Source organism: Microplitis demolitor, chromosome 6, assembly GCF_026212275.2.
Source record: "Microplitis demolitor isolate Queensland-Clemson2020A chromosome 6, iyMicDemo2.1a, whole genome shotgun sequence".
Lineage (NCBI taxonomy): Eukaryota > Metazoa > Arthropoda > Insecta > Hymenoptera > Braconidae > Microplitis > Microplitis demolitor.
Window position 1 is genome coordinate 18861348 of NC_068550.1, and position 65955 is coordinate 18927302.

Below are 65955 nucleotides of genomic sequence, written 5' to 3' on the forward strand. Positions count from 1 at the left end.
TGTGTATGTATATATTTATATGGGTAAGTATGTGTGTAAGCTTGCTGCAACTTTGTAACTAATTAACCGATTGGACCAGTAATTGCGGCAATCGTAAGAGCTTGTTGGTCCTTATATTAACTTTCCTGAAAACTTCAGACCGATCAATCAATTAGACTCTACGATATGGAACAAATACGAGAAAAAAAAAATTTTTTTTTAGTATTTGGAAATTTCTATGAAATGACTGAATTCATTGATTTCAAAATCTATTCAGCTCTAGAATTAAAAACATATGTCACTAGCCGCCTTAAACATCTCGGTCAGTTAATTTGTTTAAGCGATAGCGTGAGAAAAAAAAAATGCAGAAAAACGGTTTTTACTAAATATCTTCAAAACGGCTGAACCGATCGATTTAAAAATCTCGTCAGCTCTATAACTTAATTATGCGCGCCGATTGTCACAATGATCGTCAAAATTGGTTACTTAGTTCTAAGTATGTCGGCGTCGAAAAGTTTAAAAAATAATATCTTTTAATATGTTTTTCCAGATAAATCATAGTATAATATACTAAAACGTGTTCGAAATCATATCAACTCTTTGTCTTTATGGTGCCTCTTGATCATCAAAGAATGCAATGCAATCCGCTACGCTTTTGAAAAATCAAATTTTTTTCTTTTCTTAGAGTTAAACATTTCATAAATATAATCCGAAAATTTCAAGTCAATTAGAGCGACCCTTTCCTCACCCTTCCCTAAGTTAAAACAAAAAAAAAATATATTAATCAAATTTTGAGGGGCGTATTCTTGCCCCAAGAGGCTTTCCCGTCCCCTTCTCGCCTGAGTTAAAAAAAAAAAATTTTTTTTCTTACTATTTTATTCTAAAACTTCAAACATCTTTTTTTTCGAAACTACTTATTTAAAGTCCGTGATCACTGCCATTTGAAAACTACATGACCGATTTATTTCAAACTTGGTACACACTGTTTACATTAAAATACCTTCCCCAAACGCCGAGTTTGAGATTTTTTTTGCATTGAAGAGGTTTTCTTCCCCCAAAATGTCGGAATTTTCTATGAAAAATTGCACTTTTCACTATGCATGACCACCAACCCCCATGAAAAAAAATTATAAAAAAAATATATCAGGCATTCCACGCCAAATCGACCACTTTTGAACCCGAGCCCTTTAGATTTAACTGAAAATTTTTTCTCTTTTATTGTCCCATTAAAAACGATTCTCCTGATTTTTTCAAATTTTTTCACCAAACCAAAAAAAAGTTATAAATTAAAAAAAATGGCTTTTTTTTATTTTAAATAGCTATAACTTTTTCAAAATTCGACTTATTGGGACTTTTTTTTTTTTTTTCAAAATTTTTGTTGTTAAATGTACTTTTTGAAAAAAAATACAAAAAAATTATTGCAACCTATCTTCATTGTTTTTTTGTAGATTTCTGGAAAAAATCAAAAATTTTTCGATGTTTACTATTTTTGATTTTTTTCTTTTTTATTTAAAACTTTGACGTTTTCTGCAAATCCTCAAATTTTTGAGAGCGATGTTTTTTCGATTTATATTTTTTGTTTCCAATTGAAAAAAACAATTTTTTTCAACTAGCCTTCTTTCTCATAACACCATGCTTAAAATTTTTGAGAGTGCTCCGATTAGCAAAAGTCCGAAGTTGACGAAAAATTCAAGGAAACTTTGGTAAGTAAATTTTTACGAAAGCAAACTGTGGTATTAGGATTTGAGACAGTATTCAGCTCTGTCAAATGACCGTCTATTAAAATTGATACAATGTGGAAATTTCTAGTAGAACCTTTATTCTTATAGTAGTTCTGGTCTCGTTAACTAGTTCACCAGTATTTACATTTGTGTAGGCTCCTTTACTTCTATGCTGTCAAAAAATTAATTAAATACAAACATCATTTTCTTTTTATGAGATTGATGTCAGTAGATTAAATATAGAAAAATGCCTTCAAAATTTTATTTAAAAACCATTGGCATATTTTCTCAATAACAATTACAACTTTTATAACAAATAAATTAAAAATTCAAAAAGTTGGTTAGATTCCGTACTTTGTTACTGTTTGGTTGTGTCACCGTTTTAGCAGACTAATATTTAGTTAATATTCTGGTATAATGGGATCATACAATATTTTTATATATTAAATCTGCCATCATAATTATATTATTTATAGTTATAATTTTAAAATTTATTAAAACGATTATAAAAGTACACAAACATTAGTATGATGGCTCGTTCAAATAAAAAGCTTCGTAACAAAGCTAAATTACTGAAAAACATCGACGATTTCAAAGGTTATACAGATTTTTATATTTACTTATTGTTACGTTTTAAAATTTAATTTAGAAACTATCTTTAGAAAATTACGAATATAAAACATTGTAAATTAATGAATGTGAATGTAACTAACAAGTGACAATTTTTTAATTTTTAAATAAATAAATAAAATGTAAGTAGAATAAAAATTTTAAAATGCGGACTTAGATAATTGAAAAATCAGTACGCGCATTTTTTTGAATTTCATTATTTTAATTACATTATTTATTTATTTAAAATTTATCAATTGTCTCATGTCTGCTAGACTTACACTCATAGTAAAATGATGTTTATATCATGATACTGAAAGTAATCGACACCTGACAATTTCGTGTTTTTCATTACCAAGTTAATTGTCATAAGCAAAATTTAAAAAAAAAATAAAGACCTAGTACCTGGTCAGGAAACCAGTACTTCATCACGCCATATATTTGTATACATATTTAGAAAAACTCAGTAAATATAGATAAACAAAAACATGAGTGATCGGGTACTAGTTCCCTGATCGGGTATTAGGTCTCGTATTGTAGACTCGAAAATTTTTGAAAATTCTTCACTTGAAGTTTGAAATATATGTGCCTGTCACCCGTGTAAAAAAAGAATCATTGAGAAAAGGTTGAAAAAGTGTTGAATATTCTTAACTTTAGAACACAATACAACGACAAACTTTTTTAAAACTCAGATAGCTCGAAAACATTGTTGCGAATATGTTTTCAAGCTCGAAAATACTTTTATATGTCATTGTTTTTGACAAAAACCATTTTTTAGCATTTCTTTCTTTCACGATAAGGTAAATGTCCTAAAACCGGAACAAGACCCAATACCGGAACGATTCGATAATCATTATATTATATTTTAACTCGTACGCAATGTAATTAAATAAAACTTTCTTTATTTAAAACTTTAATCTTTCAGTTACAAGATAGGGTATAAAATAGATTTTAGAATATATACAAAATATGAAAAAAAAAAAATGTTAATTATAGCAATAGTCTCGGATCCATGACTTTTTCATTTCTCTTGATGGTTTTGCTAAGAAAGCAGTCAATGGTCTTACAGGAAATGTATAAAAGTACTTTTCAATAATTTTTTTTTTTGCATATAGATCTTGAATGACGCAAAATTCAAAAAAACATATTAACAAAATGAAAAAAATAGTATTATTATATTAATTTTACTGTTCGTCTATTGGTACACCAAAATGAACCCCTGCCTAGTACCGGAACAGTCAGGCATATTAATATTATCGATGGACATTAACAGTGAGTTTTATTAACTGGCTAAATCAAGTGCAATATTCATTATTACTAGAGGCCTAATATTCAATGCAGTAAGTATGATTGTTATAAAAAATGCATTAAATATAGATAAACTCTGATTTAAATCATAAAAAATAAATTTTTGTGTTCAATTTTTTTTTTTAATCATTTTTATGGTATAACCTCAAATTTTTTTATTTTGCTTCTATCATTTAGTTCAAAATATTTATTTTTTATGAAATATTTAATCACTTAAACATTTTAAATGCATTTTACATTAATATTATTTATTAATTGTTAGTATTTTCACTATGAATTAATGCATATTAGCGCAACCCTCGCAGATTTGAATCACGGTGGAAACACCGTGGGTTTGTTCCATTTTACCACTGTGATTACGCGGTGTATCCACCGTGATTCCACGGTGGCTTTACCACCGTGTATACACGGTGTTTCCACTGTGATTAGGCAGTGGATGCACCGTAGAACCACGGTGATGAAACCGCACAAAGTCACCGTGGAATTACGGTAGATACTTTAAACATAACAATAAGTTATTGAAAAAATAACTCATTTTATTTATTGTTCCGATATTAGGACAGCCGAATTCTGGTATTGGGACAAGGCTATTTCAGCGTTTCGGTATTGGGTCTTTGGGATGTCATAGAAAAAATTTTTTTTTTTATATTAAATTTAAGAAAAATGAAGCAATTTGATAATTTTTTAATACGTAATTGTCAAATCTATCTAATATAATAAATTATTTTGGTTTATAATTGGTTTGAATATTTTTAATACGATAAAAATCAGTCGTATACTCTTCGTCCTTCCGATATTGGGAGATTTACCTTGTTTCGCAAACGAATTAATCGATTTTGATGGTTGAGGCGGCAATCGACGCAATTTATTGAGTTCTAAAGCATATCAGATTTTAGAACTGTTTGGTTGAGTTCTTTCAAAGATATTCGCAAATGACTATTTTTTACCATTTCTGTCTTTCGCGACAAGGTAAATGTCCCAATACCGGAACGACGAAGGGTATATGACTTATTTTTATCGTTTTAAAAATATTCAAATAAATTATAAACCAAAATAATCTATTACATCATATAGAATAGACATTTACCAATTCAAAAATAATCAAATTAGTTCATTATTCTTAAATTTAATATAAAAAAAAAATTTTTTTCTATGACACCCAAAAGACCCAATACCGGAACGCTGAAATAGCCTTGTCCCAATACGGGAATTCGGTTGTCCTAATACCGGAACAGTAAATAAAATAAGTTATGTTCTGCATTTATTCATGGTGAAAATATTAATAATTATTAAATAATATTAATGTAAAACGAGTATGAATGTAGCAGACATCAGACAACTTTAAAATTATAAATAAATAAGATAAATAATTAAAAAAATAATATTTACAAAAAAAGCACTATTAATTTCAAAATTTTTTGAATTCGCATTTTTTTAAATTTTATATTATTAATTATTTACTCGATTTATTAATTATTTTAGATTTGTCTGATGTCTGCTATATCACACCCATAATGTAAAAGGTATTTAAAATTTCAAAATGATTGAATATTCAATGAAAATAAATATTTTGAACTAAAGAATAGAAACAAAATAAATCATTTGAGGTTATACTAGGAAAATAATTAAAAGAAAAAAACTAAAAACAAAAATTTATTTTTTATGATTTAAATTAGAGTTTATCTATATTTGATGTATTTTTCATAACAATCATACATACTGCAGTAAATATTAGGGCTCCAGTAATAATTAATATTGTACTTGGTTTAGCCAGTCAATAAAACTCACCGTTAATGTCTATCAATAACATTAATATGATTGGCTGTTCCGGTACTGGGCACGGGTTCATTTTGGTGTACCAATAGACGAACAGTAAAATTAATATAATAATACTATTTTTTTCATATTTTAATATGTTTTCTTGAATTTTATGTCATTCAAGATGCATATACAAAAAAAAATTATTGAAAAGTAATTCTATGCGTTTTCTATAAGCTTAATACCATTGATTTCTTAGCAAAACCATTAAGAGACATGAAAAAGTCATGAATCCGAGACTATTGCTCTAATTAACATTTTTTTTTCATATTTTAAATATTTTCTAAAATCTATTTTATATCTTATTTTTTAACTGAAAGATTAAGGTTTCAAATAAAGAAAGTTTTATTTAGTTTCATCGCGTACGAGTTGAAATATAATATAATAATTATCAAATCGTTCCGGTATTGGGTCTTGTTCCGGTATTGGGACATTTACCTTATCTCTTGAATAAATTGATCGATTGAGGTGGTCGCGGCGATCGACACGTTTCATCAAGTTCTAGAGCTGATTCAATTTTGAAGTCGATCGTTTGACTCTTTTATGAGATATCAGTAAAAAACTAAAAAAAATTTTTTTTTTCGAAATTTGCAAATATTTTCGATTCCACTTGATCAAATGATCTGAAAGTTTCAGGAAAGTTAATGGCTAACAAGCTCTTTCGATTGCCACAATAACCATTCAAATTGGTTCATTAGTTAAAAAGTTACACGGAGAAAAAAGTATAGTCAAAATTACAATACTATAATAAAATTTACTAACAGATATGAAAAAATACATTCTGTATTGTAATTATTTCTAAACGTATAGTAAAATTTACTAGTTAGTAATAATTACATAATAAGATATTCAAAATTACTATGTGTAATGGATTTTTTGCTAAGACGATTATATTTTTTATTATCTGTATAGTAAATTTTACTATAAGTACTATAAATAAATGCAAATTTAAGAAAGTAAATTTTCTAATATAATATAGGATTTGTTATTATACAAAATATTAAAAATTACTATACGCAATGTATTTCTTGCTAGGACGATTGTATTTTTTTTACTATTTGTATAGTAAATTCTACTATTTGTAGATAAAATTAAAAGTTGGTGAGAATAGCATGTGTATTACTAGTTTTGAAACTTTTGTTTAAAGGAGACATCGGGCCGTCAGACATAGGAAAGGACTTGCGCGCGAAAGATCCGAGTTTGAATTTCAGTTGAAACAAGTGATTTTTTAAAAAACAAAAATCGACACCAACACCAATACAGATCACGTAAATAACCATAATAATCAAAATGATAGCAATAATAGTAAAAAATTAAAAGCTATTAAAAATTTAATTTTTTTTTTTCCATTCTAATATAGTAAAATTTACTAAACGGGAATATTAAAATTTACTGAATATAACTAAAAATTAATATGCAATATAGGAGATTTTCCATAGCCAGTATATGAGAATTCCCTGGCGGATCTGATAATACGGTAGGATTCCTACGGTATGTTACCGTAGATTACGATACTGGGGTAATATACCGTAATTTATCGTAGTCATACCGTAATTTACCGTAATCCTGCCGTAGCCTTACCGTAGATCTACCGCAACCTAACGTAATCTTACTGTAATTTACCATAATACTGTCCTAATTGACCGTAGCTCTACCGTAATTTACGGTCGTCCTACATTTCATGACTGCAAGATACGGTAAATTAACGATAGAACTATGATAAAAATACAATACTTGTTTGTGCGATCATCAATAACAATGTTCTGGTTCTTCATTATGAATAATATCTTTACTGCTGATTCCAGTAGAGTTACAGTACAGTCTACTACTTACCGTACACTACCACATTACAGTGGTTCACGGTAAATAATTTACGTGATTAATTTTAGGACACGTTTGTTCATACTCAAGAAATTCTGATAAATCTCTGATGCGTGAATGTAAGGGCCTTATATCTACGCTATTTCTATCGATTCACTTTGTCTTTGTTTGGCAGAGGTGCCATCTAAATTTTTGATTCGAATAATAAAATCCTAAGTAAACATCAATTATCAAAATAATAGGTTAGACTTACGGCAGTTTAACGGTAACTCTACTGCAATTCTTCGGTAAACCTACCGTAATATCAGATCCGCCAAGGAAATTACTAAATGAATTGCAAAATATGCTTATCTGTTCATTAATTTTTCATATAAATCATAAGCGTTTCAAGATTACTACCCAAATTTAGTAATGCTCATATTTTTTAGTCAAATTTACTTAATTTTTTTCTCCGTGTACTTAATATTAAAAGAATAATCTTATTCTTTAGTTATGTAAATTAATATTTAAGACGATAAACATCGATGAATAACTTGAGCTTATTCAAAACATAATATCCAATAAACAACCGTAACTGAGCATGCTAAAGCGTAGATAATTAATCTCGCGTGATCAGTCTAGGTTTGAATCTTAGATAGAATAAAATTATTCATTCATAAAAAGGTGTTTGTTTAGGTACAAAACTAATCTGAAACACATTGTATAAAAAAAGGTATGCTTAATAATATTTTTTGACATAATCAAATTTTTTCCTTAGTATTTAGTTAGTAAATAAAACACTTGAATATAGTAATCATTATACTTCACCGAAGAAAATAGTTGATTAGCTCTTTTTTGTACCTAAAATACTTGAATCGAGCACTTTTTCTTGAAAATATTCATTTGTTTTTCTCAATGTAATGGTACTCTCCATCTAAAAAATTAAAGGAAACCGAAGAAAAGTTTCATCTATCCTAAAATGAAAATTTGTTTACTTTATTTTTTACTCCATATTTATTTAGAAGTCTAAAGTTCAAATAATTTTAGTACTCCCTCGTGGAAAAATTTCTCTGTAAAAACTGAAAATAATTATTTATAAGTCTGAATAACAGTTCTTAAATTTTTACTTTTTCTTAAAAAGTATGAAAAAGTCTTATAAACTCGGAATAAGTTTTAATTTGACGTATAAAGTCAGAGTAATTCCAAGATTTCAGACTCTCCCAGTGAGCTGTTCATGTGAGCTCACATATTTTCCAAAAATATTATTTAATCATACTCTTCATTTCTACTTTTCGAATTAATTCCTATGCATGACTTATTTATTATTATTTTAAATTCTTGCGAAAATCTATTATGCTTCTATAATCTTAATGCTCTCTGAAGAACTTTTATTAAACGTAAAAATAAATTCCCATCAGTTTAAGAAAAACGTTAGTCTTGTATTATAACATTGAAAAAAAAAAAAATTTACTCAAGTTATCGTGATTACGTAAGTATAACTTACAAATACTTGATTCGAATGCTCATAATTTTTGCTGATGTTACCCTAGTAGAAATGAAATCGAGTTTTTATCTAGTAACTGGCCAATTTTACTAGACTTAAACCAGAAATTGGCCAGTGGACTATCGAGTTTCTGTCAAGTAACTGGCTAGTTTTAGTAGAGATCCAAGACAAACATGACAGCTTTGAAAAAACTGTCATATTTAAATTTTAGGTTTTGAAGTTATTAAAATTATGAGTTCCTCGGAAAAATAAAACGATTTTTTAAAAAAAACCCAGACAAATTAAAAATGAATTTAAATTAATGTATCTTTTTCCAAATCACTTCAAAAATTTATATGCAATAGATAGATAACGCCTGAGTTACAGGTGGCGGGATTTTTAGTTTTTAGCCAGAATCGCTGGTCATTTACTGGTTTGAAATCTAGTAAATTCTAGATTATTTCTACTAGGGTATTTTTTTAATCTTTACTGTTTAGAATTAGGTATTAATAATCATAAATTTAATTCTAAAATATTTTTTTAAAAATAAATTATTACAGTTGTTGCAGATAAAACTACTAAAAAAGAATATATCAATTCTTCAGGAATTGTCGACAAATTAGAAAAATGTAATATCAAAGAACAAATTACGTTAGAAACAGGTAAACTTTTTGTTGTGATACTTATCAAAAATGTTTCATTTGAAAATATCAGTCTTATTTTTCAGCGATTATTTAATCACTATTAAAATAATTTATTTGTTTCTTTTTATTTAATATCATACAGGTATTGAGTATCCTTTAGATCTTTGGTTTCTCTTATCAGAATATATAAAACCAGAAGATATTGGAAAATTTGCAAGTATCTGTAAAAGTTCTAATTATGTTACAAGAACTGGTAAATTTTGGTTCCATCTTTATAAACGGTATATTTACTTTTTATTATTTTCACACTTACGGAAAAATAATAACGACTATTATTAGAAAACACTAATGAATAACTAATGGTCTAGTACTTTCACGCACTAATGCTTTATTGTCATTAGTGCGTTCAGTATCATTTTTACTGTCATTATAAGCGCATTGTACTTGTTCCCTAGTATCGATAGGGTAACCCGATAAAAAAAAATCGGTCTGTCGGTTGACCTTGCCGGCCAGCCCCAAAACTTCCCGCCTATTTCGAGCTCCTGGAGCTCGAAAAATTGTTGTTGATACATTTTCGAGCTCGAAAACACTTTTGGATGTCTTTGTTTTCGAAAAAAAAAAACGTTTTTTACCATTTTTTCTCAAACGATATCTCTCGAACGAATAAACCAATTGAGACGTTTAAGGTGGCAATCGACGCGTTTTATTGAGTTCTACAACTGATCAGATTTTGAAATTGATTTATCGAGTCGTTTTTGAGAAATTTTCAAAATACTAAAATTTTTTTTTTTTTTTTAATTCTTTCGACAACGGTTTCTCTTGAAAGAATTAACCGATTTTGATGTTTGAGGTGGCATTCGATGCGGCTTATGAATCTTCAGAGCCCAGTTGATTTTGGAACCAATCCATTGAAAACATAACAACTTATCCAAAAAAAAAATTTTTGAAAAAAATTTATTTTTGGAATATCTCTGAAGTTTAATTTTTTTTCAGCTTCAAGATATTCGCAAGCCGCGTCGGATGACACCTTGATGATCAAAATCGGTTCATCCATTCAAAAGTTATAGTTATTTACATATGTGCGTGCATACATACATACATACACTCGGACATCATCGTGAAATTAGTCAGGATAGCTTTTTAGAACCTCAAAACGTCAAGATCTCTTAGAAATTCGATTTTCGAAAACCGGACTGAAACCAATAACTTCCCGAATTCATGAAAATTTGCAATTTTCTTAGCGGGAAGTTAAAAATTGAATCCAATCATATATACTTATGATTACTATTTATATTGATTAGTCGGTGTTAGTTAATTTTTATTCGATGAAAAATTATTCGTCATTACTAGGGCTCAAACCTGGATCATTGTGCATATCAGTTGAGGGCTAAATGCCCAAGTAACACGTGCTTAAGCAAGTGCTCTTATATAAGAGCCTTGTGCAAGACATATAGTTACTAGTGTCTCTTTCTACGTATGTGCCTTGCGCAAGATTGTGTAGCAAGAAGATGACTTAAAAATTGTACATGATTTGCTTAAGGTATTGTAGGCAAGAATATTGAAGTTGTTTCTAATATGGTACAACCAAAAGTTTCTTACGCATTTCTTGCCCAAGAAATTTATGGCAGATACTTGCGCATGAATTGCTTAAGATGCGCGATACTCCCCATACTATTACTTCCCCCACTAGTTTTAACTTAAGTAGATCTTGAGCAAGCCATGCGCAAGGCAGATTCAACATGCTTCAGGCGCCGGCTTTCTTCTAGAATTGAATAATAATTTCACCAAAATTCTTGTGTAACATTATCATCGTTATTCAAAAGGTGATGGACACTAATTACTTCCAAGTGTTGCGAGATTCACTAGCCGGAGTACTAATGATCACTAATAAAAGTGCTTATTAACACTACTTAATGAATCTTCAATAGTGTTCATTAGTTTTTTTTCCGTAAGGGCATGCAATTTTTATTTTTTATAAACTTATATATTATTTTTATTTTATTTCTCTCAGTTATTACAAGCCGCTACCACATTTACCGGAAAGATTACGACCTGAATGTATGGTACTGTTACGTGGTCTTAGAGCTTGTGTAATCAGAACATTACATTTAACATATTTTTCATCTTTAGATAGAGTGAATAAAAACCCATATTTAGAACAAGAAGAACCACATTCTTTAGTTAAAAGACGATGTTGTCTGATGTGGCACAAGGTACATTGTTATTATTGTATTAAATACAATTAATCGAATATATTTTAGTATCTAGTTTTTCTTTTAGAAAGGGGAAAGTCATTGGTACTTTTTTTTCAAGCTCAAGAAAATTGTAAATAGTCATAATAATGCAAAAAAAGAAAATGTCAGTATCAATAGTAATGATGAATTCAATGTACATAGTATGCTAGAAGAAGTTTCAATAAATACAGAGAATAATTGCCGTGTATTACGAGTAAGTTCTTCAAAGAAAATCTAAAAAATTAAAAATAATAAAATCAGTGAATAATCTTATTTATTAATACTTGATCTATAAGGTGACCTGTATAAATTATGGGATGATACCGTTAGTAAATGGACTCATTCTTCAATCCGTTAAAATGGATTTATCACCAGGTTTTAAACATCATCGACTTCATTTAAATTTCTCTAGCAATTGTAGCTCCAAAATACCGACTCATGTAGTTATACTAAGTGGAGTTGTTGATTGTAAAGTTTTAGATTGGTGGCACCCATGTTATCCACATCACGATCGAGCTATAGATGTTTCATTGCCATCTGTTGAATTTTGGGATTTCTAAAAGTTTATTTTGTCATTCATTTCTTCATGGAACTAATCACTTACTAAACTTTTAGTTCAGTTATTTCTGTTTAGCATCTTACTATCTCTAGCAAATTCGAATTACGGTAAATTACCGTAAAATACCGTATTTTACTGCAAATTTGCCGCATTTTAGATAATTTGCTGTAAAGATACACTAAAGTATAGCATAATATCGCAATTTACGTTGATGTTAAAATTCCGTAATATTTCCAGCGGATTTGCACGAATACGGTAAAATTCTGCATTTTTACCAAAAATACTGCACTTTTTACCGCAAATACCGCAGGGTCGCTGCAAATTTACGGTAAATTAACCGCGCGTCTGCGGAAAAATAGTCCGACTACTGTAACTGCCATAATTTACCGCGAATGCCGTAACTTCGCGAAATTCCTTATTTAACCGCAATTTTTCGAATGCTGTAAATTACGGTAATTTTACGTAATTCGGATCCGCCAGAGATGTGGGACCTATACATTATATTGTTTACTACGCGATGCTATCAAAATATGATACTGAAGTTAACAGACAAATAAAAATTTTCGGATTTTTTTTTTACGAATCAATCACAAAAAAAAAAAATCTAAAAATATGCATATGGAGAAAATTAAAAAAACCACAAGTACAATAAAATCATTTTGTCTTTTATAATTTATCATTTTGAAAAAATTTCAAAAATTATTAGACGTTGACTAACTTCAGTATCATATTAAAATAAGTTGACTAAATTATGGTAATAAATTTAAAAATATAGATGGTAGTTAGACAGAAGGGGAAGACGTCTATTGGACAGGTTTCATTTGGAAAAGTAACCGCTAGGACATATCCCAATAACCCAGATCCCTATTACCTGAATTACCAATTACTAATAATCCCGATGACCCAACTTTCCAGTCACCTAAAATCCTGATCACCAGTAATTTCAATTACCAATACTACCAATTACCCAAATTTCAAATAATCCGAAAGTTCGATAGCTTAATTTTTTTTCTTAATCAGAAACATTTGTGACAAGACATTCCGATTGGACAGGTTTCGTAACCTCAAAGTAAATTTCTTTGTTATATAACAAAGCTCAAAATGGATTTCTTTGTTATGTAACAAAGAACTCAACTTTGAGCTTACGAAACCTGTCTAATCGGAATGTCTTGTCACAAATGTTTCTGGTTAACAAAAAATTAAGTCATCGAAATTTCGGATTATTTAAAATTTGGGTAATTGGTAGTATTGGTAATTGAAATTATTGGTGATCGGGATTTTAGGTGATTGGAAATTTGATTCGTCGGGATTATTAGTAATTGTTAATTCAGGTAATAGGGATCTGGGTTATTGGGATATGTCCTAACCGATAGGGGTTACTTTTCCAATTAGAACCTGTCCAATGAACGGCTTCCCGACAGAAGCGGAATCGCAATTATTTTGACTTTCAAAATTATATCTCTAAGGTTTTTTTCTACAATTTTTTATTTATTTCAATGGCTTATTTAGCTTCAATTGGTAAAAAATTTAAACTTTGTGAAATCATAATTTTTTAGTATTTTTTGAAAATTCGAAGAGTAGAAAAAAAGTTGGGAATTAATTGTAGCGCTCATACGTCACTTTGAGTTCTTCCTGAAATTTCCAGCATTTTTTATTATTCGACCCATCAATCAATTATTCAGTTGAGCGGGTTGAAAAAAAGTTATAAAAAGAACCATAAAAAAATATTCTTACCTGCGAAAATATATGAAACTCTATAATCATTTAATTTCTTCTAAAATTATGAGAAATATTAAACTTTGTTAATTATGTAACTGATTTGTTAATTGATAAGTTATATTATTTATATATAATTATAAAGTAATTAAAGAAATATTTTTTACTTTAAAAATCTATTTTATAAATTTAAATGAGGATGGAATATCCTGAATTCCACTTATTTTAAATTTCTTATATCCTCTCTTTTCAAACTTTGTCCCTACTATCGACACACCAAGTTTTGATTGATTTTACTCCTCGATTAAAACTTTTTTGAATTTGAAGAAGTTTTTCAATTGGAGTTTTCAATCAGGGGGGGGGGTACCGCGATTGACCACAAGTTGACGTCATTTAACTTCCACGTCAAACTTATGCAGTTACCTTAATATCAAGTTGTATCAGTAGATTTACGTCAAATTGCCGTTTATATGACTCAAAGTTGCTTTCATTAGATATACGTCAAATTCTAATATTCAATTTTTTTAGTACAATGAAATCTTTGCCGTCAACTTGACATCTCAATTTGGCAGTAGCTTTTAGTCAATATGCAGTCAAAGTAGCTATCAGGGTACATAAAGTGCAGATTGATTGGAAGTTTATCATAAATTTTGTTATTAAATTTTTGCTGAAATTTTGCCGCTTAAAACAGATTTCAGGGTCAAGCTGCATGTCCAAGTTGGCGTCAACTTGGTGACAAAGTGACTATTTCCTGATGGCAAGACTTTCTAGCGAAGTTGGTGTCAATGAGTTGCAATCAAGTTGATAACAATTTTCAACTTTTGTAACTAGAACCTGTTGCCAAATTATGATACTGACGTCTAATAATTTATAGATTTTATCTGTTAACTTTAGAATCAACATCAACTTTTTGAGAAAATTAAAGGCAACTTTCTATCAACTTATGGAATACTAACTTTTGCCACTAACTTTCTCGGGGAGTTAGCAACCAGTTGCGGTCAACTTATGGAAATACTAATTTTTGCAATGAATTTGGTTATTAGGGTGAACATTCCGAACATCTGAAAAACCCTCCAGGAAACCAAAGTTTCAGCTCAGAAATTTGAATGAAACTTCTGACATCACTATGACGTACAGTATATACAAAAAATTCCGGTCCAACTTTTTAGCTCTCTTATATGTAAAATAACATAAATTTGACGTAAAAGTAAAGTTGATATTTTACATCAAGTTTATATGTAATTTTACGCGACAGAGTTGAAATTTTTTATGTGTACTGAATCTCATCAAAATGTTAAATGTTTCATATCAATTTTGGAATTTAAATGTTGATCATCTAGAGAGTTCTCATCGATGTCAATTTTTGCAACCTTAATTTTTAATTTCAGGTCCATGACTTTGATGAGAACTCTATAGATGATTAACATTTTAACTCAAAAATTGACATGAAACATTTGACGTCTCGATGACGTCTAGGACAAGAAAAATTTTATTTTAATTTTTTGCTCTCTTCCACACGCAAAATTTTATATAAACTTGATGTGGAAAATAACAGCTTTACTTTTACATCCAGTTTTCTATGTTATTTTACTTATTCGAAGGATAAAAAGTTAAATTGAGATTTTTTTTGTATACTGTACGTCATCGGGGTGTCAAAAGTTGTATTTCAATTTTTGGGGTGAAACTGTAGTTTTCTGGGAGATTGGCTATCAAGGAGGGATTAGCATAGGCTCTCTAATAGCTCAGTTTGCTTTAGCAAAAGTTTACTTTACGATAGTTTTCTTGAATTTTTCGTCAAATGTGCGTCAACTTCGGACTTTTCCGTTATTTACAACAATTTGCATGCAACACTTTATTCAATTTGACGTAAATTTACTGCTCGAATTAGAATGCAAATTCACTTTAAAGGTTGACTAGGAAAAGTTGTTCTCAATTTTCAGGCAAATTTTTATTTCAATTTATGGTTAATTTGACTTAAAAAATTGTAAAGTATTTTTTTACCGTCAAATTGTAGACAATATGATGTATCAATTTGCTTACCTTCTGAAATGGTAAGAATAAACATTACTGACTATTTTTTTTTTCCGTAAAAGTTTACTTTTAAATTAAAGAAAAATTAACCATAAATTTTTATTTTCAACTTTTGCTGTAAAATTGTCTGCAAATTCGGGCAGCAGATTTTAAATAATTTCAACATCAAATTACCCTCAATTTCAAGCTAAAGTGGCTTTTACGGGCAATTCGAACGCAGATTTCTAAGAAAATTGAAAGCAACTTTCTGTCAACTTTTTGGATTTCCAACTTTTACCACCAATTTTCTCAGAAAGTGTCTATTAACTTTGGAAATACCAACTTTTGTGGCCAACTTGGAGTCTATTTGCGGCTGTTAGTTTGACACCAATTTCTCGCCAACTTCCCTGATAGCCAGACATTGCTTTACAAGTGTTGTAGAGCAACACTTTCGGCTAACTTAACGAGAAAGTTTCTGGCAAACTTAGCTGTATAATACTTTCCTTTAAGTTGGCTTCAGACGGCAGTAGCTTGAATGTAACTTGCCAGAAAAACTTTCTGTCAATTTGAAGTGAAACTTTCAATCAACTTAATATCATTGTTTGACGTTAATACTTGTAGTCAAATTAAATTGAAAATTGCAGACAATTTACTGTCAACTTAAAGGTAACTGCTTGCTCTCCAACATTTACCTTTAAAATACGGCAGTAGTTTGTAGTTAACTTATGGTTAGGGTGGCTATCAGGGTTGGCTATCAGAGAGGGTGGACTGCACGCGTATGCTGCCGTTTTGTATACCGTATTCCGATAAGAGCGATCTTCTTGTTTATCAATTTATCAAGGTTTAAAGAAATCACAGACACACCGCCTATATACACCAATCATCACTCATTGTAGTACAGCAAGGTTATGTTTACATGTCGGGAACTTTAGATTATTCGTTAACTTGTTTATAATTTGAAAATTTTAATATTCAACAATAAATAATGGAATGTCCGCTTAAAAAAGTTGAACTACAAGCAGATGTTTATATGACTTGTCTTCAACATGCATTATCAACGGAAAATTTTGAAGTAATGGGATTACTTATTGGCCATGTAAGATATTGTACTATTTAATATTTTTATAATCCTCTAATTAAAATTGAAAATAATATACCCATAAAATCGCATGATACTGAAAGTAGCAGACACGTAATTTTTTAACTTTAATAGAAAAGTTATTTATATGTAAATAAATTTTTTAAAGTATGCACATAAAAAAAATCTTGTGTGTATTTTAGTTGTTTATATAAAAGAAACTAATTTTGTTATTGTCTGCTACTTTCAGAATCTTAAAATCGCCTACTACTATATTTATAATTTGTCTTCTAGATTGACAGTGGTATTACAAAAATTTCTGCCTTGAATATCTTACTACGATTAGATAAAAAGAAAGATCGTGTAGAAATTTCTCCAGAACAATTGTTCAAAGCTGCTGCAGAAGCTGAACGATTGACTGTGGAATTAAAAAGACCTATGAGAGTAGTTGGATGGTATCATTCTCATCCTCATATAACAGTTTTTCCTTCTCATGTCGGTAAGCGATTATCAAAATAGTTTTACTATTTTAAAAAATTGAGTATGGATTTAACAAACACTTGAGGTAAAAGCCAGGGTTGCAAATAGCGCATTAAATTTATAATTGCATTAGTGCTTCAATTAAATTTTTTTTTATATTTCATAATCCAAAAACAACAAATTAAAAATTATTTTTTAATTTTTAATTCAATATCTTTGAATTCAAAACAATTTTTTAATTTTTAATCCTACATTTTTGAATTAAAAATTATATTTCAAATTCTTAATTCGTAAAGTAGCGTTAAAATGTAATGGGTTAGTTTTTAAATCTACGTTTTATAATAAAACATTAAATGAACAATCTCAATTCAGAAAAACAGATTAAAAAATTTGTTTCTAATCTCAAATTCCATATTTAATAATAGAAAAGTAAATCAAAAATTTAAATTAGCCATAGCTAAAAAGGATTCAAAACTTACATTCCGTTTTTTAATTTTCTTTTATTATATCAGAAATTAAATAAAAAATTTAAGATTCCGAAAATCAGATTAGTGTTGTTATAATTTTAAATTCTCTGTTTACACTGAAAATTATTCAAAAAATTTAATCCTTAAATGTCTCAACTATAAATGATCTTTTGATTTCAAATTCTATTATATCCGACGATCAAGAGTAAGTTTAAAAATATTTAAACTTGAAGGTCAAGTAAAACAGTATTCTTTCCTGTTATAAGTGCCGTCGAATTTTTTGCCTTGATTACTTATCCGATTGCGTACCACATCTTAATTAAAAAGTAATTTCCAATTTTTGATCCCACGTGTTTGAATTACACAAGTAATTTTTTATTTTTAGTCCCACGTGTCTGAATTAGGATTAATTTTTGAAATTTTAAACCCACGTGTCAATTTAAAATCTAATTTTTTAATTTTTAATTTGACTTGTCTGATTAAAAATGAGTTTTTCGATTTTTAATCCCACGTGTGTACATTTAAATTAATTTTTCAATTTTAAATCTCGTGTCGAATGAAATATCAATTATCAAATTTTGAAATCCACGTCTCTGGATTAAAATTAATTTTTTAATATTTAATCTCACGTTTCTCAATTAAAATTAATTTTTCAGTTTAAGTTGTTGAATGAAAAATTAATTTCGTAATTTTAATCGATATAATTTCAATTACAAATTAAAAATTTAATTTTTAATTGCAAATATTCTCATTAAAGAATTCGCAATCGTGCTTTAATCGATTTTCATTCTGTCAACTTATACTTACTTGATTAAGTTTTTATTATGTAAAAAGTTAGTTCATTTAATGTGATAATTTTTTCTTTTCAATTTTGAAAGTTCAGCAACTACAATTTTTAAAGGCTTTAAAGTTTTGTTAGTTTAAATGGTTTGTACTGTTCATATATGCATACCTCAAAAATTGCTATAAGAAATGTTACTAATTAAACTTCTGAAAATTCCATAACTATTTGGATTTTTTTTTCTTCATTTTGAAAATAAAAATAAATTCATTAATTTACAGATATTGGAACTCAGGCGACGTATCAACTGATGGACTCGTGCTTTGTTGGTCTAATATTCTCAGTATTTTCCGAAAATAAAGAGACAAAAGTATTTTTTTTAAATTATATTATTCATTTTTTTTTTTTTTCATTTTGATCTTTATAAATCATTAATAAAAGATTAATTGTAATTAATAATTGAAGTAAATTTTTTTATTTTATAGGAACAAGAGTGTGTATTAACTTGTTTTCAATCTCGTAACAATGATGCCGTAGAAATTCCAGTAGAGATTGTTAAAATTGGAGAAATATCAAAGGAATGCTTGAATGTAAGTAAAAAAATTTGATAATTTCGAAGCCAAAGTTTACTCGAAGTCAAAAGCCCGCAAATTTATTTTTGTGAATTTATTATTTAGCTTAGTAGATTAACAGTCCTGAGTGATAGAATATAATTAATATCAAATGAACCGGCTGAGGCCGTTCAGCACGCGCGTTGCGCGGGCGATCACCAAAGTTAAGTAACATCAAACATGATCGCTACTAGGTTCGATGAGCGCTTAGCCACGTGTCGGGTTTGAACGGAGGTCTCTGACCGTTAGGATGAAATCTATTAATCGGTAAAATGGGTATTTTATTTATCACTGGACCTTCACCCAAACTGAACTGTACTGGTTACCCTGATAGCCACACTTTGCTCAGCAAGCTGCAGTGAAACATTTTTGACTAACTTAACGACAAGTTTCTAGCGAGCCTTGGTAGATAATACTATCATGCAAGTTGATGTAAATCAACTACTGTCATCTGAATGTAATTTGACAGAAGAACTTGCTGTCAATTTGAAGTGAAATTTTCAATCAACTTAACGTCATTGTCTGATAGTAACACTTGAGGTCAAATTGAATTCAAGTTTACAGACAATTTACTGTCAGCTTAAAGTAACTGCTTGCTCTCCAACACTTTTCTTTAAATTGGCTTCAGAATACGGCTGTAGCTTGAAGTTAACTTACGGTTGTGACGATCAGGGTAGGTTTTCTCTGTGGTTTTTCACTGCATCTCTACCGCAAGGTGGAATAGTGAGGCATCATCGTAATTGATGCAGTACAGTATAGAAGCACAAGGTGGGCCCCAGCCGCAAAAATAAAGAGAGAAAGAACTTAGAGAGTGTAAAAAAAGAAAAGAGCTTAGGGCGTTAGAAGGTAAAACATTGTAAAAAACTATCGAAGTTGTACAATGAAAGAACTCTAATTAAATATAAACCATTACTTAATTAAAAGCAAGTTATTTTTTAATATAAGACATAAGTTATGAATCTTTCATTTTGAAAAATTTTTAAAAATCTTCAATTTATCGAACGTAATTTGTTTGTTTTTTTTTTTTTTTTTTTTTTTTTTCATTGAATAACAATTTTTACAATTAAATTGGATGTCCTTAAAAATTTGTACAAATATAATTAAAAACATAGATTTTTTTTTATTTATTGATTCTAATTTGTTTTACTGCAAATTTTCCGCATGTTACGGTCATTTTTACGACAAATTACGGTAATCTAAGGCAATCCGAGGTAAAAAAATCGGCAATTTACGGTAGTATATCGTAATTTATCGCAATTTGTGACATTTCTACCGTAATACCGTAAAATACTTCACTATTGGTAAAATGCCGTAATTTTGCAGTAAATCTGCACGTTTATGGTGAAATACTGCAATGTTCTCGCAACTTTGCTGTAAAATACCGCACTTTTACGGTTAAATACCGTAGGATTGCCACGATTGTACGGCAAATTACCGTAACTTGTCGTAAAATACCGCAATTCGCGGTAAAATACCGTATTCTACCGTGATTCTTCCGAATACCGTAAATTACGCCAATTTACCGTAGTTTGGATCTGCCAGGGTAAGTAGAGAAAGAGACATTCGTCAATTTATATGGATAAGAAGAAATACCTATGAATATCCTCTAAAAATGTGAGAATGTATATAAACGTTGTTGAAAATTTTTTCGTAAAAGTATATTGAAGTGTAATTATAATTTGACTGTAAAAGCAAATTTTTCATCGTTATAATACATCATTTTATGCTGACATAAAAATGATAAAGTAAAGAGCCACGTTTCTGACCTTTTAAGAGTAACAGTTGATGTAAAATTAAAATAGTTATTAAAAAACTTAATTAAAAAAAATATTGATGACTTTATCGGCAGGTTTAGAATGTTTTAAAGAAAATTTTATAATAAGTATAATTTTGATAATTTCGTTAATATTTTAAGTAAATGTTTAAAGAATCGACATTCGTGAATCCAGTTTCTGACCCTTGAATTGAAAGCAACTTATCACCTGTAACGTTATTTATGGCAATTTAGAATTAATTAAACTTTATAATTTTTAAACTTTAATTAAAAAAAAAAGAATTTATTAAGAAATGGAAATAAAGTATGTTTATATAACAAAAAAACTTCCAATTCAATCTTCGTACCCTCTCACACGAAGTACTGATTACAAGTGAAAAATTATTCTCGCACTGTCTTCAATCTTAAACTTTTTTTTATCTCGCTATGATATTCTATCAATCTGTACTTGTTATCAATTAAGCGTAGAATATATTACTTTATGTTCTCGTATAATTTATTGTATTATTTGAATGAAAAATTTAGTTTATGTAACTCATGCCGAAGAATACGCCGCTAACGGGCTAAAGTCAGCCTCATAAAATTATACATTCAAATACAATCATTTCTGATTGGTCGAAAGAGTGGTTCAATATCTATCCTAAAAAATTTGGTGTTATGTCACCGCTTATATCTGTCATGGCAACGCTTGTTATCGAGACTGTTGTCATGGCAATAGTTGCTATGGGAACTGTCGTCATGGCAACGGTTTCTATAGAGATGATGGATCATGTCAGCGGCTAATAGAGACAATAGAAATCCATGATGGATATTTTTAATAACGAATTTTTCACAAGGGAAGCGTGGAAGGTAATTATCAAAAAATAATGGATGCGTGTTAGTGCGCGAACGCCTTCTAGTACATTAAATTTCAATTGAAGCCGAAAAGGTCAGAAACTGGGTCATGGTCAATAATCGAGCCCTTTACCTTATATACACAGAAACATAAAAACGATTTCTCGACGCAAGAAGTATTTTACATAATGAATTTGAGACAATTTTTTTAGGTCTGGAAAAAATTCTGGGCACAATAATTTTTTTTCGCTTTACAAAATTTTTTCTTGTTTCAAGAAAATTGTTTTTTTTTTTTATTTATAATACAAAAAATTATCTTGAGACGGGTAAAATTTTTTTCGCGTCAAGAAATCCTTTTTTTCTGTGTAGGCACACGAAGTATACTTGAACTTATATTCAATGTATTTTTATTACATTAAAAGTTACTTACTAGTTTAACATTTAGAAGTACGAAGATGATCAATTCATGTTATGTGATAAAACAATGAGTAATTAAAGTTAATTGTTTTAGGCATCAAAAGATCTACCAAAAATTCTTGTTCAAGAAGATGATGAAGTTGCAAACCGTTGCGAAAATAGTTCAGATCCTCTTGCAACTATTCACAACAATGCGGTTCGTACACGTGCTCTTGCGCACATTACGGATGTAGTTACGAAACCTTTAATAGAAGTGCTGGAGCAACGACTTATTCTCAATGAAAATTATAAGACTCATCTTCATAAAGTTAAACAAAAGCTATTGAAAGAAATTCAAAAGTCGTATCCAACTCAACTGGAAACTAAGCAAACTAAGAAAAAAAGCAATAAATCTGCAGGAAGAAAATAGTTTTTTTTTTTTTTTTTTTTTCATGAAAACAAATAACTCGTTTTTGTTAAGACGATTAATATTTGATTAAAGTCTAAAAGTTTGACTGGAATAATGAGTTTTTGAACGAAGAAGCGAGTATTACTTGTTAAAGTAATTCAGTTATTACTAATAATAAATAATGTTGTTTAGTTTAAAAATCAGTATTGTTAATTTATAACAAATAAATATATAATTATTACTAAATGTATAATCAAATTATCCTTAAGATTAATTCCATTTGTATACAAATAAGTAAATTTAATATAAAAAAAATATAAATAAAAACTTTAATTTGTTAATGTTCCTCAAAATTTTTATAATAGCTAAGGAAAAATGTCAAATTACGAAGCATGTCCCTATTACGAAACATGTCCCTATTACGGATCAGTTTTGTACTAATTTAATATTAAATTCTATAAAAATAACCACATAAATAACACTTCAATGAGATTCATTAAAGTGCTTTTTTTTTTAATAACTTTTAATCTTTTTAGTAACAATACTTCATTTTACGGTAAAATACCACAGGCTTGCCGCAATTTTATGGTAAATTACTGCGCTCATGCTGTAAATTTACCGCAAAAATACCGTAATTTGTCGAATACAGTAAATTAGAGTAATTACTGTAATTTACCGGAATTCGGATCCGCCAGGGGTATTCTTGGTTACAGAACTTTTGACATATTTTAGTATTGTAAGTAAGAAGTCAAATATTATTGAACAGATACTTCTGTTATGTAGTAAGTGAGGGATTCAATTTAAACTTATTATTTCTGAATAGATTGTATCCTCCCTAAAAAAACCCTGATTAAATTCAATTGGATCTGATTAATACAGTCGGATTTCAATCAGATTCAATTGGAAGCAAAAATTCAATCAGAATTACTCGGGAGCGTTGCAAGTGTGTGATTCAATTTCAATCGGGAAAAAATATATATTATTTTTCGATTAATTTCGATGGAAATTTCTCAATCAGATTGAATTAGATTCAATCAGAAAGTTCCCACTGAGCCCGATTGAAAGTTAATCAGAAATCGGAAGCTTGATCGCTAATAAAGTACGTACGTAATTAAAGTTATAAAAACAAATTTTTTTCTTTGTGCAAGAATTTTTTTCTAATTTTTAATTATATCTTTAATTACTTTTTTTATTTAACCAAATCATTGCTTTTTTGAAGTTTTTAGTTGTAATAAATTTGAGAACGTATAAACTAAATTGGAGAAATATTTGCTTGCCTTGAGTTATTTACCCAGATACCAAAATGACGTCATATTGAGTTCTGAATGAGCTCCTATTTATGATTTGGACGTCTCATCAACATCTTAAAGAAGTCTTGAAGAAGTTCTCAAGATGTCGAATGAGCCACCTAGCGAACTCAGTAAAACGTCTTTAAAAAGAGTTCTCAAAGAGTTATTTTGCCTGGCTTCGTAAATAAGACTTCATTATGAATTTACCATGACGTCTTTAAGGAGCTCCTAATTTTGACTTCATAAAGAAGTTAAAAAAAGAATACATTTTGACGTCAAAAAACTGACGTCTTATTTATGGAGTCTTCAAAAACTCTTAATTAAGAGTTCTTAAAAATGACACTTTTAACAAGTCATTATAAGACTTCTTGAGGACTCCTTCAAAAAGACGTCGTAAAGCAGTCATTCCGACTTGAATGCTGTTTGGATATGCTTTTAGAATTTTATTGCTAAAGTGAAGCAATAGTTTTACTTAAAATAAGAACTATCAATTCCATTTTAGAAAAAAATTACTTATTTTGAGTAACGGAAACAAAAATTGGATTTTTTTTCAATAATTTAATTACAAAAAAAAAAAATAAATAAAAATATGCACGCGTAAAAAATTTAAATTGCCGTAGATGCAATTTTTTGAATTATATATATTTTTTTTATGAATGTATCGTTTTTGGAAAAATCTAAAAGTTTTTAGATGTCGGCTAAATTTCCAGAATCATAAATTTATGACAACTAAATTAAAATTCCTTGACCCGATAAATTCATAAAAATTATCCAAAGTATTCGAATTCCCGCTTTGGCAATTAAGTGAAGATTCCTGCTCATTTATTATTGGTTAATAAAAATAACTATTACTGGAAACTAATTCTTGATTTTATATCTTCAACGAAACATCTTGCAGGGTATTATCTGACAAAGTCTCTTCCACTTTGTGTTTAAGGAAGTCAATTCAATGATCAATTAGCAATAACAATAAGAGTGAATATTTTAAAACTATTATATTCAATAGAAATAATTTTTTTAAAAAAATAGGTAGTCTAATCCTATACAAAACGAATTAAAATCTTAAGTACAAACATCTTTCTCACATACTTATTGACTCGCTTTAATCGTAGCAACTGTTACTAGTTTTTTCTCTTCTATCAGAAAATGTGATAAAAACACCTTTATTATTGATATAATTAATCATTAGTACCGACAATTATTGCTCAGAGGCAATTAATAATTTAAACTTCTAATGAGTGTGAATGTAACTGACAAGTGACACTTTTTTAAATTTTGAATAAATGAATAAAATGTAAGCAGAATAAAAATTTTTAAATGCGTATTTAGATAATTGAAAAATCAGTACGCGCAATTTTTTCAATATCATTGCTTTAATTTATTTATTTAAAATTTATGAATTGTCTCATGTCAGTTGATTCACACTCGTAAACTTCAATGATCCTGAAGTTAGCTGACGTCTAATAATTTTTCGGTTTTTTTTCAAAACGATAAATAATAAAAAAAAAAAATTGCACATACACTGTATTCAATTTTCTACTTGTGCACTTTTTTTTTCTTTTAGTAATTGATTTTAAAATAAAAAAAATCTGGAAATTGTTAATGGTCTGCCCTGTTTAGAAAATCTCAGAGAATCCAATAGATTCTCATAAATTCCCATAAAGATTTTATAAGAATGAATGAGTTCTATGAGAAGTCCTATAGTTAAGTATAGGGCCTTACTGGCAGAGTGCGGAGTATAGGGTGGGGACAATCGAATCGATTGTATCGTCCGCAGTGGACGAAATACGCATTAAATCGCACTTGTCTTGTAAATAGTTAAATGAAAGTCGTGTTAAAAAATGAGAACAAATAGTTATGTTTTTAATTGCAAAAATACTGGCAGAAATAGTAATTACAAGTTTTACACATTTTCATCCATGATATTCATTTTTGGCTAAAAATTATTACAGGGAATTTTTTAAATTACAAATTTTGAACACAAAGTTTTTTAAATTATTGAATTTTTAAATTTTTAATTACGAATGATTGAAATCACTTTAATTTCTTTACTCAATGCAAATTAATGATTTAAAATATTAAAAATTATAATTATAATTATTTTAGCTCATTTGTTATTATGACTATTATTGTTGTTATTATTATTATTACTAGCTAACCTTACGTCGTTCAAAATAATATTTATTAAAATTTTTTATACTTAATTTTTTTAGCACAATCTAATCTATTCTTTTCGACTTTTTAAATGTAGTATTGCGCATATTATTATTATTATTTTTTTATTTATTTATTTAATTGGCCATGGAGTCGTAACTCCTTGCGGCCATCCAAAATACATAATTTTATATAATAGTATATATAGTGGTTAAACGAAAGATATTAATACAATTGTTTTAAAGTATAAGTATGTTATAAATGTATAAATAGTTTTTTTTTTAATGTATAATCATATAATCATTTCATTCATCATTAATTAATTAGTCATCTTATTCAAGAAATAATCATAGCACACTTTCCTAAATTCATTAAATGTAGGATTTTGCGTACAAGTACGGCTCCCTGGTAATTCATTCCATATTCTAATTGCGCACATTAAAAATGATTTATCATACTTCATTCTCTCTGTGCTTTTTGAGAATGATTTAATGCGGTCGACAGATGTCGTTTTCGTCGCGCACCCAGCCAATAAGAATCTATCGGATTTTTTAAGCAGGATGTTAACTTCTGGATCATTAAGTCATTATTAGACGTCGGCTGACTTCAGTATCATAAACTTCTTAACCTTTTAAAATTGTTCATTGGCATTCGTTTTAATAATTAATCAGTCGTTATAAATTGTAACATAATAAAGTTTTCTTTCATTAAATATTATAAGAAATAAGCTTATTGGTGAATATATTGATAAGCGTTTGTTGGTTTCAAAGTTTTTTTTAGTTAAAATGGAAAATTCTAACTCACGCGACAATGTTCAAGCGTTGATGTTGCAGGTTAGTATGAAATTATTTTTAACATTTAATTTTATTCTGATTTTCTTATTGTTATCCTAAAAATTTTGATTTGTTCTGTTATTAAGGACCAAAATTTAACTGAAAAAATAGAAAAGGTTAAAAACAATTTGAAAATACTTCGAAATGAACAAATATTGCTATCAAGTAGTAATTGGAAAATGGAGATCGATGTTATGAATTTACAATTAGAAAACAAACATTTAGAAGATGAAGTAAATAGAAAAAATCAGTCATTTATTAATATGAATAAAAATTGCAAACAATGCAAAGATCGTAATAAGAAAGAACTTCAAGATTTCCGGTTGGCAAACATTTTTTTTTATTCTATTTTCATCATTTATTCAATAAGAGGAAAAAAAATAGATTTCAATCCTGATTAAGAAAAATGATTTGGAATGATTCAAAACAATTTGTAATGATTTCAAACAATTCAAATCGACTAATATATAGATTAGGGTGGGTCAACAAAATCAAGGATTTTTTTTTTTACAAGTGATACGGAAAAATGGGTTACTAGACACCTTAAAAAAATTCTCATCAAATATGAGCTCTTTATTTTAATAGGAAAATGGTGCTCATCGCAGTTTTTTTATTTTTTTCTCAGTCCAGTAGAAAAAAATTCATACCTCGTCATTAATTGATTGTACAGAAAAATGTTCTCTAAAAATTTTGTAGGAAATTTAATGCTTTACAAAAAAGGTATCATATTTTTTTCGTAAATCTTACGATTTGAATAATATTGAAGATTTAAGTTTGATTATTTTAAGACAAATTTCATTTTTGTTTCTGAATTTTATAACTCGACAATAAATGACTATCATAAAATGCGGAATACATATTTTTGTAGGAAATTAACTGCTCTATAAAAATGATATCTTATGTTTTGGCGATTAAATTAAGCGCTTAAAAGATATTCATCAAGCTGTCATGTGTACTGATTTTAAGAGTTTTTGATTAGTTAATCGAAAAATTTCAATTTAATTTATAAGTTTTGAGGAAATTTACACGAATTTTAGTTTTTATCAAGTGAGAAACTTCAAAATATTTTCAAATTTTCTTTCATGTGTAAGTATTTTTGTCTACATTTAAAAAAATAAATTTTACATTATTTATCGCCTAGTTAATTATTTGTTAATAAAAAAAGCAAAGCTTTTATTATAAAGATATCATGATATGTTTCAGTTTTAAGGAAAAAAAAGTTCAATTAGTTGTAAAAAACTTTTTTATTTCAATTTTCGACTAAGTTATTAAGTTTCAATTAATTTTTGTTGTAAGTAGGGTAATTTTTTCGATGCTCTTTAATAAGTTGCAATAAAAATTCAAATTGCTCTTTGTAAAAAAAAAATTTTTCCTAGGACAATATCCAGCTACAACGGAAAAATTTTCACTGCCGTTTTGAAGACGTTATTGAAAAAAAACAACATAATCGTGATTTCTAGTAATTGAAAATATAATGTTTAGAATTATTGAAAAAAAAATTTCGAAAAAAAAAGTCAAATAATACTTATATTAATGACAAAAAATGAAATTCATAAATTAAATCGAAATTTTTCGATTACCTAATCAAAAACTCTTAAAATCAGTACACATGAAAGTTTGATGATGAATATCTTTTAAACGTTTAATTTAATCGCCAAAACATAAGACATCATTTTTATAGAGCAGTTAATTTCCTACAAAAATATGTATTCCGCATTTTATGATAGTCATTTATTGTCGAGTCATAAAATTCAGAAACAAAAATGAAATTTGTCTTAAAATAATCAAACTTAAATCTTCAATATTATTCAAATCGTAAGATTTACGGAAAAAATATAAGATACCTTTTTTGTAAAGCATTAAATTTCCTATAAAAGTTTTAGAAAACATTTTTCTGTATAATCAATTAATGATGAGTTATGAATTTTTTTTTATTGGACTGAGAAAAAAATAAAAAACTGCGATGAGCACCATCTTCCTATTAAAATTAAGAGCCCTTATTTGGTGAGCTCGAAAATATTGATGTGACTATATTTTCGAGCTCGAAAATCTTATTGCATGCTATTTTTTTTTATGGGCTTTTCAAACTTTAACAAGTTACACTTTATGCTAAAGTTTAAAAGTTTAAGAATCGAAAATCATTAATGAACAAGCGGTTTTTAAATTTTAATTTCCGATTATGTTTAATAAACTAAATATATCGAGGCAGAAATCAATGTCAGTGATCGAAATCAAGATTAAAATGAGTGTTGGCTTAGGTCAGAGCAATAATATATAAAATATCTGAGAAAATGATTAAAAACTGTATTTTTCCGATTTTTTCGTTGATAATATTGTTTAAATAAAGGACAAGTTTGATGGCATTATACAATGATCAAAAGAGACCATAAAGAGGAAAAGTTTGTAAGATTTTAGACACATCTTAGTACAGTACATTTTGAGTTATCTAGAAAGAATAACATAAAATATTATTTTTTTAACTTTTCAACGCTGATATCTTTCGAACTAATTAACCGATTTTAACGTTTAGGTGGCAATATGCGCGTTTTATTGAATTCTAGAGCTGAATAGAATTTGGCTTTGACCATTCAATTCGTTTCTGAGACATCAATAAAAAACTAAAAAAAAATATTTTTTTCTTTTCGTAATTCGCCAATATTTTCGAGTCTACTTGAACAAATGATCAGAAATTTTCGGGAATGTTGATGGCCAACAAGCTCTTTCGATTGCCGCCTTGAACATCCAAATCGATTCATTAGTTAAAAAGTTATAGACCATTCACACACATACAAACACAAACATACATACATACTGACACTTAGACATCATTCTGAAAATAGTCAGAATAGCTTCCTAGGACCTCAAAACGTCGACATCTGATGAAAACTTGATTTTCGAAAATCGGGGTGAAAACAATAACTTCCCGAAATTTTTGAAAATCATCGATTTTCAAAGTGGGAAGTTAAAAAAAATAGTTGATTTTTTTTACCCTAATATAGATATATATACAACATGAAGCAAATCATATTTCTTAATCAGGGAAGTAATTAATTTTCTTGCTCCTATAAATACACAAAATAAGTAATTTTTTCTGAAATGAAATTGATCCTTATCAAACAAATTCATATGGAATTCCAGCTTAGATTCCTATGTGGATTCCCACATGGCGTTTTCGGATGGATTTTCATATGGTTTTCTAACATAGAAACCCAGCATAGACCCCGATATAGATTCTCAGGCGGGTTTTTATGAGAATCCACACTACTCCAAATCCGTATGGGAATCTAATACAGATTCCCATGTGGTTTTTTCCCTCGGTTTCCTATAGAAATCTGCACCATGTCAAAATCCATATGGGAATGTTGTATGGATTAACAATTAGAACAATTAACAAAAAGCCTCACGTTATTGATACAAATGTCATAAAAAGCGTATGTGTTTTTATAAACTTTCCTAAAGTACAATATCTTTGTATGATTTCTATTTTAGTGTCTTATTGAAATTATTAGTAATTTCTATATGAATGTAATACTTCTTGATTTAATTAATAAATCCACAACTTATTACTGAGACTGATGTAAAAAGCATCGATTAATTATTTTTTTGATAAAAAGTATTCTACCAGTAGAATATCAATCTGTTCTTTTATTTATATACGCGTATCAATAGACGATAGACAGATACATCCAGATACCCCGGATTCCATAGAAATTACTTACATAAAAACTCAGATTCCTAAATAAATTTCCCACAAAGAAATCCAAGTTCCTGTGTAGGAATCCAAATACCCACAGTTTCCTACATGGATTCTTAAATAAATTCATATACTACCAGAATTCTTATGAATTCTTACTAAATTTATACTTTCCGATACACGGAGAAAAAAATATAGTTAATTTCACTAAAAAATGTGAGATTACTTATTAAATTTGGATAGTAATCTTGAAACGCTTATGATTTATATGAAAAATTAATAAACAGATAAGCATATTTTACAAGTCGTTTAGTAATTTCTTAAATAGTGGTTATGGAAAATCTCCGATATTGCATATTAATTTTTAGCTATATTTGGTAAATTTTACTACCCGTTTAGTAAATTTTACTGTACTAGAATGGAAAAAAATAAAATAAAATTTTTATTAGCTTTTAACTTTTTATGCTTATTGCTATCATGATTATTATTATTATTTATGCAATCTGTATTGGTGGTGGTGTCGATTTTTGTTTTTTAAATAATCACTTGTTTCAACCGAGATTCGAACCCGGATCTCCCGCACGTGAGTCCTTTCCTATGTCTGACGGCCCGATATCTCCTTTGGACAAAAGTTTCAAAACTTGCAATACATATTTGTATATGCTATCCCCACCAACTTTTAATTTTATCTATACATAGTAGAATTCACTACACAGATAATAAAAAAACATAATTGTGTTAACAAAAAATACATTGCGTATAGTAATTTTTAATATTTTCTGTAGTGACAAATCCTATATTGTATTAGAAAATTTACTTTTTTAAATTTGCATTCATTAATAGTACTTAGAGTAAAATTTACTATACAAATAGTAAAAAATATAATCGTCTTAGCAAAAAATACATTACTCATAGTAATTTTGAATATCTTATTATGTAATTATTACTAACTAGTAAATTTGACTAAACATTTAGTAATAATTACAATATAGATATAATTTTCATATCTGTTAGTAAATTTTACTATAGTATTGTAATTTTTACTATACTTTTTTCTCTGTGTATGGATTCCTCTGAGTTCTCATGCAATCCCTTACGGATTCTTTTGATAGGGTAAAATACCTAAATCAACCATTTTCTTTCAAAACGTATATTTTTTTCTCTATGTATTGTACTAATGTTAATTTTAGTAATTACAAAATTTGGTAAAAGCTGTGCTTAAAGTTTCTCGAGAATCAAAATTTTTTCAAGATTAGAGTTATAAATACCAGAAATAGTTTTAATTATTTTTTATTATGAATTAATCACAAAAATCATTTAAAATAAAAAAAATAAAGTTTTTTTTTTTTTTTCAATTTTAGTGGTTTTTTTGATAATGAATCAAGACATTATTGCGATTTATTATCAAACGCTAAAAATGAATATGTAAGTAATAGAGAACATCATTGTACTTTTGAATGTGATAAAAAACACAAAATAATATTAAATTTCAATTGTGTGTATTTTTAAAGGATTCCGAAAGCTTAAAGACTGATATCGAAAATTACGAAAGACAAATCGCATTATTAAATAATGACTACAAAAAAATCCAAACTGATATGGATAAACTAACACAAAAATTTGGATTAATCGAATTGGGAACAAATGAAAAAGCTGAACAAGTTAATAAGATTAAATCAACCATAAACTTCTTAGAAAACTATGAATCAGTTATATTATCTGCTGTAAAATCATATAAGAACAAAATCCGTGACCTATCTAAAAAAATTGAACAAAAAGAACGTGATATTCTATCAGCAGCAGATAAAAAAATACTTTAGTACCATTAATTATAGTACTGCAATTAAGTATCATTGATTTAATTTATAATTATTTATATAATTTTGAATAATTAATTATGATACGAAAACATTACATGGCTCAAATAATTTTTCTTCCTCATTTGATAGTAAATAAATATCAATCATTTAATATCATACCTTGTTAGACGTTCTTTCCTGATGTAATATTAAAAAAAATTCCTATTACATTATTTCTATCAATTAATAAATAAGCATACAAAATTATTTAAGATCATAAATTTTTTTATTTACAATTATTCCTTACTGACGAAAATCCTCAATGGCTATTTAAGATACTTACAGAAATGCACTTTTTTCAATTTTTTTGATAAAGATATCTCTACCTGCCCTATCCAAAAATTTCCATGGATTCCAATCAAATCGAAAACAGTGTAAAGTTTTGGGGCTGGTCCGCAGGGTCAACTGATAGACTGATTTTTTTTATGCAAGGATCTTGCAAATAACACTATAAGAGGACTCAATAGGGGCTTAATAGTCCATTCCGACTAGAAATGCCTTTGCGGAATTCCGAAAATCCAATTCGAGAAGGCTTTCTGAAATACGACAAGCCTAATTCGAATCTTGTTTCATCCTCACGAGAAGAACTGAAGTACGGCGAGCCTAATTCAAACCTTGTTTTGTCTTCATGAGGAAAATTAAAACAAAACATGTCAAAACAAATCCAAACTTGGTTTTTTGGTTGTTATTAGGAAAATATGTGACAAGCCTAAATTGGGCGTATCCTTGGAATTCCTTATCGATACCTGATACTATTTTATTTAGCATAACTTAACTTAGGAACCACGATCGGTTGTGTAGTGTAGTACTTAAAGCATAGGTCGTTCATGCCTAAGTTACTGGGTTTGAATCCCACTAAAACGCTCATGGCTGTTTCTTTCAATAATTTTCAATTTTCACCGTTAAAAATTAGTAATTCGAACAATTGAAATTTCTTTGTATACTTTTATCTAACTTAAATCTTAGCTCTTAGACCTCTATGTTTACCCTAACACGTGTTTGAGCAAGATTTTGGAGTAATATCTTGAGCAAAAGACCCCTATCTGCTAGTGTCTTTCTACGTTTGTGTCTTTCGCAAGATCGTGTATCAAGAAACCTTTGTCAAGATTTGTGTATATCTTGTTCATTGTATCGTACATAAGAATATTAAAGATATCTTGAAGACGTGCAATGAAACAGTGTCTGACGCATTTCTTGCATCAGTAACTTACAGTACGTACTTACGCATGGCTTGCTCAAGATCTACTCAAGGCTCAAGGTCAATTTTCAGCCTTGAGCAGATCTTGAGCAAGCCATGCGCAACTATTTTCAACTATACCCAGATAGCAAAATGACGTCTTGATGAGTTTTAAATGAGTTCCTATTTATGATTTGGACGTCTCATCAACATCTTAAAGAAGTCTTTAAGAAGTTCTCAAGATGTCGAATGAGCCACCTAGCGAACTCAATAAGAAGTCTTTAAAAAGAGTTCTTTTTCCTGACTTCGTAAATAAGACTTCATTATTAATTTATCATGAGGTCTTTAAGGAGCTCCTAATTTTGACTTCATAAAGAAGTTAAAAAAAGAATACATTTTGACGTCAAAAAACCAACGTCTTATTTATGGAGTCTTCAAAAACTCTTAATTAAGAGTTCTTAAAAATGACACTTTTAAGAATTCATTATAAAACTTCTTGATGACTTCTTCAAAAAGACGTCGTGAAGCAGTCATTGCGACTTGAATGCTGTCTGGATAGTCTTCCTCTAGAATTGAATTATAATCTGGCATGAATTTCTTGTGTAAGGCTTGCACTAGGCTTGCAATTCAAATCTGGTTACAAGTATCTGCAGCAAGACACACGTAGAAAAAAACACTAGCACTTATCGATTTTGAGAGCAGACTTGCTCAAGAATTGAAAAAAACTGTTATATGGGTAAACAGCGTTATTTTAGGATTAAAATATTACAAGAGCTGAAATCACTTTAAATTAAAAATGCCAGAGATAGCTGTCACGGCCGCTACATTCAAAAATTTTATTTTTTTTTAAGACCTTTTATACATTAACCTTTATATATATTACGCCGACTTATTGACGCCAGCAATCGTACCGGACAAACATACCTACCTGAGCGTTGTCAACGCTTTACAATTAAATCGAATTGTACTAATGGACCACGTGTATTATAGATTTCTCTTTTCTTGAAATTTCATCATTTTTACTTAACGTATTTTTAAGATTTATACATCCGTTCCCATTTAAGAATCTAAGCATAAGCGCTGTAATCTTTTCTTTGATTTTTCATTTTAAAACTATAGACCACCCAACTCATGTGCACCTGCATGTGATTCTTGAAAATTAGAGAAAGCTAATGGAAACGTCCAAATTTATGGTTTCCAGTACGAGCGTTGCTTGGCGACAGAATGACGCCAGAGTCATCGGCCTACTTCATAGTCAAATATATGTCCCCGGGATCACACGTGTGCATGGGCCTAGAACTTTCGGGCGAGTCCGAGTCTTTTCGTATGGGAAACAAGTTACCGCCACTTTTTATATGTGAAGACCATATAAAAAGACCATAGACTTTAGCTCATCAGTTCTTTTGGAAATCAAACTCTGAACCTTACTGAACTCCGGACACTTGACGGTGTTCGTGGCTAGAGAATTGATATCTCGATTGAGCATTCGGTTAACGGTAGCTGGGCGTACGAACCGGACCTTGATCGTCGTAAGCACTCGAATGATCGGTATATCATTTTCTTCTAGTTTCAGGAGAATAATTGACGTGATATTAAACTCACCATTCGGTCAACGGTAGCTGAGCATACGAACCGGACCTTGATCGTCGTAAGTCGTGAATTAATATCAATCGGAAGCACCGGTAGCAATGATTATCGTCACCTTATTTCAATCCATTTAATTTAATGTTATTTTTATATTGAATTATACCACGAGGAACGTGAAGAATCAAAGAATATTTTATCGCAATAAATGCGAAAATTTTGAAGAATATTTTACCGCGAAAAGCGAAGAATTCGAATATTTTGAAACTATTTTTACCGTGAAAATACGCGAAGATTTTATAACCAAATTCCCTCGCGGTTTTGGAAATACCGAAATAATACCGGAATTATACGGTATAAATACTGCATAAATATGGTATTACTCGAGTTATTTTAGCCAGTTTTTTTGCCGCATTATTACCAAAAATTTACGAAATAAATTCCTAATATTTACGGTAATAAAACAGAAAAAATACGGTATTTTCACAAAATTAAAACAGTAATTATACAGCATATTTATAGTATATTTTCGGCATTTTTGCAGCATCAAACCGTTCTACCCATAAAAAAATTTATATATAATTATATAAAATTTTATTCAGTTATATCTAATTTTATATAATTATATAGAACCTTATAAAGTTATATATTAAATAACTGTCATGAAAAAAAAAAAAAATAAAAATACCCGTTAACTCATGGACTCGATCCCGAGACCTATTTGTTCAAAGTTTGATCTGGTAGCCATTATGCCAAATCACTTACTTGAAATATGTTACTAATTGTATTCAGATGGATACAAACAAACTTAAGAAAATTGAAAACATCAATTTTCACAGATAGTTATTTTCACTTACATGTTTTTGTTTGAGTAAGAATTGTGTGAACCAATAAAATAAAATAAAAAATATTACATTTTGCAAATTTTCGATGATTTTAAATGCAGAAGCGAACAAAAAATAAAACCATATTTTTTTACAATTTTCTATTTTATCAGCGTAAATCTGGCGAAATTGCAGGATACTGACGGTATTATTATCACAAAAACAACGATTTTATTATTACTAAATTATCGTATTATAGTTTTTATACAGCATTTTATTGGTAAAAGTTCGGCATTTTTACAGTTTTTTTACAGCATTTTTTTGGTAAGAGTTCGGTATTGTTATAGTTTTTTTACAGCATTTTTTCGCTAAAAGTTCGGCATTTTTATAGTAATATTACTGTAGTAATCTGGTAACTCTACAGCATAAGTGCAGTAAGTATAGGGCATAACTGCAGGAAAAAACTGGCCAAAATAACCATTTTAATACCAAATTATTACGGTAAATTTACGGCATGTGCATAAATCCCAAAAATTTACGGCATTTTTACGGCATTCGCAAAACTGCGAGGGTTTATATTTTATTTTATCGCGAAGACGCAAAGAATTTGAATACGTTAGAATTATTTTACCGCGAGAAGCCCGAAGACTTTATATTTCATTTTAACCTACAAAGATTTAGAAACGAATAAACATTTAATTTGATGCAACAAAGCATACTAAATAAATAAATAAATAGATAAATTAGAATCATATTAATTAACCGCGACAACGCGTTGTGAATTAAGTGTCCTGTGTTACTGCTGACAGTCCTGACACCTCACCTAAACCTGTTTAGGGTCAGTTTTTAAACATTGTAACCATTGTTTGGTATTTTTATTTTCATATATTTTGAAATATTTGTAAACCATATGCATGAAATACTTACTTTTATATTTACTATTCTAAATATTGACATTTGTAACCCTTCTGTATTTTGAGAATATTTTTCCCTTAATAAATAAATATTCGTTAACATAAAACATTTGAAAAGCATTATTTATCAAACAATTTTACTTTAACAATGAGATACTAGCTTCACGAGGCTTTTTGGCAACCCACCGTCCTTTATCCCTTATTTTTCTACCTGTCTAGCAGCTCAGACCGATAGTTCACAGTAGGGGGTACACAATCTTACGTTTATCGCTTGACGTTTGATTGTGGAATTAGATCAGTCAAATCATTAATTAGAAATCGCTTTGGGTTTTATCAATATTGTCTTCAACAATATTGTGTGGGCGCGATTTAAATATAAAATAGAATAAATTGAGCATTTGGTTAACGGTAGCCGGGCATACGAACTGGACCCTGATCAATATAAGTACCCTTTTATTCACTACATTTTATACGAATATCGTACCTACGCCCATCACGATCTCCAATCGTGACATAGCAAATAGAGTACTTTCGGTTGAAAACATTTTATGGTCTTATTGAATAATATTATTTTCTGTAGTTTTTAGTAAGCATGCAGAAATAATAAATTGCTTCTTAATATGCAAAATATTGTTACTGAACATTACTGTTTAGAATTTTTGATTTGATATTAGCAATTACTGACAATTAAATCTATTCAAACTAATTAATTTAAAACTTTTTCCATTATTAAAGATATTAGTGAAGATCCTAGAGATGGTGGTTGGTCGGAATGGGGTCCATGGATTTGTAGTGCAAGTTGTAACGGAGGAGTGGGTAAGAGAAAACGTGTTTGCAATAATCCTGAACCTAATATCAAGGGTGAACCATGCATGGGTCCAAGTGAAATGACAGGAAGATGTAATACGAATCTTTGCGGTGATATAACTCGAGATACGATTACTTTAGTAAATCGAAGAAAAAAAGAAAATCACTTAAGTCTTGTTGTAAAAGAAGGTCAGCCAATAATTATTCCTTGTGATCCTGATATTATCACTAGAGTAATAGAAGAATCTCCTGAATCTAAAATACAGTGGTCACATGATGGAATATTTGTGGATGCAGATAATAATCGAATAATTTTCGATAAACATAATATCGGTAATATATAATTAATTTTTAAATTTCTAACTAGTTCTGATTCTTACTAAAACGGTAATCTCAAAATACCGATTTTTTTTCGAACGCGAGTAACTTTATGAAAATCAGACCAAATTTAAAGATTATTTTTAGATATCACAAAAAGCTATTAGGCGCGCTTTCCATAGTAATTTTTTCATATTTACAGGGGATAGCCACTGCGAAATTAAAAAAAAAAAAATTATTAAATCTAAGTTTATATATTCAAAAATATGTATCTAGAGTATTGTATGAAAATTTAGAATATTTTTCGAATTATAGTTATTTTTATGACAGCGCGTCAACTGACCATTGCATTAACTAAAAACTTTAAACGCTTTTTTCTCGAAACTACTTTTTTTGAACTGGTGGCATCTGTAATTTGCATAAATATGAACCGATTCGCAACTTTTTTTTTCGTATTCGTCGATTCAGTAAGTAAAGTTGCACGTAGGGGATTTAGAAATTTTTGATTTTTAAGATTTTTTAGAGTTGCTTGAATCCAAAAAAAAAAAAAATGAGAAAAAAAAAATTTTTAATATGTCGTCATTTATTTTCAAATCCAAATTTTTAAAATCCCCTGCGTAGAACGATAACCACATGCATACAGATTACAACGCAGCTTGGTTTTTTTATTTCAGATAATCCGTTTTTGAGTTGGAGATGACACGATGGTGGGGAAAATTTATTTGGTGCTCCACAAAAATGTTTATAACTTTATAATAACATGATATTTTTTAATAAAAATTTAGGAGAATTATCTTCACTGTATACTTTATGAAACAAAAAAACCCGATCCCCGAATTCTTTTATTATCCCAGTCGGAAAAATTCCCGAAAATCACCTATTTCTTCGACCCTCACAGTGGCTATCCCCCTTAACTTAGTGAATTTTTAGATTAATATATTATCTAATTTTTAAAAGTAATCTTTGAGCTGATCAGCTATTAGTTCTTCAATTTTTGTGTGCGTTTTATTATAGACATATATTATTTATTGTAGGCTACATAAAAATTTATAGTAATACTATAGAAAAAGGGGATAAAATAAAGTCTTGAAAGTTTTTTAATTTCCCGCTAAGAAAATTGGAAATTTTTCAAAAAAAGTAAAGTTATTGGTTTCGGTCCGACTTTCTGAAACCGAGTTCTGAACAGATCTCGACGTTTCAAGGTTCTAAGAAGCTATCCTGACTATTTTCAAGGAGGTATCCGAGTGTATGTATGTGTGCATGTACGTACGTATGTAAATATTCTACAACTTTTGAACGGGTGAACTGATTTGGATCTTGGATGCGGCATTCAAGAAGACTTATTCCGAAATTCTTAATTTCTATATATCATTTAGCTTGATCAATGTAGTATGTTTCAAGTTATTCAAAAACAAAATTTTTGAAAAATGTTTTCTTAGATAACTTTTAGTATAACTGACGGATTGGTTTCAAAATCTAATCAACTTTAAAGCTCTATAAGCCGCATCGAGTGCCGCCTCAACGATCAAAATCGGATAAATTTGTCAAGAGACATCGCTGTCAAAAGAATTTTAAAAAAGTGTTTGTTTCTAATAAACTTAAAAATCACAAATCTAATTGATTTCGATAATGTTTTTGCGTTGAATGCCGTATTAAATATCATAATCGGTTAATTAGTTCAAAGAATATCAGCGACGAAAAATGAAAAAAATAACAACTTACTTCATTCTTCTCGGATAGGGCATAATGTAATTCATCATATGTTCCGAAACTTATACCGGCTCTTTGGCTTTATAGTGTTTGATGATCGCTACATAAATTGTTGCAATCGATTCGTTAGTTTAAATAGCATCATCACCAAATTTAAAAAAAATCACTATTTCTGACAATTCTTTCTGTACGTTTCATATATTTACTCGCTGGTTCAATTCAAAGTTCAAGTAACTCTTTATCTTGACCATTTCTATTAATTTCTGTACAAATATGTTGAATTTATCAAGCATGGCCATCAGTAAAACTTATAAAATCATCCTTGTTGATTATTTTAAATTTTCCGAATTCTCTGAGATTAATACTAAACGTCACTTTTTTCGAGCTCGAAGGACTCAACAATACTAATGTATTCAAAGGTATTGTTGAACTCAAAGAGCTCAAACATGTACCAACAATAATGTTTTAGAGCTCAAGAAGCTCGAAAACCGCCTGAAATTTCTGGGCTTGCCCGCAGAGTCAACCATTTTTGATTTTTTTAATTGTACCCAAAGGCAACATGAACATCATAGAATGATTTGAGCTATCTAACATTGTTTATAAAAAATTTTGCCCTACATTTTGAATGCTACGTCTCCTTCCCCTTTTCCCTCTTGACTCTTGACTTAATATATGAGCCACCCCAAAAATAAAATTTTGGAAGAAATGTCTTTTTCGGATAACTTTTAACATACATTATGGATTGATTTGCAAAAAAATAAAAAAATGTTTTTTTTTTTATAATGAAACCAAAGTTGTTGAACTGATTGATCCCAAAATTTTTTCAACATCAGAGACTAAAAAATTACGTCGAACGGCGTATTGAATATCAAAATCGGCTGGTTAGTTCAAAAGATATTGGCGATGTAAAATTGGAACAATAACAATTTACCTAATTTTTTCCGGATAACTCATGTTGTAATTTTTCCAATGTTTCAAATATTATATCGGCTCTTCGTCTCTACCGTCTCTTTCGATCACTTCATAATTTATTGTTATCGTTTGCTTAATTTAAATAATATTGTCAACAAAATAATTACAAAATCATCGTTCTTTATATTTTTTTCGGATGTTCCATATGTTAACGCTCTTATCTGATCTAACACTCACTTAACTTGAAAATAGATAGAAAATAATGTTTTTGAGCTCAAGGAGTTTGAAAATAGCGGGAAGTTTTGGAGTTGGTTTAAATGAATCGCTATGAAATCTAATGAGCTCTGTACCTCGATACTAGTGCGTCGATTGTGACATCAAACATTAAAATCAGTTGAATCGTTTGAGAGATATCGTTGTAGAAAGAAATTCATTCCGACAAATTTCGAAAGTAACAATTGACCTTTATTTCCCTAGATACTTCATAATATAATGTATTAAATGTTTTAAAAATTATACCAGATCATCATCTTCACTGTCTCTTTTAATGAATTCATAATTCATTGTTGTCGATTCATTAGTCTAGGATATATCGTCAGCAAAACATTTTAAAAATTACTGTTCTCTGAACTTTTTACGGTTGTTTCACATTTCGGAATTATGTTCTAATTGAAACTTCTTTTTACGCTATCTTGATTACGTTGATTTAGTTATTTTCGAATAATTGTGTTTATTTAAAAATAATCGTACACAAAAATTTTAATTTAGATGTTTTATAATCACTTTAACTTTTTCAATTTTCGTAGTTCAAGGCAGAACATAACTTTTTGTGAGCTCGAGAGCTTAAAAAACAAATGCGCTCAACAGTATTTTTGAGCTCGAAGAACTTGAAAGTAGCGGGAAGTTTTCTAGATTTGTTTTTCTAAAATTGGACAAAAATTCACTTTACGTATATGAGACTGCGTGCTCTATTATAGCTCAGTAGTAACCTTGGATCTGGCTTAAGCTATGATTTGGTTGTCATAATTCGTTTCGAACTTGGCTTCCCGGAAAGAAATGTTGAAGCATGACTATGCCTGTTGATGTATGATAAGACCTGAAATCAGACATGATCATGCCTGTTCATGTATGATCATGTCTGCAGCGTTGAATACGTTCAGGCCTGATCCATGTTTGTTTACGTCTTATCATGCTTGTTCATGTCTGATCATGCCTGTTCACGTCTGATTTGATCATGCCCGGTCATTTTTCATGTCTGATCATTTTTTCCTGGGTTACTATGAAGCCGAGCAGCCAAGATCGCCTGCTGAGATTTGGTTTTAACTTGATTGCTACAAAGGGTTTCGGCTACGCTTGTCCATTGAGGCTCGACGGATTAAAAAGGACTAATATTGGTCTGTATGTCAGCATTGGCGGTTCTTACTTGGGATTAAATTAATTTATAACCAAATTGAAATCAATAACTTGTTTTTCTTTTTTTTACTCCATTTTTCTTAAAAGGAAGTTAAAAATTAACTTTTGATTTATATTTTCGAATTAATATAAAAAATCTACCTTTTCATTGTGAATACAGCTGGATGCCACTATTATTAGTAGCATTGAATTCTGCAATTTATTTTTACAGTTATTAGGGAGACAAATTATAATGACTCAGGAGTTTATACGATTACTTCGCAGAGAGTTGATAAACCTCATATAATACTCAAAATTGTAACCTTGGCAGTATATCCAGTGAAAACAATGATCACTATACGTGAAACTTTGCCAATGACCATTATCTGCCATTGTGTAATACTTGGATATGCTTATGCCAATTTAAAAGTTAGTTGGTTAATCAACAAAAAGTTATGGAAAGATTATGGAATAACATCGCCTTTATCCGTTAATATCGATTCAATTCCTAAAATAAATAAAACTCACCATGGACTTTGGGAATGTTTTATCGAAGAGGATGATTTGAAGTTTAATTGGACGACAAATGCAGTCTTTATTAATGTCATTGATCCACCAAATTGGCGAACTTATTTAATGGAAGATGAATTTACTAAACCTTTCTTTGGATGGATGCCAAATGAGTCATATGTCATTGTTTCATTAATCTTAATATTAATACTTTTTACTTCATTAATAATTGTTTTTCTTGTATATTTTCTAAAATTTCAAGCTTATTTGAAAAAAAGAGCGTTAAATTACTTAAAAAAAAAGTAATGTGAAGTGAATAGTAAATAAAAATACACCAGAGAATATATACATACATATTTCATAAAAATCTTAAACAATCTGTTTTTTCAAAGCCAAATGTCAATGACTTTGAGAAAATTTAAATAAAAAATGATTAGTTATCGAGGTAATTCAATACCAAAAAAAAAAAAAAGATGCCATTCATTTAACTATTTCTCTTCATGGTTTCTTATTGAATAAATGTTTAATACTTAATGAACAATTTTTATTTATTTCGGCTTCACTATTATTATCTACATTTAGAGAAATAATTTATATTTTCAAGAAAAAAGGCTTGATTTAAGTATTGTAGTTACTTAAATAGTGCCAAGCAATCATTTTCTTAAATGAAATAAAATAATAAGATATTTAAGTATTTTATTTACTTGCTTAATACTAAGAAAAAAATTTGATTTTGATAAAAAAATATTATTAGACATGTTTTTATAGCTTCCCGCTCAGAAAATTGAAAATTTTCGAAAATTCGGGAAGTTATTGGTTTCAGTCAGATTTTCGAAAAACTGAACTTCTATCAGATTTTTACGTTCTGAGGTTCTAGGAAGCTATCCTGACTAATTTCATGACGACGCCCGAGTGTGTGTATGTGTGTATGTACGCGCGCGCGTATAAGTGTATGTGTGTGTGTGTAAACATCTCATATATTTTTAATGAATGAACCGATTTAGATGGTTCTTGCAACATTCGAAAGATTCCTTCTGAACTTAGGTTTCCAGAAAATTTTAGATCATTTAGTCAAACAGACTCTGAGATATTTAAGAAATACGAAAGAAAAAAAAAATTGTTTTTTTTTTATATTTGAAAAACTGTCAGATGGATCAATTCCAAAATCTAATCAGCTCTAGAACTTGATAAAAGCTTTCAATTGCCGCCAAGAACGTCTCAATCGGATAATCCGTTCGAAAGATGTCGTCGACGAAAGAAATAGTAGAAAACGGTTTTTTGTGAATATAGTCGAAATGATAGAACCAATTATTCACAAAATTTTATTAGCTCTAGAACTCAATAAAATGCGCCGTTAGCCACCTCAAACGCCTCAATCGGATAATCCGTTCCAGAGATATCGTCGACGAAAGAATGAAAAAAAAAATCGTTTTTCTCGTTTTTGGTAAATATTTCGGAAACTATCGAATCGATCAATTCCAAATTCTAATCAGCTCTAGAACTCGATAAAAGCATTCAATTGCTGCCGAGAACGTCCCAATAGATAATCTGTTCGAGAGATATCGTTGACGGAATAATGAATGTAAAATCTGTATCTGCTTTTTTCATAGAATAACATCATAATTACTGAACAACATAACTCAAAACTAATATGTTCTTCTTTATGTAAGTCATTGGAAGTGACTGCTTAAAAGTCATCATGTTCACTTGTACCACGATATACTTACATGATATAGAAACAACGTATCATGTAAACTTATTTTTGAGCTAATTATTCAATATAATTGTGAATAAATATGTAAAAAAAAACGCGTATTCATTAATTATTTTGAATTCTAAACTTTCCAATTTTTATGTAAAGCGTAACCCTTTTGAGCTCGAAAAGCTCTCAAAAAAAGGGAGACAAAGCTATTTTCGAGCTCGAAGATCTCGAAAATCTATTTATACTAATGTTTTTGAGCTATTAGAGCTCGAAAACAGCGGGAAGTTCCGGGGCTGTCCGGCAGGGCCAACCGATGCCCAGATTTTTTTTATCTTATATTGTTCAGATTAGTTCTATACCTCAACAAACATTTTTTAATATAAATAAATAATTTTAACCTACCTAAAATTCGGACCTAGATAGATCGATCAAGCGAAACTTATCCACTTAACCCCAGTGGCTTTTTGAAAATCAGCTTTTTAATAAACTCTTAAAATATCCATCGACGTTTGTCATCTTTAATATTAATTTACACTGCTAAATAATGAAATTTAAATATTTAATAGCTTACAGATGTAGCTCTCGAAAAAAAATATATTTTATATTTTTATTAACATTAATAAAAAATTTCACTTTGTTATAAAAATAAATTTTTTTTGGTGCAGGGATTTTATTCTAATTTTTAATTATATTTTTCTTCAATTTCTTTTTTTTTTATTTAACCAAGCAATTGCTTTCTGAAGTTTTTAATTGTAATTAATTTGAGATTGTATCAACTAAATTGGAGAAATATTTGATTGCTTTTCATTCCATTTTAGAAAAAAAATTACTTATTTTGAGTATTTTTGAAAATAAGAAAAATGATTACTTGGATTTCATTTTTTTTTCTCTCAGTCTATAATCAGCATACATTTAATCTTTATAAAATAGCTTATGCAGTAAATATATATCATTCTATAATAAAACTAAGTACTATATTCTAAAAATTGAAATAAATATTTGATGTGAGGTAAGAGACCCAGTACCCGATCACTCATGTATTTGTACATCTATATTTACTAAATTTTACTAAATATATCAATACACATACATGTAATGATCGCCCGGGTCGAAAAATTTGATCTGATTTTAGTTTAATTGGACTGTTTGATCTGTTTTTGATCTTTTACAAAAATTTTAATCTGTTTTCGACCGGTTGTTTTAAAAAACCATTACGTTACGGACAGACAAAACTAGATTAATTCTTGAACTTTGAAAAATTTTAGTTCTGAAAATTTGCAAGGACAAAACTGGATTAAATCATGGACTTATAAGATTTTTATTTATGGGCAATGTTTATAAAAAAAATATTAAGCTACAGAATTGATTATGTTTTGTTTACTATTTACTTAGTATCTTTTGTTAAAAAATGTCGGCAGTTAATGAAAGTTTGACAGCTTAATTTTTAGTTGTCTTGACTGCATATTTATAGCATTGAATAAAAGTGATAAAATAACTCTTAAAATGCCAAGAAATTTTTCTTATTTACTAGATGAAATCAAAAATATTTTGGCATTAGAAAACAAAATTCTTGTGACATCTTATTACAGAAGCGCATTAGTATGTTTCAAATACCAAAAAATTAAAATAAATTTATAAATCTAGATTTTTATGATTATTATTTATATTTATAAAAAGTCCTGTTTTTGATTTAAAAGCGATTAAAAACAGACTAAACATTATAGTATATAAAGTCGGTTTTTGACCTTAAAAACAATTGAACACAAGCTAATAATTATAATAAAAAAGCCTGTTTTTAGTCTAAACCCGATTCAAAACAAACTAAATATCATACGAAAATAAGTCTGATATTGGCCTGGATAAGGAATAGTACGGGTAAAAACAGATTAAATTCCTATATAAAATAAATACAATTTATAAACTTGAATTAAAGAAAAAATATTTGAATTTATCATTTATTTTGAAACAGATCTAATTTTTTGATCCGGTGGATACTAGTATCCTGATCAGGTACCAGGTCTTTTACCTGATCTAAAATTTTTGGCAAATGCATATTCATTTATAAGGTTACTCTTGAAAATATATACTCGTATAATGAAACTTGAAGTTTTATGTGTTGCAAAGTTATCATACTCAGTTCTTAAAAAAATTGAGTATTTATAGTTGGATGAATACACGCGAGCAATAGGCATCGAGACATCGTGAACGTGAGAAGCAAGATGCAATATGCAAGGTGAGTATTCTCTTGAAGGAGGCATACAGGGAGTGGATGAAATAAGAGCCCTGAAGGAGTATACGCCGTATACAAGATATAACGTGTTGAAGCGAAAAGGGACAAGGGAGAAGAATACCGGCTTGTATTGAGCTTGTCCAAAGCAGGTTGGCAGCCAATCGTTTCGGAAGCAAAGAGAAGATACAGATGATGCTGAGAATATAGGAAAGAGTCTTATAATAAAAGTTGGAGAGAGACAGAGATAAATTGCGAAGAGACAGGTGCCGCGAGTCGCCCACGTGGTTCTTAAGAGACCGGTGTAGTAGATGGGAGAAGACAAGGCAAGAGCAAACAGTATAATGATGACCAACGGACAACGGCTGGCTTCCTTGTGCCTAACCAAACGCATTCGCGTGATAGTAGAAGTATTATGCATCCATTTGGTGGGAGAAGTACATGAAAGGACGAATGCAATAGGTGGAGTTTAAAGAGGGGTAGGGCTACTCATTCGGTAGCAAATGCTGGTAACCCGTCGCAAGGTCAAGATCAGTCGGCTAATCCTTTTCAGTCAGCCAAGGGCCTTGCACCTTGGAGTCACGAAATACTTTCTGAATCGTATTAATAAATACGTACACCAAATTTTTACGAAGATAATTATTGTAGATAAAGTGCGTTTAGTGATCGTTCAAAAAATTTAACAATTATGATTTAATGAATCTTTCTAATGAAGTTTTATTCAAAAAATCTAAACCATGGAAACTTGCGTGTTGATACCGAAGGAATTTTCGCTAGCATTAGCAACTGATCATAATACTTGTCCTGAACTCTTTAAAAATGATTCTAGATCATTTACAGCTGATGTCAGAATTTCAGTATGGTCTAATGTCTTTATACCATCCGGAACACTAATTTATCCTTTTCAAGGATCTATCAGATTCGACAAAATTGATCTCTACTCCCTTCTCGATGATAATGATGTAAGTAATTATTTCACTAACTTTTTTTTTAATGCTATTAAATGATCTGATTATAATCTCGGAGTAAATATAAACATTTATGGATATATATACATGCATATATATGTAGATCAGACGCGAATACGGTTGTTACGATGAAGTATCATTTTCAAACTATAATCTTAACAAACGTCAATGCAATTGGATCCGATTTTTACGTATTGTACAAAGTTATAATGATCAAGTTAATCTTATTGGTACTAAAGTTAAGGGTGAGTTTTTTCAAATCATTTTATTGATTATATAAAGTATAAATTTGAGTTGTTTAAAAAAAAAAGAATGTAGATTACTGAGAATTGATCAACTGTATATTAGGTGATCCAATATTTGAAGTTATTAAAGACGTTGAACCGGATTCAGAGCTTATTGCATGGTTCTTACCAGCATCTCATGAAGACCTCGTCTTCATATCGCGTGACTTCTGCTCGCGTTCTGCAATCTACAGGTGCACTATCGACTCGATTCTTGCCGGTGAGTATTAACTTGCTTCATTGTATATTCAAATGTACTCTTGCTATTTGTAGGGTATTCAAATGTGAATCTAATGTCAAATAATTGCTTTATCATTGGTTTATATATTTAGTTTAATGAAAAAATAATTTTGAGATTTCAATTCTAATAATTTGAGTAATATAATTAATTTTAAACTAAATTATAATTATTTAAGAAAATTTTCAGTTTAATACAAATAACTTACGAGTTATAAGAAATTTCGAAAATTTTCACAGAGATAAATTATAGATAATGAAGTATTCTACAAAAAATGTCCTATAAAATTTTTTTATAAAATTTGTGGTTGCGTCAAAAATTGAAAAAATGTAAAAGTTTATCATGAATCAAACTTTAACTTTGAATAACTTCTGAAGAAATAAAATTATCGAAAAATTGTAAGAAACTTTTTTTGTAGAGCGTTAAATTTTTCTGAAGAATGTGTCTTGAACATTTCAATGTATTGATCCGACCGTGAGCTAGAAAATTCCAGTGCAAAAGAATTTTATCTCTGTTATTTTAATGAAAAATTTAAATTTGCGATGCGGCACTCCTTAATATTAATAAAAATTGCACAAATTCTCACAGTATTTTTTTTTCGTCATTTCCAACAATATTTTGGATATAATTAAGAAAGAAAAAATTAGTTTTTTTTTTTTTAACATTTTGATCGCCAATTATCTACGAAAAATGCCCTTTGACACTTAGCGATGAGACTGATAGTGTTGCTGAAAAATAAAAAAAGAAAAGAGAAATTTACCATAAATTTAAATTTAAACTTAAATAACATTTAAGCGGTGAGATTTATTGAAAAATTATAGGAGGCATTTTTTCTTAGGACATTCAATTTTCTACAAAAATATGTCATGGTCATTTCAATTCATTAATCCGTTAACGAGTTATAAAATTTAAAATTTTTTTTTAAATTTTTTCTCATGTTATTTAAGTGGGAAATCTAACTCAGACTAACGCGCATTTTGTAATTGAGTTGGAGGGCTTAATTTTGTACCCAATTTTTTTTTTATGTTACATACAACGTAATTTTCGTATGGGACCGAAAAAAAGCAAATATTGATTTTATTTTATTTTCCCACATAATAGTTTTTATGGAATTGTTAAATTTCTTCTTAATTTAATTTTTCTTTATCATTATTTACTTCTTATTCGGAGTTTAAAACTGGAAAAAGAAATATTGTGGCAGAACTGCGACCAAGGACCTTCTAGCTTACCAGCTTCCATTGTACTGTCTTTTATCCTCGACGACGAGAATACACATTTGAATCACAAGCGGCGACTCCTGTGATCTCACCGACAAAAAAATTTCACTATGTATTTGCATTTCAGATTTGTAGGTAGTCTTATCTTTTTATTTTTTCCCATACTCCTTCCTATTGCTTCCTCGAGCAGTTGGTATATATGGAGTAGTCCAGGAATATAGGAAGGAAAGAAAGGAAAGAAAAAAATTCTATCAGTGAAAAATACACATAAAAATTCTTTAAATAAATCCTTAAAATTAAATAATTTATTATTATTTTTATGATCACAATTATTTTATGAAAATCGAAAGAAATATTTTGAATTAAGTAAGTTGATAAAAATTTAAAGTTGAAGGTCTGGTAAAACAGTACTCTTTTCTGTTATAAGTGCCATCAAATTTTTTGTCTTGATTACTTATCTGATTGCGTGCCGTATCTAAATTAAAAAGTAATTTCCAATTTTTGATCCCACGTGTTTGAATTAACAAGTAATTTTTAATTTTTAATCCCTCGTGTCTGAATTAGAATTAATTTTTGAAATTTTAAATCCACGTGTCGATTTAAAAACTAATTTTTTAATTTTTAATTTGACTTGTCTGATTAAAAATTAGTGTTTTGATTTTTAATCCCAAGTGTGTACATTTAAATTAATTTTTCACTTTGGAATCTCTCGCGCCGAGTTAAATATCAATTTTTAAATTTTGAATCTCACGTCTCTGGATTAAAATTAATTTTTCAATTCAAGTTGTTGGATTAAAAATTAATTTCGTAATTTTAATCGATATAATTTCAATTACGGATTAAAAATTTAATTTTTAATTACAAATATTCTCATTAAAGAATTCGCAACGCTGATCTCTGGTAATTATTTTTTGTTTTTTAAGATTCACCTTTAGATCTTTCGAAAACATTACTGTCACATCAATCATCCCCAATCACAACTTCATACTATGAACCAGATGAATATGAGTCAACATCTGAAGAATCATCTTCATCTACTTTATCAATGACTAGTGATCATTTGGACTGCAGTATTTTAACAACAATAAAAAGGGGAGAACGTGTCCTTCTTCCTTGTGAAGTCTGTGGCAAGTCATTTGATCGACCATCTTTACTGAAACGTCATATGAGAACTCATACTGGTAATGCAACACAACTTATCAGTAGTTTCGATAATTATAATATTTCAATTCATTAAGGAGTGCCATTAGTGTGATCGTTTGAAAGAAAGATAATTTTTTGGAATTTTTTTAAGGATATATAATGAATACAAGATAAAATTTTTAGATCAAAAAAATCAAAATTCAGTGAATGATTCATAATCTTTCAACGCTCCAAAAACAAATCCCCCCACTGCTGCAGTAATTGCAGTAATTTTGAAAAACAACTTTTCGAGAACCAATAAGCGACTGCTCTTCAGATCGCTGTAACTCAAAAAAACTATTCGAAATATGTACTTGAAATTTTGTGTTATTTTTGAAGGTATATACTATTAAAATATGCAAAAAAAAATGATTGTTTCAAAATTTCACACTAGTGATCCCCCTTAAGCAAAAAAAGTATGTTTTTTTTATTGATTATTTTGTTATAATTATATTTTATATCAGGAGAGAAACCACACATTTGCATGGTTTGCAACAAAGGATTTTCGACTTCAAGTTCACTTAATACTCACAAACGAATTCATAGCGGCGAAAAACCCCATCAATGCCTTGTATGTGGAAAAAAATTCACTGCCTCATCTAATCTGTACTACCATCGGATGACTCATATCAAGGTGAAGCTTCAACTAAGAGTAATATCCGTTACTCCTACATCACAAGTAAACAGGAAGAAATATTTTATAAGTTTTTTTTTTTATTTTTTTTTTTTTGCACTTGATTTTATATCATACAAAAAAAAAGAGAAAGATAAAATAAAAACAGCTGCATTTTCTGAGCGTAAGTCCAGTAGAAGTCGGATATCATATATTCACAAGATTGCAAATGAATGCATTCATACGGTGACTTTTTTTTAAATTTATTGGAACAGAAACTCCATGAGTTTCTCTCTAATCCCTCGAAGTAATGATATCTCAAGGAGCCATATAGGTTGAACTGCCATCAGCTACTGTAATTGGCCCATTACTTGCTACCGCTTGGAATGCAATCCAATTAGAAAGACAGAGAACGTACGTATGTACCCTAAGGCTGTTTCCTTCGCGTTTTACCTATACTGTAGCAGGTTTTACTTACGTGATGCAGCTTCTCCTCGTTGCACACGACTCATCTCCCACCATTTTTACCATAGCCCAACTACAACTTTAACTGATGGAATTTATAAACTACTAACTTATTTTATTAATAATTTATTTATTATTTAAAGAAAATATTTTTAACATAATTAATAACATTTAAATTATATTATTATTATTATAACTTTTTGTATTATTCATTTCCATAGGAAAAACCGCACAAATGTTCCCAATGTTCCAAATCATTTCCAACACCAGGAGACTTAAAAAGCCATATGTATGTCCACAATGGGCTTTGGCCTTTTAGGTGTCATATTTGCAATCGTGGATTCAGTAAGCCAACGAATCTCAAAAATCACATGCTTCTGCACCTTGGAAGATGCTCAAATAAAAAATTTATTAAGGCTGATTTATAAATGTACTATAATATTGAATGAAGTAGAATTTTTTAAATTTATTAAGTAGTTTGTGACCCTTTTTTTTATTTAATTTTAAGTAGTCTAATTTATACGATTTTTTTTTCTATTCATCGAGTTTTTAAAATTATGAAATAGAAAAATAATAGTCCTTATTTTTTTTATAGTTTTTACATATATTATTTGAATATATATGGGCTACTTTATACCAATTCAACGATTTTAATGTTTCATTTTTTTATATGTATTGACAACAATTTATATAATACATTTTAGCATTTATAAAAATTGTTTTAAAAAAAATTTGATAGCATTTTTACTACTTTTAGCCAAAATTAGTTTCCTCATCAAGAAACATTAAATTTAGTTCCAAAAAGGATACATCATTTGAGGCTTTTTTTATAATTTTTTTCAAAAACTATATTTTTAGTTAAAAGAGATCAATAGAATAATAACAATATTATCAGTCTTCTCAAAGTTATACAAACCGAAAAATTTTTTTTAACTTCCCGCTAAGGAAATCGACAATTTTCGAAAAATTCGGGAAGCTATTTTCACCCCGATCTGCGAAAATCGACATTTCATCAGATGTCGACGTTTTGAGGTCCTAGGAAGCTATTCTGACTATTTTCAGATTGGGGTCCATGTCCGTGTGCGTGTGTGTGTGTGTGTGTGTGTGTCCGTGTGTGTCCGTGTGTGTGTGTGTGTAAACTCTGTATAACGTTTTAACTAATGAACTGATTTAGATGGTTAAGGCGGCAATCGAAAGAGCTTGTTGGCCATCAACTTTTCTGAAAATTTTAGATCATTTAATCAAATAGAAATGGTAAAAAACGGTTTTATGCGAATATATTTGAAACAACTGAACTAAACAATTTCAAAATTTGATCAGCTTTAGGATTTATTAAAACACGTCGATTGCTACCTCAACCATCAAAATCCGGTAATTTTTCTCAGAGATATCGCGGGAGAAAGAAATGGTAAAAAACAGTTATTTGTGAATATCTTTGAAACAACTCAACCAAACAATTCCAAAATCTGATCAGCTTTAGAACAATAAAATACGTCAATTGCTGCCTGAACCATCAAAATCGATTAACTTGTTCGTGAAATATCGTAAGAGAAAGAAATGCTAAAAACAATTTTCTTTGAAAACAACGGCATACAAAAGTATTTTCGAGCTTGAAGAGCTCGAAAATGTATTCACAACAATGTTTCCAAGCTCAAGGAGCTTGAAAATAGCGGGAAGTTTTGGGGCTGGCCCGCAGGGTCAACCGATAGACAGATTTTTTATTTTAACTCTACGACGACTTTTCACCGAGTTTCAGCATGTTGAAAATCACCTAAAAATTTTGAATTTTTTTTATATCCCTTCATTTTTGTGACCAGTGTATATCATTTAACCGAGATCTTAGTAATATAAATAAATTAATTTTATTACATATTTATTTATTTACTTCATAAAACAATTAGTCAGCCGTATCAGCAAAAAATGTAATTAATATAGTTATTTATTTAAAACAAGGCTACACTAACTGCCATGTTACCTTAGTGCCAATACGAGTAACGCTGAGCAACACATCTTAAAACTATTATATCAAGTGGAAAATTCGGCATCCTTTAAATTTAAAAAATCACCTGAAGATAGAAATTTTATATAGATAGTTTTATGTGTAATTTAGTATAAGGGTGTTTAAAAAAAAATTTTTTTTCTTATTGTCTTATAACGATCTCTACTATTTCATACAACCCACGGTGGAGTGTGGTTAGTGTCAAATAGCCGTTATGGCCCTCCGATGGTGAAAACTCTGAAATGAATAATAAACAAAACGAAAATCCCGTTTGGAGATGCTCCAGATCTCCGCTGGACTCACAGCTTTTCTCAGACTGGGTTAGAAAACCGAATTGGGCGCCAGTTCGTGAACCTCCACGAACAAATTAAACTCGGATAAAATGAAAATGAAAAATAAAATGATCAGGGAGCGGTTTCAGGTTAGGAAAAGAATTAGCAAGGAAGACAAAGCTATTAATTAAACCAGTAAAAGTTAAATAAATGTCCAGTTGGCGACCATGTGTTTTCTCAGTTATATTTGAATAATAAAATTAAATGTTATATAAAATTAATGAGTTATACTCGCAAAAACAATATTAGCCAATTGCTTATAATATTTTAAATAATCACAATTATAAATAATTGGTCTTAATAGCACCCTAGCCACAAATAATAATAATTGTTTATAAATACTTGTGCGCGTAATGCCGCACGCTCGCAGGAAACCAATAATAAATTGTAAATAATACGTATAAATCACAAAATAAGAATTCCTTGTAAATAAGTAAAAATCGCAAATAATACTTATTAATCATAAATAATTTACATGCGTAACATTTCTACCGCAATAGTAATAATAGTAACTTGTAAATCATGACAAATAATAATCAAGAATTAATACTAATCAATTGAATATGCAACGTATATCACAAGAAATGCTAAGAAAATAGTGCATAATAGTAATTTATCTATCGAGTGCGATCGTGTTTAAGATGCGAGTGTCAAGATTGGTGCCCGAGCCGAAGGCGAGGGTACCAACACACGAGCGTCTTAGACTCGATTGTACTAGATAAATACATTAGTTTTTGTGACAGATATTTGAAATTTACTACATTTAGTGCTTATAAATGGCAGGTCATAAATCCGCGTTTATTTATTTGGTAAGATTGTTTTGAGTATTTGTTGAAAATTAGAGTGAGGTCGGTAAGTGGACTAATTAAAATGATGATAAATTTTGTCACAAGATGGCTCGTTAAGTTACTTCGATATTTTTTGGTCCTTTGCTATCGCACATGTAACCAAAAAATATTTTTTGATCCGATGATGACGTCACTATTAGAAATATTAGGTACCTTTTTTACCAGCTGTATCTTATCTAATATTTTTAGCTGCTGGCTATAGGCGCTAAATGTCGTAGATTTCAAGTGTCTGTCACAACAAATCATAAGTAGTTGTTGAAACCTAGTAAACTAGTTATCGCATATACCTTGTTATAATATTGAAATAATAATTATTGCGTATAAATAATAATAAAATAACCCAATATTTATTATAAGCAATATTTGGTAATGGAACAACAATACTGAATACTTTCTGTTATTGATTTACCATCCACTGGGATCAACAATCACGCATTCCATCAATTTGAAAAATATTAATACTTAAATTTTCTGTCTCTCTCACTCTTACGAGATAGACAAATGGCCACCGACGAGGGAACAAAATTACACGCCAATGTATATAGCTCAAAAGTACTTACAATTTACGTAATTAATCAACTCCTTTGGTTGGAATTTAATACGATAAATGTATTTACTTTATTAATTCTCAAAAATACTCAAACAATGCCAATGGATTTATATTATTTACTCAAAATACCAAATGGCGTCAAATTTATAATTATCTTAATGCAACAAGAGTACCCACGCTACTCTTACAGAGACTATTCCACGCCTGACCATGGCAGCACTTGAGTTTCATGCCGGCACCTAAGCCGGCGCCATTTTGTCATATATCTCACTTCAACCACTGGAGATATATAACTGTCGCATGTTATTTTTTACAGTACCACCAACATGGTACATAACTTGGGCCGTGTAATTTATCCAGTTCTTGACGCTAAATGACCAATTGTTCCCCTCATAATTAATTATTATTACATCTTACTGATAAATCAGCCGATGATTTATTCTCCAAACATATAAATTTATTTGTAATAAATAAATTTATTAATGCCAACTGTTGCGCTGACGCGCATGCGCCATCCAACCAAAATAATAATAAGCATATAAATCAAATGCGCAATTATTCTTCCCAGCACTATGGAAATCAAATTATACGCTTAATTAATCAGCAATTTTTCCTGATTCCGTAGTAATTTATACCTAAGAAATATATAATATAATAAAGACACAATAATTAAAACAAGATCGTATATGTAAACAAAATAATTACAATCATATATAAGATTTTTTTTTTTTTTTTTTTTTTTTTTTTTCAAGTATACACTTATATATTCTAAGGCCTTGGATAATCCCTTATCCGGCCAACTTAGTCCAATTCAATCTTTAATATCAAATCGAATTCATTTTTTTTAAACCGATCAAATTCATAGATCGGCGACGGGTCAAACCTCAGGGCCACAAGACCTCACACTTTTTGTGTGAAAAATTCTTTCTGCAACCGCTGGGATTCGAATCCACGCCTAGCCAGTGATCAAGTTTGAGAGGCCTAGGTCTTAAGCCTTAGACCGCTCGGCCATGATCACCGGTTATATATAAGATGAGACGTGTGAGCAGCGTGTGCTGCCCTCTGTTGCTCACCGACCTGATGCGAGACTGTCGCGATATCCAAATATCGTGACAGTCTCAAAAGTTAGTCTTAGGTATAAAAAATAATCCTCCCAAAAGAGTAGCTCGACATCTCAATTCAACAAAGAGCTCAACAAATATTTATTTTCCCATTCAAATTGCATGTAAAAAATTTTTTTTTCGTTTTTTAAAAATAAAAGTATTGAAAAAATTTTTTTTCAAAAATCGAAGTACATAGTCTTGTAGGAAATTAAATTCTCTACAAAAAAGCTCTTAAGTGTCCTCTCCGGAAAACTAATAGAAAAATAGTTATGAAGCTTGAAACTATATTAAATAGTATAACTTCATGTTTTCATTATATGAAACATTTTCTTAATAGAAATTTAGGTTTTTTTATCTGAGCTCATGTTATTTGTTAATTTTTTTTTGATCATATGGGAAAAATTTTCTTTACTTTCAAAACAGAATTTTCTTTTTAATTTAAAAATACAGAAAAAAAAATTTTTGATTCTTATAAAAAATTTTTTTCTTTCGAAATTTATACGGAAAAGAAGTAAGATCTCAGAAATCTTGTTAAAACACCTTACTGATTATATATAGTACATAGATTCACCGCATAAACATGTACACGTAATAAAATCCAGAAATTATCTTTACGTTAAGTTTTCAATTCACTATTGTTTCAAGCTTTATAACTTTTTTTCTGTTAGTTGTACAAAGAAAATACTAAGGGCTTCTGTGTAGAAAATTTAATTTGCTACAAGACCACGTACTTTGATTTTCGAAAAAAAAATTTTTTAATACTTTTAGATATAAAAAACAAAAAAATAATTTTTTTACATGTAATTCAAATGAGAAAGTTAATATTGGTTGAGCTCTTAGCAGGATTGAGCTTTCGAGCTACTATTTTGAGAAGATTTTTTTAATAACTAAGACTAACTTTTAAGATCTTAAGACTTTAAAAAAAAAAAAAAAAGAGATGTTTGTTTTGAAACACCCGAATATACATCCATATATTTATTATAAACACAGAAGAGGTTGGGGTACGATAGGACACTTAACCCTTCGTAGGTAGAGTGTCTTTTCCGAAATAAGTCGGTCGCATGGTGAGCGCTCAACCGTTGTGTTAAAAGTACGCGCTGTTGCCAAATGTAACCGAATAGTATTTCCTTGTGAGATAAAAATATTTTTTCAATGTTTTATTATTAGATATAATTTCTATTTATATTTTATTATAAATTTAATTGAATAATAAAATTTTTTTTTCTGTTATCTTTATTTTTATCACACGTGACATTATTAAATTTGACATAATTAAATTTAACATCTAGGACCAGATTATAAAACTATAATTAAATTCAATCTTTGATTAAAAAGAGTAATTAAAAAGTTATAATATAAACAGTGAAAATAAACCTCAACTATTACTTGATTTTTGTACCTCACATGTAGTAAAACAGTTTGAAATAGTGGCGGTAATGACATTTGGCAACAGCGCAGTCAGAAAATCTCCCGGAGGCTCACTCGCGCCGAGCGGCGTAGCGCTGCCCGGTTCCGAAAATTATTTTTTTAAATTACTTTGTATATATTTTTATGCTTAATAGTAACGTCACAATATTCAGAAAAGTTAAAGAATGCACTTAATTTTTTTCAAAATTATCAATCAACTTAATTTCGAGAAAAAATAAAAAGTGCAAAAACGGCGACGCCGCGCTCATTAAGCGACCTACGAAGAGTTAATAGAGTAAATGACAAGTCTAAAATTTTGATTTTTAATAATGACGATTTTTAAAAACTTCTAAAAATATATTTTCATTACTTAACTCACATGATGTCATAGCTAAACAAAAATAATTTTGTTTTCTTTTTCAAATCATTTTTTTTTATTACATGATATTCTATATCTGTTAATTTTATTACAGTTTTAATTTTTTTATTTTAGTTGGAAACTTATCGAAAGGAAGAAATTAAAAGTTCAAGTATTTAGATGATTTCCATATTTTCTGAAAATATGAAAAAAAGTACCCGAAATTTGCGCGTAGTGCGACACGACTGCACAGGAAATGTACAAAGTATATTGTATGTAATATATAATTTATATAATTTTTTTCTAATATGTCCTATTTTGCTCGGCCTTCCTGTAAATATACTTCGTTTAATAACAACATCAAGCTACATAAAAACTTTTTAGCAGATCGTCTACTATCGAAAATCAAGATAAGACAGAAGGCTAATAATTTGAATTTGAAAAAAAAAAAAAAAAAACATTTGAGTTCGAAAAAAAGTTTACTTGGTCGTTAAAAATATTAATTCAATGGTGAAAGCTTCTGTTAGTTTAGTATTGATCTATTTCTTTGTAATTTTAATTCTTTACTATTTCAAAGAAATACTGACGATCATATCAAAAATATTATCTTACATCTTTAATAAGAAAAAAAAAGAAAATAATAACTTTAGCTGATGATATACTCTTGGCAAAAAAAAATTATAATCAATAACGCGTTTGCCATACTTTACATCAATAACAAAAATATTTTATTTTTACTATTTTTCACAATGATAAAAAAGCCTTCCAATTATCATTAAAAAAATTTTTTTGTTCCTTTAATTTTTTGAGTAAGTGAATATTAATAAAAATTTATATAAATTTTTAATGACTTTTTGAAAGATTATATTTGATCGATACGTTGATTCATCCCAATTTTACGTATATTTAAAATTTAAAATAATTATAAACAGATATTAATTATAATAGACTGTATAAATTCAAAATATAAAATTATTTTTCTAACTTAAGTTAGCAGTTAAATAATTGACTGGTGCATGCAACCCGACGCTTTCGAACGGTGTGACACGGATTGATACTGAAAAGAAATAATACTGTCAATAGAACAATTATCGATAATTTTGTTGCAATTTAAAAATATAGCGAAATAGCTAATCAATCATTTAAATATTTATTATTTTTTTTCCTTAACATGTAGTTTATTAAAATTTTTACGGAAACGTCATTGATTTTTAGACCAAACATCGTTAATTTTATTATGAATATTTTTCATAAATTGATGGTTTATTTTTTAAGTGTTGAAAATTATAAAATCTTTTATTCAAATTTATTTAATAACGAAAATACCTTCTAGATCGCTACTATCACTTCCATTAGGCTGATCATGATAGTCAAAGCGATCACGCTGTTTGAAACGATCACGCTGATCAGAACTATCACGCTGATCGGAACCTTACCTCTTTAATTAGAAAAAAAAAAAAAGAAAATAACAACTTTAGCTAATGATATAGTCTTGGCAAAAAAAAATTATAATCAATAACGAATTTGTCATATTTTACATCAATAACATAAATATTTTATTATAATTATAATTAGTTTACGAGCTCACTTTGATACGAAAATTAAAATACATTTAGTATCTATCCGACTAAGTAATTATAAAAATAGTATATTACTCGACAAGGGCAGAAAGTTGGAGATTCCTGCACTGCGCGTCATGGTCATGCCCAAGATGAAGCCGAGTGCATCAGACATGCAGTTCAGGGTTCTTCAACTTTCTGTCCGTGTAGTATATACTATTTTTCTTTATGCCCGGACGAAAGTACGTTGACAAATCAAAGATGTATACATTATTTAACTATATTTTAGCATTTATTGATGATGCTCCATGTATGGCCATGTATGAAAATTGGCCAGACATGGCCATATATGACCATGCATGGCCATGTATGGCTATACATAGCTTGATACGACTATATATGAGTTGATATGATTATGTATAGAAATTTTAACTAAATTTAAAAAAATTTTTTTTTTTTTTAAATTATTTTGGCGACGCTGAGATTATCAGAAATGCGAACAATTGAATTCCTAATCGAAATGGAAATTTTTAATTCAGAGAAAAAACGCTAGACTTTTTAATGACAGCATCCGCTTTAGTAGGATTCAAACCCGGGACCTTCCGTACGAGAGACCGCCGCTTTGACGACTAGGCTATACGACCGACAGTTACAACAAAGTTTAGTTGTGCTACGTAAATATATATGTATATATATATATATATATATATATATATATATATATATATATATATATATATATATATATATATATATATATATATATATATATATCCGTGAAAAATTAATCATTCATGGCCATTCATGACCATACATGGAGCATACATGGCCATACATAGACATTAGAGTGTTTCAAGAAATCGACTCTTTTTTTTTTTCTCTGAAGAATATTGAAAAATCGACAGAGTATATCTAGACAGACCCTGTTAAAATATGAGACCTTAATATTGATATTTAAAGGTGGCGTAGGTAGCCACCGTTAAATATTAATATTAAGGTCTCATATTTTAACAGGGTCTTTGTCTAGATATACACTGTTGATTTTTCAATGTTCTTCGAGAAAAAAAAAAAGTTGATTCTTTGAAACACTCTAATGGACATACCAACTTTTTTAATACAGTCATTGCATGGCCATATTTGAACCATACAAGGCCATGTATGGCCATGCATGACTGTATTAAAAAAGTTTGTATACCCATGTATGGCCATATATGCTTCATATATGAACCGTATACGGTCATGCATGGCCATGTATGATTCATTTTTCACGGGCGGTAACAGTGTGCACAAAAACGCTTTCGTCCCGTTGTTACTTTCTTTCTACTCGCTGTTATAGATGGCGCGCGAGTAATCTTAGCACGGCAGAAATGTTAGACTTTCTGCCGTAAGCTCGAGGCCGAAAGCACGTACTTTCGTCCGGGCATGAAGAAAAAGTGATTCAAAATAAATTTTCAAAGAGTAAACAAATGTTCGTTTTTAGATATTTTTTTCATAAAAAATATCAAAAAAAATTTTGGACCCACGCTTCTATTGAAATTTTAACTTTTAAGTATTAATTGTCAATTACAAAAAAAAATGTACAGATCGACTTTCCTCATAATTTTTCACAGAAAACTGTCACCTATTCTACAACTTTTCCAGCTATTCTCATAACGGGACAACGATGGGATCTATTGTTTTTAGATTTTTTAAATTTCATATTCCAGTTTTTTTTTTCAAGAAAAATGTCTTAAGATAATAGCATGTTCAGGATCAACTATCATCAAAATTTTCAAATTTTCTTCCATAGAAAAATTATTACTAAATCAATAAATAATAATTTTAATTGATAATAATAATAATTAATTAATTAATAATAATATTTCTGAGGAAATAAATTTAGAAAATTTTGATGATAGTTGTGTGTCAGATAATTATTAACAGTAAATCCTGAGCATACTGTTATTTTAAGACATTTTTCTAAAAAAAAAAAACTGGGAGATGAAATTTAAAAAATCTAAAAAAAAATAGATCCCATTGTTGTCCCGTTATGAGGATAGCTGGAAAAGCTGTAGAATAGGTGACAGCTTTCTGTGAAAAATTATGAGGAAAATCGCCCAGTACGTGTTTTTTATAAATCGACAATTTATACTTAAAAGTTAAAATTTCAATAGAAGCGTGGTTCCAAAATTTTTTTTGATATTTGTTATCGAAAAAATATCTAAAAACGAACATTTTTTTACTATTGAAAATTTTGTTTACCACTTTTCGCAAAGTTACAGGCGTTTGAAAAAAAAATCTCTCGATTTTTCAAAATTCGATATATCAAAAACGGTTGGGGGAAAAAATTTGAAAAAAATCATGAAGGCCTCCTTCAACCTATACTAAAAAAAGTTTCAAAAGAATTCGAGGTGCAAAAGCTAAATGGTGTCCGATTTGGTGTGGAACGCCCCCTATATTTTTCTCAATTTATCTTTGAATTGTTTTATTGAGAAGGTTTGCATGTTAAGGTTTCCACTATATTAAATTGGTTTCCACTATATAAAAAAACAATTTAATATAGTGGAAACCTAAACATGCAAACCTTCTCAATAAGACAATTTATAGAGAAATTGGGAAAAATGTAGATAGCCCAAACTGGAAATCGAGCCCAGACTATGTCGGTATCACGCCAAGTGCTCCACCAGTTGAGCTATCCAGCACTATACCAAACTCATATTTATCCACCTTTTAAACCTTTGTCGGACTTCTACAAATAATTCAAGACTAAAATTAGCCAAATCGGTTCAGCAGTTCTCAAGTTTTGGCGAGACTAACGAACAGCAATTGATTTTTATTAATATAGAAGATAAGTTTTTAGTTTTAATTAATCTTCAGTAAATTTTACTTTTTGAAAAACACAGACATATGAAATTTAAAATTAATTGTAAGCAAGTTTTGAGGTTATCAATAAGAGCAAGAGTGTCAGCAAATCTTGTCGAAGTGACGATAGTATACGTACAACCAGTAACAGTTGCGCCAGTGCGCGCAAAAGAACTCTTTCGCTCTGCTATTGCTTTCTCTCTGCCTGCTGTTATAGATGGCGCGCGAGTAATCCCAGCACGGCACGAATATTAGACTTTCTGCTGTGAACTCAAGGCCAAAAGTGCGTACTTTCGTCGGAAGTATAAAGAAATATTATATTACACACCTAGGGAAGTAAAGTAAGAAATATCTCAGATCACATGTAATCTGAGGCTTTCTTATTTACTTCCCGAGGAGTGTATACTATTTTTCTTCTCGACGGAGGCGGAAAGCAGCAACTTCGTTTTGCACAGCGGGACGAAAGTTGACGCTTTCCGCCCGAAGGCGAGAAAAATAATATATTCGATTACTCTTGTTATTCTAAGAAAAATATAATTAAAAATAATGGAGCCTTTGTTTACATCATGATCATGTTTTTTATTTCGTATTATTTACCCCTATATGAAGCAAATTACTTCACTCAGCGTTATTATTTCAGACAGCGTTACTATTTCAAACAGCGTTATCGAAACCATCACGCTGTCTGAAATAGTAACGCTGTCTGAAATAATAACGCAGAGTGAAGTAATTTGCTTCATATAGGGGTAAATAATACGAAATAAAAAGCATGATCATGACGTAAACAAAGGCTACAATCATTTTCAATTAAATTTTTCTTAGAAAACAAGAGTAATCGAATATATGATTTTTTTTTTAATTACTTGGTCACGAGACTTTCGAATTGACGGATAGATACTAAATGTATTTTAATTTTCGTATCAAAGTGAGCTCGTAAACTAATTATAATTATAATAAAATATTTATGTTATTGATGTAAAATATGACAAATTCGTTATTGATTATAATTTTTTTTTGCCAAGACTATATCATTAGCTAAAGTTGTTATTTTCTTTTTTTTTTTTTTTTCTAATTAAAGAGGTAAGGTTCCGATCAGCGTGATAGTTCTGATCAGCGTGATCGTTTCAAACAGCGTGATCGCTTTGACTATCATGATCAGCCTAATGGAAGTGATAGTAGCGATCTAGAAGGTATTTTCGTTATTAAATAAATTTGAATAAAAGATTTTATAATTTTCAACACTTAAAAAATAAACCATCAATTTATGAAAAATATTCATAATAAAATTAACGATGTTTGGTCTAAAAATCAATGACGTTTCCGTAAAAATTTTAATAAACTACATGTTAAGGAAAAAAAATAATAAATATTTAAATGATTGATTAGCTATTTCGCTATATTTTTAAATTGCAACAAAATTATCGATAATTGTTCTATTGACAGTATTATTTCTTTTCAGTATCAATCCGTGTCACACCGTTCGAAAGCGTCGGGTTGCATGCACCAGTCAATTATTTAACTGCTAACTTAAGTTAGAAAAATAATTTTATATTTTGAATTTATACAGTCTATTATAATTAATATCTGTTTATAATTATTTTAAATTTTAAATATACGTAAAATTGGGATGAATCAACGTATCGATCAAATATAATCTTTCAAAAAGTCATTAAAAATTTATATAAATTTTTATTAATATTCACTTACTCAAAAAATTAAAGGAACAAAAAAATTTTTTTAATGATAATTGGAAGGCTTTTTTATCATTGTGAAAAATAGTAAAAATAAAATATTTTTGTTATTGATGTAAAGTATGGCAAACGCGTTATTGATTATAATTTTTTTTTGCCAAGAGTATATCATCAGCTAAAGTTATTATTTTCTTTTTTTTTCTTATTAAAGATGTAAGATAATATTTTTGATATGATCGTCAGTATTTCTTTGAAATAGTAAAGAATTAAAATTACAAAGAAATAGATCAATACTAAACTAACAGAAGCTTTCACCATTGAATTAATATTTTTAACGACCAAGTAAACTTTTTTTCGAACTCAAATGTTTTTTTTTTTTTTTTTTTTTTTTTTTTTTTTTTTTCAAATTCAAATTATTAGCCTTCTGTCTTATCTTGATTTTCGATAGTAGACGATCTGCTAAAAAGTTTTTATGTAGCTTGATGTTGTTATTAAACGAAGTATATTTACAGGAAGGCCGAGCAAAATAGGACATATTAGAAAAAAATTATATAAATTATATATTACATACAATATACTTTGTACATTTCCTGTGCAGTCGTGTCGCACTACGCGCAAATTTCGGGTACTTTTTTTCATATTTTCAGAAAATATGGAAATCATCTAAATACTTGAACTTTTAATTTCTTCCTTTCGATAAGTTTCTAACTAAAATAAAAAAATTAAAACTGTAATAAAATTAACAGATATAGAATATCATGTAATAAAAAAAAATGATTTGAAAAAGAAAACAAAATTATTTTTGTTTAGCTATGACATCATGTGAGTTAAGTAATGAAAATATATTTTTAGAAGTTTTTAAAAATCGTCATTATTAAAAATCAAAATTTCAGACTTGTCATTTACTCTATTAAGTGTCCTATCGTACCTTTACCTTCTCTGTGTTTATAATAAATGTATAGATGTATATTAATGTGTTTCAAAATAAACATTTTCTTTTTTTTTTGAAGACTCATGGTCTTAAAAGTTAGTCTTAGGTATTAGAAATATCTTCCCAAAAGCGTAGCTCGAAAGCTTAATCCTGCTAAGAGGTCAACCAATAATTAATATACATTTAGTATCTATCCGTCAATTCGAAAGTCTGGTGACCAAGTAATTAAAAAAAAAAAAATTTATTCTAATACTTTTGTTATTCCAAGAAAAATATTAATGAAAATGATTGTAGCCTCAGCTTAAATCATAGCTATGTTTTTTATTTCGTATTATTTACCTTTATATGCAGCAGATTACTTTACTTAGTATTATTATTTCGTAAAACTGGGATGAACTAAAGTATTTATAAAACATAATCTTTCAAAAAGTCATTTAAAATTTTAATTATATTTACTTACTAAAAAAATTAGTAATGGTTACCGTTCTTTTTTCTTCGTTTAGAGATTTTTTAACTTCTTGCTACGAAAATCGATGATTTTCAAAAAATTCGGGAAGTTATGGTTTTCACCCCGATTTTCGAAAATCGAGTTTTCATCAGATGTCAACGTTTTGAGATTTTAGAAAGCTATTCCGACTATTTTCAGAATGATGTCCATGTGTCTGTATGTATGTGTGTGTATGTTTGGATGTGAACGCTCAATAACTTTGTAACTAATGAACCGTTTTGGATGGTTAAGGTGGCAATCGAAA

At 29.1% G+C, this 65955-nt stretch overlaps 4 protein-coding genes across 4 annotated transcripts; all 4 read left to right on the forward strand.

Moving 5' to 3' along the window:
* The first annotated feature begins 1827 nt into the window (after positions 1 to 1827).
* Positions 1828 to 13992, forward strand: LOC103569044 (transmembrane protein 183A). The gene is made up of 6 exons (XM_008546127.3): positions 1828 to 2297; positions 9279 to 9380; positions 9505 to 9643; positions 11374 to 11575; positions 11643 to 11810; positions 11893 to 13992. Exons 1-6 carry the CDS (start codon positions 2228 to 2230, stop codon positions 12154 to 12156), a joined length of 945 nt encoding a protein of 314 aa, XP_008544349.1. The 5' UTR covers positions 1828 to 2227; the 3' UTR covers positions 12157 to 13992.
* A 2094-nt stretch (positions 13993 to 16086) lies between these two features.
* Positions 16087 to 22953, forward strand: LOC103569045 (lys-63-specific deubiquitinase BRCC36). The gene is made up of 5 exons (XM_008546128.3): positions 16087 to 16977; positions 17254 to 17458; positions 18969 to 19057; positions 19173 to 19277; positions 22418 to 22953. Exons 1-5 carry the CDS (start codon positions 16867 to 16869, stop codon positions 22730 to 22732), a joined length of 825 nt encoding a protein of 274 aa, XP_008544350.1. The 5' UTR covers positions 16087 to 16866; the 3' UTR covers positions 22733 to 22953.
* A 3807-nt stretch (positions 22954 to 26760) lies between these two features.
* On the forward strand, positions 26761 to 32605 carry LOC103569046 (serine/threonine-protein kinase MRCK alpha). Its single transcript, XM_008546129.2, has 4 exons — positions 26761 to 26987; positions 27074 to 27309; positions 32043 to 32106; positions 32193 to 32605. The coding sequence occupies exons 1-4, from the start codon at positions 26940 to 26942 to the stop codon at positions 32499 to 32501; spliced, it is 657 nt and encodes a 218-aa protein (XP_008544351.1). The 5' UTR covers positions 26761 to 26939; the 3' UTR covers positions 32502 to 32605.
* A 14404-nt stretch (positions 32606 to 47009) lies between these two features.
* On the forward strand, positions 47010 to 52063 carry LOC103569048 (zinc finger protein 415). Its single transcript, XM_008546130.2, has 6 exons — positions 47010 to 47579; positions 47689 to 47830; positions 47934 to 48089; positions 50248 to 50505; positions 50971 to 51140; positions 51806 to 52063. Exons 1-6 carry the CDS (start codon positions 47355 to 47357, stop codon positions 52010 to 52012), a joined length of 1158 nt encoding a protein of 385 aa, XP_008544352.2. The 5' UTR covers positions 47010 to 47354; the 3' UTR covers positions 52013 to 52063.
* The last annotated feature ends 13892 nt before the right edge of the window (positions 52064 to 65955 follow it).

Coding starts and splice junctions, on each gene's coding strand:
- LOC103569044 (XM_008546127.3), top strand. CDS start 2,228: ATGATGGCTCGTTCAAATAAAAAGCTTCGTAACAAAGCTAAATTACTG. Junction 9,644..11,373: donor TGGTTCCATCTTTATAAACG/GTATATTTACTT, acceptor TATTTCTCTCAG/TTATTACAAGCCGCTACCAC. Junction 11,811..11,892: donor ATAATTGCCGTGTATTACGA/GTAAGTTCTTCA, acceptor TTGATCTATAAG/GTGACCTGTATAAATTATGG.
- LOC103569045 (XM_008546128.3), top strand. CDS start 16,867: ATGGAATGTCCGCTTAAAAAAGTTGAACTACAAGCAGATGTTTATATG. Junction 16,978..17,253: donor TGGGATTACTTATTGGCCAT/GTAAGATATTGT, acceptor TTTGTCTTCTAG/ATTGACAGTGGTATTACAAA. Junction 17,459..18,968: donor AGTTTTTCCTTCTCATGTCG/GTAAGCGATTAT, acceptor ATTAATTTACAG/ATATTGGAACTCAGGCGACG.
- LOC103569046 (XM_008546129.2), top strand. CDS start 26,940: ATGGAAAATTCTAACTCACGCGACAATGTTCAAGCGTTGATGTTGCAG. Junction 27,310..32,042: donor AAAGAACTTCAAGATTTCCG/GTTGGCAAACAT, acceptor TTTCAATTTTAG/TGGTTTTTTTGATAATGAAT. Junction 32,107..32,192: donor CAAACGCTAAAAATGAATAT/GTAAGTAATAGA, acceptor GTATTTTTAAAG/GATTCCGAAAGCTTAAAGAC.
- LOC103569048 (XM_008546130.2), top strand. CDS start 47,355: ATGGAAACTTGCGTGTTGATACCGAAGGAATTTTCGCTAGCATTAGCA. Junction 47,580..47,688: donor CCCTTCTCGATGATAATGAT/GTAAGTAATTAT, acceptor ATATATATGTAG/ATCAGACGCGAATACGGTTG. Junction 50,506..50,970: donor TCATATGAGAACTCATACTG/GTAATGCAACAC, acceptor ATTTTATATCAG/GAGAGAAACCACACATTTGC.